Source organism: Mytilus edulis, chromosome 8 (genome assembly GCF_963676685.1).
Source record: "Mytilus edulis chromosome 8, xbMytEdul2.2, whole genome shotgun sequence".
Taxonomy (NCBI): Eukaryota; Metazoa; Mollusca; class Bivalvia; order Mytilida; family Mytilidae; genus Mytilus; species Mytilus edulis.
In genome coordinates this window covers 56,201,936-56,267,012 of record NC_092351.1, presented here as the reverse complement: position 1 = coordinate 56,267,012, position 65,077 = coordinate 56,201,936, and the positions used below count along the sequence as shown (strand labels likewise).

General features: G+C 31.6%; 1 protein-coding gene across 1 annotated transcript; it reads right to left on the bottom strand.

Annotated features, from left to right (window-relative positions):
- Positions 1-9,306: 9,306 nt before the first annotated feature.
- LOC139485922 (uncharacterized) lies at positions 9,307-48,778 on the bottom strand. The gene is made up of 19 exons (XM_071270592.1): positions 48,693-48,778; positions 43,501-43,635; positions 42,636-42,713; positions 41,367-41,469; positions 40,585-40,705; positions 39,887-39,948; positions 38,965-39,053; positions 38,361-38,486; positions 37,673-37,738; positions 35,352-35,444; positions 34,267-34,308; positions 28,888-28,955; positions 27,242-27,296; positions 18,824-19,141; positions 15,715-16,155; positions 14,666-14,766; positions 12,216-13,427; positions 11,230-11,695; positions 9,307-9,680 (listed from the first exon to the last, which is right to left on the bottom strand). Exons 2-19 carry the CDS (start codon positions 43,571-43,573, stop codon positions 9,652-9,654), a joined length of 3,543 nt encoding a protein of 1,180 aa, XP_071126693.1. The 5' UTR covers positions 43,574-43,635; positions 48,693-48,778; the 3' UTR covers positions 9,307-9,651.
- Positions 48,779-65,077: the final 16,299 nt, after the last annotated feature.

Genomic DNA, 65,077 nt, shown 5'->3' with positions numbered 1-65,077 from the left:
TTACATAGAATAGAAATTAATTTATACTGATTGTACGGAAATTAAAAGATTTTAAGAAAACAACATTTGTTTTAATGGCACAAATTGCATGCCACCGTGTAGCAGATTTGTTCTGGTATGGTTATGAATCAGAGTCTTTTGCCAGACTGAGTAAAGGTTTGACTTCATTCAAATTAGTTGATCAATTCAACTTAACAACACTCATTGTATCCTTGCTACTTGGAGACGAATAATCATAATAATTCAAAATTTACACAGAGAAAAGTACTTTAAAACTATAACCAACGTTCTTCTCCAAGATGTTATTATAATAAGTAAATCGAGGGAAAATTATGAAAATATAGATGAGTGTTTATGAGCCCATATTATCTTGATTATGTCGTTTGTTAAACTGTTACACAACTTTCCCAACTTAGACAGATCGCTTGCATACATGAGTATGAACATTCATAAGATTTTTATTAAAATTTGTACTTTTTAAAAGTACTCAAGTAACATGTTTTTGAAATTCTGTTTTTCTTTTATTATTAAGGTTTCCAATAAGTTGCCTTAATAGTTATCAAAGGTACCATAATTATGATTTAATACGCCAGACGCGCGTTTCGTCTACCTTCGACTCATCAGTGACGCTCAGATCAAAACAGTTGTAGAGCCAAACAAGTACAAAGTAATTTGGTCACGTATTTCATATGAAAATTTCACTTGCTGCATATTGTTAGCAGCTTGAAATCCATTTAAGATATTACAGAGAAACTGAATTACTTGGATTTTTACTATAGCAAGAGGTTAGGAGTCTTGATTCGAGACATATTTTCGGCGAGGCGTGTACTAAATATAATGGTATTTATTCAATAAATTATAGTGCTTGATTCAACAGATATTGATGTTGAATTTTCCACCATAACCAACAAATTCTTAAATCAACACATACATGTATATTGGAAAATGCCGATGACTGCAACAGACGCCGATCTGATCCTGGGCTAAAATGTTTTCACGCTAGACGATCTATAGCTCGACATATGGTATCTTACGGGAGATGTATTGGTAGTAGGCTTAAGTGACTTATATTCTTTTACATTTAGGATTAAATATTAAAAAGAAGATGTGGTATGATTGCCAGTTAGACACCTCTCCACAAGAACCCAAATAACACAAAGAAAACCAAGCATAGGTCACCGCACGGCCCTCAACAACGAGAAAATCCTATACCGCATAGTCAGCAATAACAGGCCAACTTTAATATTATAGTTTAAGATGTCCTGTTGATTATGTTTGCACATTGACTACGATTTAACTGTTATCAGTTACATATTTTATCGTGTTTGAATTATTAGTTTTAAAATGTGAAATGTTTTTTAAATTTGAGATAAACGTAATAAAGTAATAACAGTTTTAAGTGAAATTGCACCTTGTTTTTGACGCGTAAAATGAGATCATAGGTAGTCTTTTTTTTATTATTACACTATAAAAATAGGTGTTTATTTTAATATATGTTGAAACCTAATTTCAAAAATCGTAAAAATAGATTACGTTAGTCATTTCAATATTAATAATTTATAAGACAGGTGTAAAATTATTGTTTTATGTCAATAATATATAAAAGTAAACGTTGTTATCGTTAAAAAAAGTAAGATTCACATGAACAGAAAACATAATTTATAGTTTACGATGAAACAACGAGCAATATGGTGGTAGAAATATACATACTTCATATACCAAAAGCTGTCTTTTTTTCATGTTTTTGTAAATTTTTGTTTGTCTGTTGAATATTTTGTGTTTGACAGTATGCTATCTCCTTCTGCCTTTGAAGAATCATATGGTATTTTTCACTTCTACTTCATGTGCTATAACCTTATGCACAAGAGGTGCAAACAGTAAAATCATATTATTTTTGAGTTTTCATTGACTAGACAGAAGATACATTGTAGAATGCTTCTGTTACCCCTGAGATATATCTACATGGTATCAAAAACGATAAAATCATGTATATGCGTATGTACAAGGTAAAGTCTATGTATGCAAACCTTACGTTGCTACCACCTTATCAAACAGCCATAATGCATATAATTCTTAATTCACTCGTAATATCTTATTTATTCAAATAATTTTTTATCAAAACAATTCTTTTAAAAATTGAATCGAGAACTCTTCAAATGTTTTTGTATTTTTTTTTTTTAAAGAAGTCCAAAGATAAATTATAATACATGTATTAATAATATATTTTTGCAATTCTTTTAATCTATTTAAAACACAATATTGGTATGATTTTTAGATGAGTGTGCAAACGATGAACTTATCAGCTATGGAAATCTTACTGAATCATTTCTTCTTTAATCAGTTTTAGAAATTGTTTCATTTTCGTTGTGCACAACAGTGTAGTTTTGTTTTGTTGTTATTTGCAAGTTCGAGTAATCATGATAAGCTTTATTTTGTGTGTGATATTAAAAGAGGGACGAAAGATACCAAAGGGACAGTCAAACTCATAAATCTAAAACAAACTGACAACGCCATGGCTAAAAATAAAAAAGACAAACAGAAAAACAATAGTACACACGACACAACATAGAAAACTAAAGAATAAACAACACGAACCCCACCAAAAACTAGGGGTGATCTCAGGTGCTCCGGAAGGGTAAGCAGATCCTGCTCCACATGTGGCACCCGTCGTGTTGCTTAAGTGATTACAAATCCGGTAAATAGTCTAATTCGGTAGGTCATATTCATGAAAGGGAAGGGGATTGTAGTTACGACGTAAGGAACATATCCGATATCATTTGTGAAACGGTTATTCCATAACGGTCAACCAACTCGTGATGGCGTCCGTAAAATTTACGAAGGGATGATTTCAACTTCACCATTTGGAACTCTTGGTTTAATAGCTTCCTTGTGAGCAGCAACCCTCTATCAAGAAAATCATGATAGGAAATGCAAGCACGGGAATATCTTATCAATTGGGAGATATATACCCCGTATGCAGGTGCTGCTGGAATGTTGCTACTTAGAAATGGAAAGTTCACAATTGGAAAGCTGAAATCATCTCTTTTGTCGTAAAGTTTTGTTTTCAACCACCTTTATAGTAGAGTTTAACATATTTCGACAAGAAGCAATTGATCAAATCTGATCGACACTCATCATTACGTTTATATTTCGTTATATCTTATTCTTTTGCCAGTTTTTAATGTCATGTAATCACTGAGTTATATTAAACATTATGTATAAAGATTAATGATTACTTTTGATAATATTGTATTTAGACCACGGTAGCTTGAATTGCATTTTTTTTATATGACGCATCAAATTAAAAATAAAACCTCTGTCATCGAATGTTCATGTTTAAAAAAAATGATTGTCTCCTGATATTTTAAAACATTAAAACGCAAGAAGAACATAATAAGTACATAACAGTAGTATATTTGATATTAAATATTATTCATGTTATTATAAATCAGAAATTAAACGATGGATACAAATAAAACCCACATAAAAGTTCACTTTGTTTCAACGCAGTAATGCTAATATAGGGAATGTGTAAATAGGAGACATATGATGTCCCTGTTTTTTTAATTTGAAATAGATGTAAGTTTTGTGGTAATACTCATTATGTAGAAGTTTTATAACATTCCATTTAAGCAAACTAAAGGAAATGGTAAAGAAAAACGTAACCAATTTTCCATCTGCAAGGATGCATTTCTCTAGAACGGTGAAAGTGGCGCAAGTAAGTTTGAAAATTGATCTTAGTTGTGTGGTAATAAGCATTGTGTATAACATTACGAACATTTGGTTGATACAAACTTCAGTAGACCATTATTGGAACGCACGTAAGAATGACAGACGGACAGTGTTAAACCATAATGCCCAATTCGCTACGAAATGAGCATTTAAAATAATGTGAAGCATGCTTTTAAATACAATTATATTTCTTTACGTACCGCGAAATGAAAGTAGTATTATTCTTTTCATCTTGTTCTCTTACAATGAGTAAAGCAACGGATACAACTAGTAAAGACGGAACTATGTTTGATGTTGTTTGACAGAAACAAGTACCAGTTGTGTTTCGACATTTTACTTCAGTACAGCCGTGGTTAAAATATTTTTATTCATTCGATTGTCCATGTTTTTACCATGTAAAACAAACCAACAATACAACAACACTTATAGCTATTGGTTTGAATAATTTATATATATTTTTATACAACCGACCACGTAATACTATGAAATTACATTAGTCAATATGATGATTTTAATATTTCACTAGTAGATAAGCTCATTAATTGCTTAAATGACTGACTTTAATTACTAGTTTTATTTGAGTTCATGGCAAAAAACAAATATTAAAGCATACACATTTGACTGGAAAAGGTTCATATCATTTAAAAATATATATTTCATTTGTATTGATAGGCGATCGCAAATCATTTCAACCCGCCACATTCTTCATGTTCTGCACATGTATGTGCCTCTCACTAGACAGTATTCTGTAGATCAGTTGTTGGCGTTTGTTTAGTGATGTAAGATCTGTTTTATACATTTGTCATTATAATTGCCTATCTATCTTTCTCTTCATCTGAACTGTAGTGAATAGATGTGTGAGGCAAGGCTACATGATGAACACCATACCTTGAACTATTATGGTGTTACTTTTACAAATTGTGACTTGGACGGAAAGTTGTCTAATTGGCACTCAAATCAAATTTTCATATATCTATTTCTATCTTTTATCACCTCATGAAGGTATATTTCGTCAGGTTTAATTTATAGTTCTGTGGCAACATTAGACAAGTAGTAGCTTTTTTTTTTAACTAGTTAGTGGTAAGGTTGCCCAAATGATTCTATAGAGGGTATTTGTTCTAAAATTATAAATCGCTCTCGACTATTTCCTCTATAATCATTTTCAGAATACGTTTTACTTTTTTGCGTATAACAGTGCAGTTTTGTATTGTTGTTGTGTGAACGGTAAGCTTTGATATATGTGTGTTTTATTACGTCCAAAGCAGATTTAAAAATGTGTCGACCTTCATCAATTTAAATTCGGTCTGATCTAAACTGTTCATTACGTATGGTTTCTTGTGTCTGTTTCAATTTCCATGATGACCCAGATATATATAAGAAGTTGTGTACATTTCTATATTACGATTTTAAAGATGTTTATGATAATGATTTATTTATACCACTATGACAAGGTAAAATAAATTGGAATTATAATTTATTCCTCTTCCTGACCAAAACAAATAAAAACAAAAATAGAAAACCTGTCATTGGATTGTTAGGTCTCTTAGTGTGGATGTTTTGTTATGTTTTGAAACCTTGAATTGCACAACAAACATTATTAATAGATAACATAAGTAGATGTAATATTTTACAATTTCATTATGAAACAAATATTAAACAGTGAATATGAATAAATTACACATCAATGTTTACTCTGTTTCAATGTTGATACTATGTAGGAATAGAAGAAAAAAAATAAGGTGTGACTTGTTTTTTTTAGGAGAAAAGCAATTATTTATAAAAGTTTTTACGTTAACTAACTGTGTACAGTTTTTTGGTATTGTTAGAAAGTGGTGAAAATGTTGAAAACGTTGATGACTTGTCTTCAAACAAATTAAGTTGTATATGCATTTACAATAGCTGATATTACATTTTTAGTACTTTGATTCAGTTTATAACCTTTTCAACGAAAGACCACTGTTAAAAAATTTAAAATAATGTGGATTTGTACCGTGTATGCTATTTGTTTTATACATCTTGTAAAGTAATAATGCCAATGCCAACGAAAGTTTAAGCATTTATAATAATGCATAATACATATTCCAATATGAATTTTGTTTTACATGTTTAAGGGTTGCTGATTTAACAATACAATTACTTAAAAGCGAAGGACTGCGAATCGGCAGTTGTCTTTTATCATCAATGTTATTGAATTTTGTCTTATACAGGAGCAGTCTATTTTTTCAATCTCTCCTCAGTTTCAAGAAATCAAAAGACTATGTTCTTATACATGTTATGAGGGACACTAATGATATTTATTCACTTCATAAGCTTAATCCGCTGTAAAGATAATTCGTAGCAAAAACATTGAAAAGTCCAATTATTAATATGCCACTGGCAGTGTTATAACACTCCTTATTTTTCTATTTTATCTTGTTATAAAAGGAAGCAATAAAATTAAACAAAATTGTAGACTCATATAAGGGCATCGCTTGCAACTGACACGAATATAGATTAGTCGGCTAAATCTATATTTGTAAAAATATATCAATAAAACATTTAATTTAAGGTGAAAATTTCTCGTATGGGTATTTCCAATAATTGATCTTGTTATCAATGTAAAAGTGAAGTGTGTATGTATTTATAAATGAATAAATTTTGTATAATTTTAAGAGGCAACCATAAAAATTACCTTCTTAGCTTCTTATTTTCATTGCAAATTTTGATTAGTACACTATTAGTTATTACTTTATAATATTGTACAAAAATCATACAGACAAATCGTTTTGGGTTGGCCACAGATGACTTTAAAAATGTTTATATTATTGAAAAACTCCAAATTATCTCCCTTTGGTGCAAAAATGTCATTTTTTGACGTTTAAATTAAAATATCTTTTTTGACTCATCGGTGACCTATATTTTTTATTATTGTTTTCAAACAAGCTGTATATAAAGTAAATAATTGTAAAATTTAAGCGATCTCCGATTCCTGTAATTTAGTTCTTTTTTTATTTTGATATTACCAATATTTGTCCTATTAGTTCAACAGAAAGAAAGACATTAACAAAAATGGAGGCAGATTGTGAGCTTAAATGAACGGTGACCCCATATTTTTATTTTATATTTCTATCAGGTATAAGATAAAGTTTATTCATAGGAAAAATAGAAAAATCCTATATTACAAAAAAAAAGTTGATTGAGACCCGCGAGCCCCCTTAACAAATTTTTAGAAAGTGTATAACTCCCATTAATTGTCCATAAGAATGACAAATATATGTCTACAGTGAAAGCAGATCTTAAGAAATACTGTGAAACTATTTAATCGTGTAGTGGTATTGACCATAGGCGGATTCTAAAAATCAAGAGAACCGTTTGAAATCTCAAAAAAAAATTCTGAAATAAGTTCTATCAAAACATTAGTTTTTTCAACCCTGTTTACCACCATTCCCCTTGTTAATTACAAAATCGTCTAAAAGAATTAAACCACAACAATGGTAGCATACGATATAGATGTATTATTGTTGGATACCATACGGCATATGTTTTTGTTAATAGTGAACAAAAAGACGAAACATGCTTCTCAGAGGAACAAGTGATCACTTTGTTGGAGTGTCTTATTGTCAAACCTTTTCTTGAATTTTGAGGTAGTATTTTTATTGGAACGAATTGTGCGCCTCAGCCGACCTCTTATTTTCAAATGAATCGAAGTTCCGTCAAACACAAAAGAATAAAGAAGCCTGAGCATTTAATTCCACATTTATATATTAATGATGTTCTTCTTCCGCTTCATTTTTAGACCACACCCCAGTATGTATCAGAATATATGACAAACGATGCGATTTTCATTTTGAAATAATCAATTTGCGCCACATTATTAGCAACTTCACCTGCATAAGGGATATATATTTCCAAACTTATTCGGTATTAAAGTTCCTGAGCTGTTATTAAGACTTTATAAGAATTTCTCGTCCTTTTTCTATAAAAATGACCAGAAGGTACTAAGGCCTTGTTTATATATATTATCTATCAACTTTAAATAAACACGATGATTCTGAAGTATAGATTCCAGGTACTGACGTTGTTAATCATTTTAATAACGTGTTATAGTACTCTTTTATTTACCTTTATGGATATTACTGTTTATACTTTTTAGTCTATTTTTGGTTATATATTGTATACATTTGACGTTCCGCTGTACTTATACATCCTGTCAATGTTTTATAGTGCTATGGTAAAATTTCGTATTCTTAAGCTTGTATTATCTTTTTTTCTTTTGTGCTTTTCTATATGTCTTTGGAGATATCCACTTGACGTAGCTCTATATTGATATATCACGTCATTGTATTATTGTGGTAAACAAAAACTGACAGTTTTACCTCTAATGTCTGCGGCGTCAAACTGTGACATATCGGGAAAAGATTCATTTTTCCAATGAATTTTTATTATTCAAACTGATTTAACTTGAACACGAGTTCATAAACACCTCTTTTGTAAAATGACATTCGGTTTGATTACGTAGGAAGATTATTTGTTTCAATTTTCATGAAAAAGCCAGTAACGCATTTTTTGTTTTATAAATTTGGTGAATATACAACATAAATGATGTTTATTTCTACATTTATGAACATAAATTCAATTAATCCTCAACCAAAAAAAAAAAATCCAAAAAAATATAGAATAGCTATATGAAACAGAAATTACAAATGACTTAATTAAAAAAGATTGTGTTGATCTTTTAAAACGAAAAAGTAATACATATATGTCGGAAAGGAAAAATACGTCCAAAAATTCTGATTTGAGAAAACATCAGAAATTTCGACCTCATTGTACTCATAAAGTAGCACATGAGGGTGTATCTTTTTAATACATATTTGATTTAATCAAGTAGCCTTATTACAAATTTTCATCAACGTTTTGTATGGGATCAAAACTAAATCGTAAACCCTTAATGTTTTGTGCTAAAATTTTGTCTATTTGTATCATACTAATGGTTTTTGGTATCTTTTGTCCTGTTTATAACCACATCACGCTTCTGCAGCAATCCATGGTGAATCAAATAATTAGGAAACCTCTCAAAGTTCATTTGACGTTTTTGTAAACATACAAATACACGTTAATTGTATAAAACCACTAATTCATAGCCCCATTGTTTTTTATGTTAAATTCTGCAATTTTAAGCAATAATGTCTTCTTTGTCTTAAGTTCAAATAAATTGGCAATTATTTGATGTCAAAACTGTACTTGTGCTGCAAAATCAGCATACATTTAGTTGCATATAAGAGCGTACTGGTTCCCTGAAGTTTGATAGTACAAAAACAGGAACTTTTGATCTGAACAACAGGTCGAATGTATCCTTCTATCAAAATTTCATATACTTCTTTATAATTCAAATAAATCTTTCAACAAGGGTTCTACAGTGATTCTAGGTCCCCAAGCTTTCAGTTCATACCACAATTAACAAAATATACCGGCAATTAACAAACATACAGCTGTCCGTAGGAACTATTTTGATAAAAATATGTACTTCTTTCTTGTACGTATATACATGTTGTATGTTCTTTCCGACTGGGCCTGCATTAGTGGTTCTATAACTTATGATGTGAATACTTAGATATTACCAAACTATATTAAACTGAAAAATGAAACTAATAGTAACTTCTGGATAATTTAAAGTAAGCGATTATGCTCACACAATGTTTTGGGTTAGTTTAATATAAGAATATATTTGAAGCACAAACAATGACAAAGATTAAATGACAAAAAATCGCGTAGCACTTCAATATGAAAAAAAAGATAAGATCTGTGAGAAAGCTAACAGAATAACTACATTGCTATCCATCAAATATGTTCAAAATATAGATGTATGTCAGTTTACAGTCATATTTTTTCCAAATTATGCAGTAACATGGACTGTAAGTGCGTGCATCTGCCATCGACTCATCATACGAAGTGCTGCTTGTGGTCTTTTTCTAGAAAATAAGACAGTGAGACATGTATTGATGTATCATTGTGTCTTTTAATAAATACATACATTTCCATTATCTCATTGCATTAACTTTTCAATATTTTTTTTTATTAACATGGATGTTCCCTTTCAATTTTAAAAAGGGTGCATGAGGACTTTTAAAATACTGTTTTATCTTGACTAAAATAAACGTTTAAGACTTTCATGTCTTTTTTCAGGGTTTGGTTTTTCATTTATGATATGCATACACATCAGCATGTATTTTTAGAAATATTTTAAAATAAAATGCACTATATTTTACTGATAAACATTTGTAGCAACCGTTCACTCAGCTTAAAACTAGTTATTAAGATTTTCATGTTTGAACAATCTTGGCTAGATAAATAAAATCATGTTGAGTGTCGTCTTTCTCATGGTTATGAGTTACTCGTCTTGAAATACTAAACTTAGATTTTATACAAGTGGAAACTACAGATTCACAAAACTTATACAATAAGAAGACAACAGAGCCACTGAACAACACGTATTTTTCAAAACATATCTTTATAACAACTGCATTTTTTTCTTTAAACACTATAGATATATTTACGCATTTGTAATGTTAGTGATCCAAATTAGTAAAATATACCAAAGGGACGGTCAAACTCATACATCGAAAACAAACTGAGAAAGCTATGTCTAAAAATGAAAAAGACAAACAGACAAACAAAAGTACACATGCCTCAACATATAAAACTAAAGAATAAGCAACACGAATCCCACCAAAAACTAAGGGTGATCTCAGGTCTCCGGAAAGGTAAGCAGATCCTGCTCCAAAATATACCCTATCCAATTCCATTAAATATTTCTGTGCCTACAATATTATAAAATTTAGTAATATGAATATAATTAATTATATATAAACAAATAAGCAGACAGACAATTTAGTCTAAGAGGCAGTATTTTTTGTTATATTGGCTGAAAGTGGCTTAGGACTATCTGTAAGTAACTGCGAGTACTCTCATATCTGTACTTAGTGTCCTTTTTGTTGTTGGGATATTCAAGTACCTAGTCACCTCCACTCTGGGTAGTATTTATCTTTGTATGAATCTAATGAGTTGAGCCTTTTTCATCTGATTTTGTACTGTTACACCACTGTTCCGATAACATGTTGAATCCAACCACATTTTGTATGTATGTGCCTGTCCCAAGTCAAAAGACTGCAATTCAGTGGTTTGGGTTTGCTGGTGTGTCGCATATTTGTTTTTCGTTCATCTTTTTTTACATTAATTAGGCCGTTAGTTTTCTCGTTTAAATTGGTTTACATTAATCCTTTCGGGATCTTTTATAGCTGATTATGCGGTAATGCCTTAGCTCATTGTTGATGGCATTACTGTGACCAATATTTTTTTAATCTCTTTATAATATGGTCTCTTGTGGAGAGTTATCATACCACATCATCATTTTAATATATGTATATGTATTAAAACGTACGTGAATCGCGTTAAGCTGAAACACTCGCGTTTATAATGTATCAAATGTATAATTGTAGAAACAAAATATATTCCTGTTACCATGCTTTATTCCGTTTTCTTGTTCTTCGAACTGATTGTGGCTAACAACTTGTTGCAAAATATCTTTCACATCATTCGTGTAGTCTGTATTTTTGTTATTGTTAAGTTCCATTCGTTTTGCAACATCTCGGACAAGTCTGCATAAATCGGTATATCTAGAATTGTCTATCGCAAACGGAGACAGATGTAAAATTTCACTTCGAACAAGTCTTATCCTTTCAATGTCATCTCCAATTTTCTTGTGCGTGTCTTTGATATCTGTTAAACTCCCTCCCCATGATCCTTTTGTTGGCATGTGTCGATTTTGCCGTCTCAGTTTAGCATACACATAAGGAATATCACATTCTGTTCTCGATCGTAGAGGAGTATAATCCACAGTTAGTCGATCGTAAAGAGCATCTGTCAATACACCACGCATGATCATAGACATTCGCGATGCATTTATCTGTTCTTTGGTTAGGGTTTGCTGAAAAAATAAAGATTGACAACATCTTAATTAAATAATTTGTTTCAAAGAACACAATACAATCAATATATGGAAATGATAGGATTTATTTAGAAAATACTTATTTCTTTATTTCATTATTTTGGGGAAGGGGTCACTTGAAAAGAAGATAACGATTTTGCTTCAGTTCATGGGCACAGTGATATGGAATTATACCGTTGCCGATTGTAACGGCTATTATCTTGTAATTAACCGAATGTTTAAAATAACACAAACGGTACCAATTTTACTGCCCCAGATACGCATTTTGACAATTAAAAACTATTCAGTGATGCTAGCTGGAGGTCAGAATATTGGAAAATCAAAACCTAATACCAATTTTAAAGAAGTGATCCAACCGAAATAATACCGTCTGGCATAGTCGCAAAGAATCGTATATATATTCCTTAATTTTAGAATTATTACAAAATGTAACAGTAAATCTAAATCGAAACCATATCCGTAATTTTAAGCTTGGCTACGGGGCTTGTGATTGTTTTACCTTTAATGTAGTTTCGATCCAATCAGACGACATCTCATTTGTGCAACGGAACCCAGAATGCATTTTACAAAAGTACTGTGTTTCCTCTTTAAAATTATCGATATCTTCCATTCCAGCACAGTCTGCCAATGCTGAAGCTGAACATTTTAGCTTCGTTTTGTAACACAATTTCATTTGAAAGAATCTGCAAAATCTTTGAATACATTCATTAAGTTTTTGCCTTAATGAGCTGTAAGACCGTTTTATGTGTCCCCGTTTCCAAACTTGCATCTGTATAATATTCTTGTGAGCCGCTATTAAAAGCATTTCATCTTCAGCCTCTTTTAGATAAAACAATGCAAAATTGCTGTAAAACACTAGGCCGTTATCACCTGTTGAATTAATAACTGAAGCAACGGCCAGTTCTCGACTGTACGCAATTAGAAGACTTGTTGTCAACGACGGTGGTAAGAACTCAAGTTCGAGACATAACCATGACGACTTCGATTCACATTTAAAGAGACCTATCACTTTAGCAAGATCCTCTGTCCTTGTCATACAAGGAACAAAGTAATGTGATTCCTGTACAATTTCGTTTGATTCCAGCTTAATTTTAGGACGGACTATTATATCAAATTTTTCCATCAACGCTAGAATTTTCTCGCGATGCTCTTTAATTTCTAAAGATTGGCATGAAAATAAATGATCTAAAAGGTTGTCGCTTAGTCGTCCTGTTGTTCGGAACAAATTCCATTCACCTATCATTGATACATCATCGTGAAATATATCTGCAAAAACTATACATCTAAATGCATTTGCAATCCACTGTGGTAACAAAACAACACAGTCAGGTAAATCTTTGAAGTATGTGTACGTACCAATACGATGGTGATAAACGAGAAAGGCCTCGACTTCATCTGGATCGGAAATTGGTTGATTTGTGTTTGCTGCAATTTCTAAAATTTTTGCTTTAGATAACACAAACTCGCCAATATTAAGCTCTTCCAATAGTGTCTTTTCAAGATAAATCCAACGAACTGGTCTAGTCTCATTCCAGGACGTCGATGTTTGCGCAGTGACCAGTAACTGCTCTCTAATTTCTTCAAAATCTGTATCCGTATCATCTGTGTTAGAAACTAAATAGTAATTACGCACAGGTTTCCTGGTCTCTCCATTTTCAACAGCCTTCTTAACCTCTGTCTTTAAGTTATGCATACATTGTTGTCGACTACCCTTTAAAAAAAATAAAGCAAATAAACATGACAAAAAAATTATGGACCCCAGATAAAACTGACCCATGCAAAGAAGTATGAATTTTGGAAATATTCACGATTTCGACAAATCATTTATACTTTTTAGAATTTTGGATCCTCAATGCTCTTCAACTTTGTACTTGTTTGGCTTTATAAATATTTTGGTATGAGCGTCACTGATTAGTCTTATGTAGACGAATCGCGCGTCTGGCGTACTTGTCTCTTTCATCCTATTTTGAAATATAAAATACTTCCATTAGGGAGACGTTGTTTTATACATTATTTCAGGACGAGTAAGGGATTTTAAATCTTAAAATGTGCACATTGATAGAGGGTTTTCTACATACAAGGAAGCTATTAAACCAAGAGTTCAAAATGGTGAAATTGAAATCAAACCCTTCGTAAATTTTACGGACGCCATCACGAGTTGGTTGACGGTTAGGGAATAACCGTTTCACAAATGATATCGGAAATGTTCCTTACGTCGTTACTACAAATTATCCCGTTCCGTTTCATGAATGTGACCTACTGAATTATACTATTTACCGGATTTGTTATCACATAAGCAACACGATGGGAGCCAAATGTGCAGCAGGATCTGCTTACCCTTCCGGAGTTCCTGAGATCACCCCTAGTTTTTGGTGGGTCTCGTGTTGTTAATTCTTTAGTTTTCTATGTTGTGTCATGTGTACTATTGTTTGTCTGTTTGTGGTTTTCATTTTAGCCATGGTGTTGTCAGTTTATTTTCGATTTATGAGTTTGACTGTCCCTTTGGTATCTTTCTTCCCTCTTTTAAGTAGAAGCATGAAAGTCAACTACGAATGTAAAGTCTTCAGTCGCACATACTTCCTAAAAGCCTTGTTAATCGCCGTTTTATTTTAGAAATTTTACATTTTGGTAAAACGACTGGATTTTATAAACAACCAAAAACAACTAAAACAATTAAAAACGAAATACATGTAGTTCTAAATCTAAACTGTTTGAGATGCTTATAGTCTTTGTAAAAGATTTTTACAGCATTTATGCTGAATAAATTTGTTTAAGATTACAGAACAAAGTATTGACTGTTCTAGTTGCATTTTCATAAGCGCATATCATAGTTTTTTTGTGTATAATCTAACGAAAATTTAAAGGACTATTTAAGTCCTTTTGGTTTTTATATTTTCTCATCTTTGACGTTTGAATCCGATCTACTTCAAAACAACTTATAAATCCAACCTTAAATTTGTCTGTATGAGTCCCGACAACAAATACTGATGGAATGATAGAATAATATGCTCCAAAACTTCGGATTGTTTCTAGCCAAAAATTTAATTCATCTGCAAAAAGAAAGACATACATGCTATATAGATGCATTTTAAGACTTCGCAAACAACGTCAATAAATTTTGCGAATATATGCAAACACACCATGAACATCTTTCCAAGCTAGAGATATTTGAATAAGCACACATGCAAAAGTGTAATATAAATGCATGATATTTGATGTAGAACGATAACAAGAAGAATAAACGTGTTCAATTGATTTGCGCCTTCTACATAATATTTTGATTTACTCAAATTCTTATATCTGAAATATAATCATGTATAACATGTATCCAAATTATGAAATAGTTAATTTTGAGGGCATGGGCTCGATAATATGTAGCTTCGTTTCGTGTGTATTTCAGTCTTGATTTGATCTAATTAACTACTGAGTCGACTTCCGAAGACTTCCAATGGTCACATAAGCGATATACACATAAATATACATGTAGATGCTAATAGAAAGCGAACTCATGCAATTGGATTTTTGTGTGTGTTAAATGTCGTATTATATATTTAGAATATATGTGAATCATTATTTTACCTGTATATCAATGATTTAATGTGGTTCATATCAGTTAATCAAATAATTTACCTTTGTTTCACTTTCAATGTTGACATTTCTTTACTTTAAAAAACCGAACACGCACAATGCATACGTTATATATCTATAGCTAAAGGGTTAAATTGAATGTGACATCAATACAGTTTTTTAAAGGATTGAGTTTTCACTTTCAAGTTTAGTGTTCATCCTCTATTTTTCTTAGATGAAAAAAAAGCAAATAGTTATTTCACTATTTCAATTTTGCTAATGATTGACCAAAAATATCATACTTAAGATTTTGTTTTATCTTGTACCTAGCGCCCCTTAAGATTCATCAAACTTGATAAATTTCTACCATCATTCTTTATATTATAATCTATACTTAAAGAACTACATATATACACGACAAAGGTCCTTACATCTAGACTCCTCAACAGACACATCTTGGGTAGTTTTGGAGACATCAAGAGTCACAATATAAATAGCATCTTTTAACAGGAAGGCCTTGTGTGTATTGTAATATTCCGTGGCGCCAGCAAAGTCCCAGAAATTAATTTGTACAAAATTGTCCTCGTCTAGGGGTGCTTTCAGTATTTCACATAAATCATGGAGATCTTCACTGATATTTTCGTACTCGGCCCTTTTACTATCATAGGCACAGGTTGAATCAACTGTATCGTATGTTGGCTCCCATATGTCGGTTTCAATTGAAAATGGATCATCTTCCGATTGATTATCAGTATTTTCTATATGTTTGTCATGTTGGTCGGTATTACCATCTTTAGTGTCTTCAATCTCTTTACATGTGTCTATTATAGACTTTAAAAGCCTTGAGTTTACATCCTCCTCAATTGATGATTCTGAAATTAGATCATAGGTATAAATATACCGAGATAGATTTTTTTTCATACTTTGCCAAAATAAAAATTTTGCTATGTTCTTGTCTAATATATAATAAAAAAGATGGGTCACCGAGCTATTTTTCAAGCTCTGAGTCGTTAGAAATTGCCTAAATTTGCTTAGAATGATCATGAAAAAACTGCATAAGAAAACATCTATGAGATCGATTTTTGAAATAAATTGTGAGAAAATAGGTTTGAAAATATGTTTTGAGAAAATAAAAAGAAAAAATGGTGTCACCGAACTTGTTTTCTTGCTACAAGTAAAATTTATAAATTTCCGTATCAGTCTAGTATAAATTTGTTACTTAAAGAGTTATCTCCCCTTAAAAGGCTCAATTGAAATAATAATTCTGAAACACATTACAACATAAAATTACACAATATCAAATGAAAAACATAAACTCGATCAAAAATACGTTAAACAAAAAAATCCAAGTAAACATACACTTAACGAGTAAAAATTTTGATCTATAACACAATATTAAAAAACGTAGGTACACAAATAACATAGGCATCACACGTAGTATAAGAACAGTGTCCAAAGGACAAATCCTATCCTGAACAAAATGGCGTTCAATAAAACAACGTACAAAGGTGATCAAATTCGATTTTTATAAGTGTAATATGATAGTTGTGTTTTTTTGTGTTTAATGATCAACACCAACAAATGACAAACGACAAAACTAAACAGCAGGCTCCTGACAGGAACAAACATGAGACAGAAGTGTAACATTACATTTTCGTTTCTCGTTTTGTATACAGATAAGACCGTTGTGGTTTTTTTTCTGTTTGAAATGTTTTACATTAATAATTATATGGCCCTATGTAGCTTGATGTTGGTGTGAGTTAATGCTCCTATTGAAAGCCTTACTTTCATCTATAATTTTCTAATTTTTTATGCATTGTGATAGGCCAGAGAATTGTATCATTGGCATTTATAACGCGTCTTCTTGTTTATTTAAACAGAAATATCCGAGAAATGATGCGTTGATTTGTTCAATAAAAACAAGGGGAATTCATTTGAAAATTTATAAAATGTTATCATGTTTGACATGTATACATGATTTATTATTTCTTAAAGTTTTCTTAGTTTTATGATTTACCGTTATCAATTATGTATTAAAAAGGTGTATATCATGCCAACTAATATGTTGGTTGTTTTGAAAATACTATATCAAGCACTCCAGAAACCTTATCCATATAACAGGAAATTACGAAAGTTGGAAAAATTCAAAACAGTATTGTTAAAAATTGTTATTAATGTTTGTACCGCAGTACCACTAGGTCACGATGGCACTACGATCTGTGAAGAAAATGAAAATTTTGACGATCGTAGTGCGATCATGCAGATCGCAGCAAGGTCGAAGTACGGTCGTGGTGAGGTCTTCATGATCGTGATGAGCGTGGCCAACTTTTATCATATTCAAAATCATCGTGGTGCGGTCGTGGCGAAGTCAGGTCGTAGAAGAAGTGTAGTGAGAACGCAGTAAAGTCGTGATAAGATCGTAAAGGTCGCTGTACCATCTTTACTACGACCTAACTACGACCATCACGTTCTTACCGCGACGCAACCACGCTTCACGACTATATCACGTTGATACCACGCTGTTGAAGCCCATAGTACGATTTTAACACGAACATGTCGTCCTCCTCGTCCTTATTCGTGCTTTTCTTACGACCTGACTACGTTTATGCTATGATCATCATGCTCATTGTCCTTTTCATATATGATATATAAAAGCTCCCAAGCTCTTATTTGTCTGTTTGTAATTTGGACCTCTTGTCCTTTATCCACAATGGCTCAACCAGTCATCCCTACTATCGTTTACTAAAGCATCGTCATTTGATTTTGATGGACCAGCAAGAAGTTGTGATTTAGGTTGGAATGGTCGGTCCGACATATATTCACTGGATCACGATTCGTTACTGTCAGATATCTCTCTGTCGCTCCATCTACCCCTACCACCAGGCCCACAAGTTCTTGTTGATTTTGGTTGCATGGCCGCGTTGTTATAAAGAAACTCTATGTATCAATGAGAAATAGAAAGAGTGATACAGTATTCATATTGATCGTAGTATGAACGTGGTATTATCGTAGTGTGTCGTGGTTAGAGCGTGCTATAATCCCAATAGAAGCGTGATAAGATCGTGTTGCAATCGGATGATAGTAGCATATTCGTAGCGAGGACGTAATAAGCGTAGAAAGATCGAAAAAATTATAGTGAGGTCGCAGAATAAGCCGATCATACTGCGAGCTCACCACAATCTGAATTTAGTTTACATCGCGGTGAGCGTGGTGCGATCGTGGTCTAGTGGGACTGGGGCTAACGCTTTATTGAATAAAATTTCAATTAAATAAATAATTCAAACAAACCAATACTATACTCTTATACATCCCCGACTTTGGACTACTGGTACACTACTTTTGCCTTAATTTGCAATATTCATACTAACTTTAGGGAACAGAAAGCTAATTCCTGAAAACTTAAAAGAGCTTCGATCGCGCGAAAGCTTTTTGTTTATTAAGTGTACATGTAACCATTTTATTTTCATTTTTTTAAAAAAGCCCATCAATCAACAGAACTCTCAATTTTAGCTCAAAGTTTAAAAAATATATAAATCATACCTTCTTGACAAATCCATTTCATATCACTTAACTTTGCTTTACATTTTAAAGCATGCATTTCTACTCCATTAGTACTTTTGACATCTTCAATTTCTTTTCTTAGCAATCTTCTCACTAAACAGGTTTTTCCTGACTTTTTTGGTCCAACTATGATTATTCGAACCTTATTTTGTTTGTCCTTGCCTAATTTCAAACACTCTTTGTATATGCCTACTGCTTTGTCATTTCTTTCCAATAGCGCAGGTGGTATTAAATAATTTGATGTGTTCAAATTGCTGCTCTTTCTGGATACATTGCGAATGTTGTCATATAGAGACTCTACAAGAGGACAACACATAAGTAATTGATGTTTTAAACAAGAACACAACACAATTACCAATAATTAAAGATAAAAGATTCTACAGGTTATACTAATAATTATCACATCGGTTCTCACAATCCAAAATCCGTGAAAGATAAAAATTACACGACACTGCAGCACAATAGGGAAGTAAATTCCAATTCCCATGGAGCAAACTCCACCGTTAATTCTGCAATAAATACGGTTCTATAGCTTCTCGGGATTCAGATCCTCAACGGAATACGGATCAGAATACCTAGTGCGATTTTTACAGCCAATCTTCAATTAAACCGTGAAAGTCTTCAAATCAAGGTTATCATATTGACCTTACAATACATAATTTTATTCTAAATCCATTCGGTACGTTATGGATGTAAAAGGATTAGCAGTTACCTAAATTTGATTTTAATGACATTCTGCAAATGAAGTAGACATTATACAACAACGTGCGCGAGACAGTATTTTTAGTTTCTGGTATAAAGGTTTTTCATGTTAAAGTAATATTTATATATATATATATACTGTGAAAGTACTTTTGTTCGTGGGGTACCAATTTTCGTGGTTTTCGTGGGTGGCTCTATCCACGAATTTAAGTGTCCAACGAAGTATAAAGACTTGAGCAAAGTCAAAACACGGAAATTTTAACCTGTGTAGGACCGAACTTGGATACGAGTAAACAAACAACAAATAATTTGAGTGCCATTACTTCATGTGCATCTTTTCTATAGTAATGCAGAGAAAACTATATACAATCGAAAGCTGTTAACCCTCCATTCAGCAAATGTTTTACTTTGATTTCTGTACAAAAGTGTGATTGGTGTATTGAAATCGTATTTAGTGTATTGCAATCGTATTTCCGGTGATGACATATGATCTTGTTTTCAATGTTGAAGTGTTCATCTTATACCTGGTAATGGTTACGAGTCAAATAAAATAAAGATAATTCAACATGATTTTTATTTCATCAGAATATTCATGTCTTACACATTTGAGCACTAATTCAGACAAAATACTTAGAATAAATAAGTTATATGCGGTAAGATATGAAAGATAGCAAAGCACTAATAAATTACAGTTCAAATAAAATAAATAATATCAGTTCAACAATGTTCAACAAAATAACAGATCAATATCACAAGAGCACTATAAAGTCAAATGGAATGTTCATAATAAACCGGCCTGGCGGAAACCTAGCTAGATTAGGTCCTTACGGGTTGAAATCTTGTTGTGTGATGACACTATCCAATTGGCGTGTATTGGCTTAAGGACGGAGGTTCTCATGTTGACTACAACGTTGTCAGGTGCAATTTCCCCAGTACTGTCTTCTTGTTCATTGATCTGGTGGATGACCTCTGCTGAATACCAGTCGTGAAAATGAGATTTCAGCTGTTCTTTATACTCTCTGTTGACTGAGAGATCTAGTGGTTGCAGCCGATCAGTACACGCTGCTGGAACAAACAGAGGAACGATGTCGTTGTCTTTAAGTACATTTAGCAGTCTCTCACCACGGTGTGCCTTAAAGACGTCGAAGATAGCAATAGCTTTCTGTGTTGTTGAGTTGTTGAGTGGCATAGAGTCTCTGATTTCATCAACATACGGCACTATGACTTTGTTCACGAACTGCATCATAGTGTCCTCGTTGCTCCAGTGTGTCTCTGTGCAAGTGACATCCCAGGTTGACGGAAAGTCGACTCCCTTTGGTAAACAATGGTCAGTTTTTCCTGGGTAGATGAGTTGTGGTGGGAGAAGATCGCCACTCATGCTGACTGCAAGAAGAAGGGTAATCTGGCGTTTGTCGTCTAAGCCTGAAATGCTAATCTGTTGCGTACCCTCTTTCTCCATGGTCCAGTCGCCGCCTGGTACAAGCTGACAACCTGTCTGGTCCCAGTTGATGCTCAGAGTGTCTGGAATGTTGTGTTTTTCTCGGACATTGTTGATTTTAGAGATGTACTCCTGGCGAATGTCGTCGAAATCATTGGGTAGGTGTTTTACTGCTTTGGTCCCTTTGCGTTTTACAAATCCCATGCGACGGAGTAGTGACTTGGCGAAGGTGTTTGTAATTGTGATGTGACCACAGTAACGTTCTAGACGATGACGAGCAAATTTGGTGACAATTGCTTCTGCAGCGGCCATGACGATCTTTGCGTTGATGACACCGCCGTTGATGCGAACTTTACGGATCCAATCCTGTACTTTTGTGTCTAGATCACCAAGGAGAAAGGGATTCCCGCGAGGGGAATGTGGTAGTGTGGCAAGTTCTGTACCAACTGAAATACGAAACAAAATAAATTAAATAATGTAAAAATTTGAAAAATATTTTTATTCAATTTGAAAATAAAATCAATTTCCTTGTAAATTTTACTAGAAGAAAGTTTACCGTTATTGATTTTAAGGGACATGATTATGACCCAATTAACACCTTAATGTCTTTAATCTGTAGATTATTCAAAACCCCCCGGCTAAACAAGTGACAATAGGTGTGAAAAATCAATACCAGAGTGTTTACCTAACAATTTCCTTCTTATAGCCAATTAACTTTGTAACAATCTCACCCTTTTTGACAATACGTACTTTTAATGATAAATTAAAAATATAAATTTACCATGGTCCATTGAACGGGCTACCGGTTTTTTCAAATTAATACGAATATTTATTGAAATATCTTTTATCTACAATTGCCTGGAAGTGTTTGCTTTCAATGCAATACCAATTTTTTTTCTATAAACTATTATTTTCTATAAACTTTATTACTGGAATTGATGTAAAAGTTTATTTATGAATTCAATTTTTAAGACAATGAAGCATTTCGGTTTATTTATTCCAAGTTTTATTAATAAATCAAACATGACAACAATTTCAAATATCGCACCTTTCTTCTTTAATTTGACGTAGGTGTCTCTCATACTACGGATTGTAGTTTCACTGACTTTTCTGCCAAGGTCTGAGGTAAACTTCCTCGAAGCACGTGCTACCCCATTGTCTACTGCATACCGGGCAATCTTAGCACGAGTCTCTTCGTCGTAATTGATGTAGTCGCCTCTCTTTCTTTTGCGTGAAGGTGCAGATACAACTGTATCAACTGCATCATTTGCTGTCTGAACAATCAAAGCATCTTGTGTAGAAATGCAGTCAGCTGGGTCAGGTAAACCTGGAGTAACTGGTGTACGGGTCTGAACAGAGCCCGTTTTCAACCACTGAGTAAGCGACATTTTGTAAACTGACTGGTCAATTAATTACAGTGCTATTTATTGCAGAATTATTAGCTTGGGAGAAACTCAAATTCTTGATATGAGCAGTTTTAAGCTTGGGACAATTCTTGATTAGGCTCATTGTCGTTATTTTAATATATTGTTAATGACCCAATATCATTAGATTAATTCTTTTAAACATTTTAATTGAAAGGTACTCAAAAATAATCAAACAAATTAATTCTTAAGCATGTTTTTATCATTGAAGTAATAAATTATAGTGACAGAGAACAAATATATTATTCTGACGACTATTACAGAATAAGTTGCAAACATATAGTTTGAAATGAACACTTTATTCTGCATCAATGTTAAGGTCATAAATTATGACGCAGTCATATGAAACACAATTTCGTCATGCTGGATGCTACGTTTACGTTGGCAGTCATAATTTCTTATCATTTTTACTATTATTTTTTTTTCTCAAAAATCTGAATTTAAGAATCCACGAACATGCAACTTTTCTCCAAACCACGAAAATTGATACCCACGAATTAAAGTACTTTCACAGTATATAAATATTACTTTATCATGAAAAACCTTTATACCAGAATATATATAAATATAAATAAATTTAGAAAAATATCGTAATAATTAAACACTTGGACAATTGGAATATATATTTGAGAATAATAGAAGTTATGTAAAAGATTTTAATTTTTCTTACAATGAATTGGTTCCGTTAATTGCGCTTGTTTTATTATAAAAATATATCTCATGCCTAAGTTGAAAAGTTACTAATACTAAAAGACAACATGCAATCAAATAGATGTTATATAACCAATATAACCAAAACTGTTGCTGCAACAGGAGGAAAATAATCATACTATCCATTTTGCATTTGGAACAAGTTGTTGTTGTAAGCTTTTTTAATCAAATTAATAAATTACAAGGTGTTGTTTTGGACACTCAGAAGTATACATATATATCCTTAAGCAATAACATTGTAATTGAAAAACATTAAGTTTTATCGAAGATACAACATTTGGAATTGTTGTCAAGGCCAAATTGCCTCTTAGTTTTATATATATGTTACAGTAAATAGGTGAAATAAGAAATTACACGTAATTACTAAACAATTCAGTAAATACCTGTAATTACTAATCAATTTAGGAATTACATGTATTTACTGATTGTTTTATTGATTACAGGTATTCACTGATTTTTTAGTCGTTTTTACAGCTATTTACTAAGTGTCGGTTAGTGTATAGAAAGGTATTATATACTATGAACATTAGAGCGAAGGGCTTGCCCCAAGCTCTTATTTTCATAGTTTATACCTTTCTATACACTATCCAATTTAGCACATATTTACACCTTGAGTAATCCGGTGATTAGTCTATTGATATGTTTGGCTGACTAGGTGTAGCTCATTACGTTGTTTACTAAATCTACTCACTATTATCATTGTACGATATTGACTCCAGAATGAAAAGATTATAGTTGATTTTGTAAGTATGTTTATTGGTATAAAGCTGTGTTTTACTATACATGATAAGTTTTAAAACATATAGATAGTTTGCAATGGCAGATCCAAAAAGAGGGTGGTGGAAAACGCTTATTTTTGGGGATGATCAATGCTTTGAATAAAAACATACAGTTGGACCCCTCCCCTTTTATTATGGGTTGGAACCCTTTTAAAAATGGATGGACCTGCCCCTGGTATGTACCGATAGGTAGTCTAATTGAACTATCTGTGACTGGACATTAATCAATCAATAATCAATCAATTAATGACGAAATAGATCAAATTGCTTTAATATACCTTCATAAGGTTTTATGGTTCATAATATTTTTGGGTATAAAGAAATTACACGGAAGATAAATGATTACAATTTTAGATGGCATTGTAAATTTATAAATAGCTATATGTGTTACTTTTTAGATCCAAAGATTAAATAGTGGGGTGTTTAAAAAAATAATTTGAAAACAAATTATAAACTATTTAGTTTAATTTGTAACACAACAGGTTTTCAAAATATAGCCAGTATCAATTTTTATTTCAATATCTTGATTACGATACAATGAAATCTTACCTTTGTGGTCATTCATGCGTTGTTACTTAGTACACGGAAAAAGTATGTACTATGAAAGTTAGAAGGTAAATTCAAACAATTTGATTGGACGAGAAGTTGTAAGTATGTGCTAACTTGATATATTGTATTAAATTTGAGACATAATTCAAGATACAAAAAAAATAAAGTAAGGTAGAGATTGTAAGGATGAGGGAATCAAAGATCCCTCAATACTACATGTTCTTTAGTTTTGTTGGTATATTGAAACTGGCAAATGGTTGTTTTACAATATTTGAAACTCGATAAAAATCATTTGCAAAAAGGGACGAAAGATACCAGAGGGAATAGTCAAACTCATAAATCGAAAATAAACTGACAACGCCATGGCTGAAAATTAAAAACGACAAACAGACAAACAATAGTACACATGACACAACATAGAAAACTAAAGAATAAGCAACACGAACCCCCAACAAAAACTAGGGGTGATCTCAGGTGCTCCAGAAGGGTAAGCAGATCCTGCTTCACATGTGGCACCCTTCATGTTGCTTATGTAATAACAAATCCGGTCAATAGTCTAATTCGGTAGGTCACATTCATGAAAGGGAAGGGGATTGTAGTTACGACGTACGGACATGCATGACAATGATATAAATACAAATATGAGAAATACATTTGTAAGAAGTGTATAGGCAACGTCACCAATTCTTAACGGAGATGGGCATTTAATTATGCCAAATTTGATTAAAGGTTCTTTATAAGTCATGATAAAATTAAAATGTCCATTAGGCATACTTTGCATATCAATCAGATCAACTTGACTTATGGAATGATTAAATTTCTTTGACAAAATAGATTTAACTACGAATTCTTTTGTCAGCCTTTTGCGATGAAGCTGACATTTTTCATAAATTAAATTGTACCAAATAATGGCGTTAAGAGTAACTTTTTCATATGTTTGTGTCTCTTTTTTAGGACTTTCTCTAGACCTCCAAAGCGTATATACCTGCAACACAATTGTGTTATACATGTCATACAGCTGTTATCCCACCTTTTTTTGTAGCAAATATTAATACCCTTTTAGAGTTAAAATACATGTATATGTTTATTCAATGTTAAGTGGAAATTGACATATTGATAATGTCACATAAGAAGCTGAGAACACCTATCCTTACAAAGCACCTGGTTGTGATTTTCAAACAGAAAGACACAGACTGACATTATTATTTCTATGTAGGTTTGGTGCCTTTATGGGTGGATTTTACAATGTGTTGACTGCTGTATTTTTTTCTTTACATCATTTATCACAAATACAAATTATGGGTAAGGGGTGTATATGAAAAAACTAGTTTACTCCGGCACATAATGCAGGTGTCTGTTCCTAGGCCTTGGACGGGTACAGGAAAGGGACCTGATAGGAGCTTAGGTTTTGGCAAAGCAAGGGTGCACATGTATCCACAAAGCCCCTCCTCATTTTACTTCAGGCCATTGCCTTTGAACAGAACTGTTAATAACCTGTAAAGGTTGAATTATTGAAATACAACAGAAATGTCAGGAAAACTATTACATTGAGAGAAGATTGTAATTTTATAGCTTCATTTTCAAACAAAGTGTTGAATTTGTTGATTATAGTGTTTAGCTCTTCCTTTGGCATTTAGACTCTGTCACATTTTAATTGTACAATTTGAAAAAAGTCATCTGTATAAATCTTTTCTTTCTCGTCTTGCATTTTCAAAAGACATACTAAAGACTGTTTAAAGTGGCATTAGCTGTCAAATACACGTTCACCGATTTCACTCATATTTGATTTATAATATACTAAAACGTATATCAAAATTACAAAACGTCTAATATAAACAACAAACAATGCATAAACGCGATTATATGTATCAAATTACGTGTGCATTTTTGTCTAATCATCATATAATTAATCATCTGACCTTCGAAGACTGTCAACGGTCATATAATGGTAACCAGATATACACAAACAGGAATATAAACAAATAGCACTCACATGCAATATGATTTTTCAAGGTTTGCATGTTTGATTTCGAATCGTATGTTAAAAAGTATGTTTATCATTGTTTTTATCTGTACAAGTATAAGAATGATATTTTTTGTGGATCAAACCATTTTTTTTGTGGATCGAGCCAGTCAACCAAATGGTTCATCCTTTTTATATACTTTCAATGTGTCCATTCTATTCTTTTAAGTAGCTGGATACAGGCGTAACATATCTCTAGCTAAATGGTTACATTGAAGGTCACACACAAACATTTTCAATGAGGTCTAATTCTTCATTTGCAAGCGAATAACTCATCAGCCAAATTCTCTAAGTTTTTTTAAAATTTTAAATGTACCAGACTGGCTTCAAAAAGCGAATTACAATTTCATTCAACAGCAACAATAAAATTTTATTTATTTGTTAGTATTATATAGCTAATGCCCTTTTAAAAAAAAGTATACCTGTATTTTAGGATATCACATTTTAATAATATTCACTGATCTTTTAATTAGTAATACCCTAAGTTTTGATAAACTGATCATATTACAACATTGTTTTCACAGTTAGTAAATAGATGTAAAAATTCATTTAAAAATTAGCAATTACTGGTAATAACTGGGCACTTTCAGGAATTACTTGTATTAACAAAGTACATCAGGAATTACATGTTATGCATAAATTTTAGTAATTACATATAATTCCTAATTTCACCTATTTACTGTAACATATATATTGACGTCATTAGAAATAAAGTTAATATGAAGCTTTTGTAGTTGAATATAATGTTTTTTTTTATTTTCAAAAAAGTACCTTTTCTTTCTTTTCTTGGTACTACTGTCGGCTCTGAAGAAGCTTCCGTATATATCTAAAACAGTATGTATATGAAATTTCATGAATACTTCTTACAATGATGACTAACATTTATTAGGTAACTAACATAATATTGATATACTTTAGAGATATTTTTTCTAATAGTTCCAATTGTATATTCTAAATAATGAATAGTCAGTTTTGTTAGTTTTCACACACAGAATAATATATGTAAAAACACGTGGATTTGGAAGAAAAAATTAAAAGTGAAACAAACAAATGCAAAAAATAGTTAGCATGGCAAATTATCAAAAAGTACGAGTGATGAAGGTTTTAACTGATTTGCATGAGGTAATTACATTTGTGCGTATCAGACATTTTTCGTAGAGTACACACAAACAAGCCCAGATCACCTACGTACACGACAAGGAAAAAAAGGCTTTAGTATAGTTCGTGAAAAGGAATTGATACAGGAATTTTCCAGAACTTTGAAACAATTTACAACCAACACAAACCTCCTACTCACACAGAAACAACAACATTAAAACAGACTCTGAGGTAAACCCTTAAATCTTGGCATTGTGCATTCAAGATTAAGGTAAAATCAGAAAATGATTTCATACAATTTTTAAATGTTTTTTTTAGAAATCATAATCGTTGATGAAGGTAAAATCAGGAAAGTTTTCTATAACATTAGTGTCAGGTTAGGCAAGTATGCACAAGCTTACACATTAATCCGGCTACATTAAACATTTGCTTATCCCGTGTCAGTTGCTTTGCATTCAGTGGTTTCCGTATGGAGCTTTATATCATGTTTGCCTTTCGTTTTTTTTTTACAAAAATTAAGTTTTGAATTTCTCATTTGAAGTGCTTGTCATTTTGGTATGCTTGGTCTTTTTATAAATTGCAACGCACAATCGTTTTGTTCATTGTTGAAGTAAGGTGGGTGCATACAAATTATAAAGTGCTATTTTTATCATGTTTCGTTTTACGCGGACCTGTTCCCTTAGAATATATATGTTTTTAAAAACCGAAATCTAAGTTTAATTGTTAAAAGGAGAAGCCTACAAACTTTCAAACCCACACGCCAGACTTTGTCAACCAATATAAAAAAATAAGAAACTGTTAATATACACAAGTTTCTGTGAAACACATTCAAGCGTTCATACATATTGTTTTTTTGAAAAAAAAACCCAACACAATATGACCTTTTAACCACTTGTCCCGTTATGTCCAACCATTGCTTAATCTGTAACGTATTACTTGCCTGCAAGTAAATGTGTATTCATATAAATGTTATATAACCAAACAAGAAGTAACGACCAATGTGTCGACATATTAGACATCAATTGAGATCCGAATAAATCGAGTCTGAGAAAAACTGTTAACATACATTTGATCAATGAATAGCATGAATTGTATTTTCTTTGGAGGGATGTGGTGAAGTTTATTTTGAAACAATGCGATTTCTCATTTTGTTTGTTACTAAAGAGTGCCTTTTCTGATCGATTGACCAAAATTGAACTCTATTTATCTACTGTCGCCTTGAATTACTGACAAATGAAAACTAGCAAACCAAGCAGGCAAAAATAATGCATGTCAGTAAGAATATCATGTTCGCTATTATATCTAGAACTAAGACTTACACCAGCAGGTTGATCATAAGGTTTTTTCGATTCTCCTCTAGGAAAGTTACGCAACGACCTGTAACCTTCTGAAAATTATGTAAAGGAATTAATAGCTATCAGAATATTCATTTTAACTTTCTAATACACGCCTTTGTCATAGGAAGTTATGCAAAAAACGAAAACATTAACAAATAACAAATAATGATATTAACTTGTTTTGGCAGGCCTTTTTTCTTATATAAAACTTATAAAGCTCAGTAAATGTAATAGCTAAAGAATTATTCACACAATTCTTTACTGTAGAGGGTCAGCTTCAAATGGAATACTTGTAAAGAAGGAAAGGAATGAGTTTTAAAATTGTGATTTATATCCAACATTACGCACTTCATAATCTTATTTTATGAAAACGATCAACTATTTATAACATTTCACTAATTTTGTCACGACTTTTACGTGAACAGATATATGTATTATTATACTTTACTATAGCACTGTGTCTAAACCACACCGGCAAAATTTGCTCGGACTCGATGGTATCTAACATCCGGCACAATGACGGAACACCAATAGACAAAAGAAAGGTAGGTTTCTCCTTATTTGTTTATTTTTTTTATGTTATCGAAGAATATATATACATATACAACTATTTTCTATTGTGAGATGCAATATTTTCTACAACCGTTCTATATTAACGGAGAAATAAGTCAAAATACATGTCAAAATGACGAATTGAGTGAACCTTGCCTCGAAATTGTTTAATTTCTCGTTAAATTGTTCACATTGTACGGAAAGAATGGTACGGGAAGATAGATCTTGACACGGAGATTGCATATTTAGTTATTATGAGCATCTCCATAATTGTATCTCTGTGTATGGAACGAAAGAAATGGGCCATGTCAAAATGGAACTGGCCGGTTTCGTCAATGTATACAACCCGGTTTCGTCATAGATTTCAAAATGCATAACCCGGTTTGGTCAAATAAAAAAATCATAATCGCATTACATTATAATTGATTATTTAACTTCAGCGTTCAAAAGGAGTTTTGTGGGTCGTTGGAAAACAAGTTCGTTCACCGGACAACGGCTTATTATTTATATGAGTCTCAGATTCAAATAAATAATAAGCAAAAACTTGAATTCCTACTCTTATAGAACACAAATATTTTAATTTACTTTGCATTCCGAAATTTTTTAACACCATATTGAGATTAATGTTCTCTAAATATGCGTTTTATAGATGAGTTATGGGAAAATATGTTGAACATGTTTAAACTTGAAATTAAAGTTTACGGTCTTAAAAATCGAAACACACAATTGATATGTGATTTTCTCGCACAAAAGGATGGACACCTTTATAAGTAATCTAATCATTCTATGTATGTAATCTTTTCTACAATCGTTAAAAATAAATCTTCTTAAGGATAAACGTTGATAATAAGACAACTGTATATATGCATGCATAATCGACACAGAAATTGAATGTAGGATTAAAACTACCATGCATTAAAATAAAATTTGTTATCCCTTATTGTAAGTATACTGCTATGTACAAATTAGTATAATAGTCTCAGGTCATCGACAAAATTCAATAATAATTATTTTGTTAACATTACTAAAAAAACCGAGTCTGTACTGTCGCCATTGTGTTATGATGATCGTACACTGACGTTGGTCATCGGACGAGTTAAGTTTTTTTCATCATTTTTTATTATTTGTACTTTTGTTGTACTGTTTGTGTCAGCGACAACACTTTGACTCAGTCCATTACCGAATCACACGCTTGTAATTCCATGGTTGTCTTTGGTTGCTTTATACCATATGCGTTTTGAACATAATAAAGGCAGGTAGTTTTCTTGTTTGAATTGTTTTACATTTATAATTTAGGGCCTTGTTATAGCTTTCTTTCATGCAGTTTGCGTGTTTTTCTCATTGTTTAAGGCATACGCTGACCTAAACTTGATTAATTCAACATAATGTTTGTGTCTAAAAGAAAGTTGTCTCATTGTCAATGTTTATGGGATAAGTGGTTACCGTCACTTTTTCTTAACAAGACCTAGATATAAAGGACGTTCATGTTTTGCAAACCAACTTTTATTCACATTGAAAATACAAAACTGTCAGATATTGTTTTCGAAAGTTATCTTGAAGTTTCAATTGAATTTGAACTACAAAAAATGAATTTGAACTGTATAAATAATGGGAAAAACATGCCTATAGAAATAAATGTGCCTACCAGAAACGGGGAGAAAGTTACAAATCTCACTGCTATGTTATGGATGCTTAAGTGTGAAAACTCGCTTTAGTGCGCAAGTAACACAGTATATATAGTACCAGAAAATCTTGCAGGACTGCATGCAAGATTAATTTGTGCAGAACAGTATAGACTATAGTCGGTTTGGGACTGTTCGTCAATGATTGAATGCATAAATGTATTAATAATTGATAGTAAATATTGTAAACTAAGTGTATATAATATAGTATAGTAAATTAAAATTATGGCACAATCGAAACACATCCTTTTATTTTTCATCTTTACATACTACTATTATAAACAAAGAAAATATGATAATGTTACAAAATAGTTAGATACCAGTGTTTGCTATTCAGTATTTATATTCCATTTAAAATTAGTTTGAAGTTAAGTGAAATAAGGGATACGCTATTCATTAGGAAAATGTGCATTATCATGATAATTAACTATGTCCAAAAGTGCCCGTTTAAAATAGAATTTAACACGCCAAGTTTACTTTACAATAAATATATATTTAAATTCTCGAAAGACAATGTTCAGATCGTGCCAAAGTTTCTTTTCATAAATTGTTTGTTAAAAAAAAACCAAAAAAAAAAAACCGGGTGATATATATAGACGAAACCGGGTGATTGTGTAGTAACAACATTGACGAAACCGGTTTATTTTAATATGACATGACCCTTTTCTTTCGTTCCATACACAGAAATACAATTATTGAGATGCTCATAATAGCTAAATTTGCAATCTCCGTGTCAATATCTATCTTCCCGTACCTTTCTTTCCGTACAATGCGAACAATTTAACGAGAAATTAAACAATTTCGAGGCAAGGTTCACTCAATTCGTCATTTTGACATGTATTTTGACTTATTTCTCCGTTAATATAGAACGGTTGTAGAAAATATTGTATCTCAAAATAGAAAATAGTTGTATATGTATATATATTCTTCGATAACATAAAAAAAATAAAAAAATAAGGATAAACCTACCTTTCTTTTGTCTATTGGTGTTCCGTTATTGTGCCGGATGTTAGATACCATCGAGTCCGAGCAAATTTTGCCGGTGTGGTTTAGACACAGTGTATAGAAACCACTAATAAAACAATTAAAGTATAACTGTAAGATTTGTATTCCTTAATGAAAAATAACCATAACATATTTCCATGGCAGATACAAATAATTGTTGAGGAATCTACGCGAAAGCAAAGTTACTGTTTTGGAATATACGCTTAGATAACATGACCTTTAAGGAATTGCCGCATAGTAAAAATAACAATTTTGGCTCACATTACATGTCAAAATGATAACAACCTAGGGACGTTACAATGTTTGTTAACCTCTATGCTTATTCTGTTCATTCTCTGATCCGGACACTGAAAACATTTGAGACAAAATGACCCAAAAAGCACTAAACAAGATATACACGTTGCGTTTATATGATTTTAATGAGTAGGCAATAAAAACATATATTTATAAATCTAGTTACAGCCAAAATGAACTTTGCAAACTTATCTCAAACTAGTATCTTTGTTTTGAGTAAATTATGATAATACAGCTATGGCCTTCATTAAAAGTAAATATATAAAAAAATATTAAATCGAGAAAAGCGTTTTTCTTCCTGGATATAAACTGTTCAAGAAGGCGATAACAATATATTCAATTGTGTTTTAATTCATATCGTTTTTTCGCGCGGTTCCCATTTTATGTCAATGTGTTTATTCTTTTGCACAAAGGGTCTAATTGTGGTTGTTTAATCTAAATTACAGGTGCAGGTGTAATACCACCATTGATTTCCCCCTATTAGTCTTTGTTAAATTTGCACTTTTCAACAAATTGTTCAGAATTTATCTTTGTTTCAAATGAAGAAATACTTGGCATGAGTAAAGTTTTATCCTTTCCAGTTCTATAGAAAACATTTCACATAACATTTCATTGCATATAAGAAAACAACCATCATTGGAAGGTAACCAATCAAATATCTCCCCTTATTCTATCTGTGTACAAGGTTGAGTCACCATGTAACCTCAAGATTACAAAAGTTTCTATAGAAATCACAAATAAAAAATAATGGTGTTTTGAAATACCCAAGACATATGTTTATGACACAGAAATAGTTTTACTGCAATAAAATGTAGGATTAATTACCTACAACGGTCAAATTCAAGGGAATATTTTTTTCGACCTACTTTCGTAAACAACCGGATGTGACGTACCATGATTTGGTGGTATTACACCTCCAATGATTATTTTGTTAACTTGATATTTTGTCTTATATAAACTGTGCAATATACCAATTACATGTTGGCAAATTGCTTTTAGTTTGTAAAAGATGAAGATAAAAAGGATGGAACACTATTCTACAGTAGTTATTATTAAATACACTTTAAAAGATAATAAAAAGACTCGAACTACTGTGTATTAATACACTAATAGTATTAAGCATACATACAGAATGTGGCGGGGCTAAATATGGTAGAGTAATCCCAACCCTCCCCTATTCTAGGACAGTTGTGTAACATTACACTAACAGAATGATCTATATCAATCAAAAGTTAATTAAGGTGTAACTTAGCAAATGAATGTACATGGAAATACATCTAATAAAACCATAGAGTATACGTGGCCAACCAATATCCCAACAACAAAAAGAAAAGTACAGGTCTGTAAGTACTCGCGTGTACTGACAGCTAGCTTAAAGCCAAAAACAACTAATAAAAAAATTATGCATATAAGACTAAACATGCTAAATGAACTCACATTACACAGACAACATTCAAAATATTAAGTGTAAAGACGTCATTAACAAACCGCGAAAATATTACGTTGTGCAATGCCAAAAAGGTATCGACAGATTGTAGATCCATGAATATGCATACGTAATTAACAAGCATAATTTACTATTAATTTACTGATAACAAAATCAAGATTAACACCAATAAATACATTATTCAAAGATATAGTAACGTTTTGAATTGGTAGCCTTTTAGTTTAATTTTCGAATTTTAAAACACAGATTTTTCACTATATACTGGTTATAAATGTATCTCGGATACTAGAAAGGCCATTTTCACCCATCATTGAAATTATTTGGATACAAGGTATTAGCTAGAGGTAAATTTGTGTTTCAATCTGTTTTTATTTTGCTTACCTTGAATATTTTCCATTTTCTCATATCCTGCTGATAACGATGCTATTATAAAGAAATTAGAATATAGAAAAATAGCTGCAAGAAAAGTTTTAAATTACAATTTGAAATTGGTATGTGGTATAATTGCAAAATCGACAACTCTCATCCATAGTCCAAATAAAGATAACAACTATAGGTCATAAGTTTACACAACTACTAAATATCCAGAATGACAAATGTAAAACCATTCAATCGAGAAATGTTACGCCATTATTAATCTACTAACAATAAACGAAAAAGACAAAAGATATACAGCAAAATACAGCAACCACTGAATTAAGTTTTTGAACGTGGTCGTTTCAAGTATGGAAGATTACGTTTCGAAAAGGGGGTCATTTTATGTTTTTGGTTGTTCATATATTTTATACATCTTAAAAATGCATTTAAATAAATCATTGACTTTGTAAAGCAAACACTGACTGTGCTTAGTTTGGCAGGTACTAATGGCGTTATTTTGCATTTTTTTCTTGACTTAACAAAAGAGACTCCTCTTACGTGTTTTAAAAACAAATATATATATATTTGACCTACAGTCTAATAAATTTAGATAATATAAAATAAATCAGTTTTTTCTTTATTGTCTTTCTTTTCCAAATTTCAATAAAAACTAAAACTTTAAAACTGTTCAATAGCAAGTGGGATAAATATTTACTTAATTAGTCTGTTGACCAATAAAGATTAAAATAACAAAAATCACAAACGTCGATAAGAAAACAAAACGGAAAGTCAAGTATTAATGTGATTTAATGGCAAAATCAAAAGTTTGAACACAACAAACGCATCAATCAACTGCCATTTTCCTGAACACGTACTGACATTTTCGTTTTTAGATAATTGTAGATTAAAATTGGTTTCATAGGAAACTAAACTACTCACTTATATGCCAATCCAATTTAAAAATATATCAATATTATATTCTTTTTATACTTTAATTACAATAAGTTCACAAATGACGTCTGTCCTATTGTCCATACTGGAATCGTCACAATGAAACATATTTTAAAAGCGTACGTAACGTACAATTTTAACCAGGGACATGTATTTACCTGAATTGTTTTGGGTTTCACCATCATCTGAATTGCCATCACAATTAAGATCAAATTTTACAATAGCTTGTCCATTGTTTTTAGTCCCAAGTCCTTTGGAAATAAATAAATTAGATTTGTTTTAATAAGACAGTATGATTTATTTTATTCGTGTGTGAAAGAAAAGATAATTAATCACCCAGTTCATTTCTACGATTTTAGTTTGTACCAACGTCATCTTTGACCGAGTTGTGTGAAAAACAGTTCGTGGTTCTGTTGTGCTGATTGTGTGTTGTTCTATGTCTAAGTGCGACCGGTTTGCCTAGCCACGAAACCCGGTTCAGCCCACCATTTTCTTCTTTTAATGTCCTGTACCAAGTCCGGAAAATGTCAATCATTATCTAGTAGTTCGTTTCTGTGTGTATTAGAGCGTCACTGATGAGTCTTTTGCAGACAAAACGTGCCTCTGGTTTAAATATGAAATTTAATCCTGGTATCTATAATGAGTTTATTTGCATTGCCGTTTGTTTTTGTTCACTTCTGTGTTTATGTTGCTCGTTGTTTTCCTCTGATAGTTGATGTGTTTCCCTCGATTTTAGTTTGTTACCTGGACTTATTTTTATCGAAATTGATGTTTGACGTTCGAACAGCGGTATACAACTGCTGCCTTTTTTTTTTACCCAGATTGATAAAAATAGAATTGCGCATGGAGATCACATACTGCATCATTGAATTATGAAATTTACGAACACGTTTTTAAACAGATTTGAAAATGGTAGCCTATTTTAGAAAACTAACTGAGATCAATATTTGGTTCAGCATAAACAGTCACAACTTATGGTAATGTTTGAAACGTATTAATCATCTTTAGTAGTTTTTTTTAAAGACAGAATATGATATGCTCATGATATTTTGCATAGCATTCATTAAACAGACTTACAATGTTTTTGTAAGCTCAGCCGAATGAAAGAAATATGAAATAAATTATTTTTTTGGAATTGTGTATGACTTTTATTTTAACTGAACTAGTACACATTTTTGTTTAGGGGTCAATTGTAACCCGCCTCAGGGAGCGGGATATTCTGTTTGTGTTGAAGACCCATTGGTGGCCTTTGTCTGTTTTCGGCTCTTTGATTTGATTTGTATCTCCTTGACTTGTTCTTGATTTCAAATTACATTTTTGGTGTAGTTTTATTCAAGAACTATGAAGATGTAACAATCTTTCATTTTGAATTTATTAAAAAATCAGACAAAGACTATTAAAAGAACATTAGATGAAAATATTCAAAGAACCACAACATATAAAAAATAAGCACACATTAATGCCATTTTCTGCCTTTTTGCATGGCAAAAATATAAGGAAATTGTTTTGGTTAAATTAAGGCAACAGTAGTATACCGCTGTTCAAAACTCATAAATCTATGAACAAAAAACAAAATCGGGGTAACAAACTAAAACTGAGGGAAACGCATTAAATATTAGAGGAGAACAACGACACAACATTTAAATGTAACACACACAGCAACGGATTAAGCATTAGACAAAATCCGATGAGAATAACCAATATAACATCAAAACCAAATACATGAATTTGGGATAGAAAAGTACCGTGACACGTCTTATAGTAATGTCAATTCACACCAAAGTTACCATGGCAACCGTAACTTTTGTCGATTCATAAGTTATGTATTTTTCAATTAGACATAAATATCATCATATATGTGCAAAATAAAGAAAATTGAAGAATATGCGTGGTTACACAATTTTGATGCTTACCGGGAACTGGTATTAATAAGGATAATATGTGTTTCCCTTACTATTAGTTTGTAACCCGGACTTGCTTTGGGTTAATCTATATTTAACTTTCGAATAGCGGTAAACTATTGTTGCCTTTATTTATAGAAATACAAATCTTAACACAGCTGACAAACAGGGATGCTTAATTTTCAATATTCTATGGAAAGGTAAGTAGTTACCAGGATTTGAATTTAGTACGCCAGACGCGCGTTTAGTCTACATAAGACTCATCAGTGACGCTCATATCAAAAAAAATTATAAAGCCAAACAAATACAAAGTTGAAGGGCATTGAGGATCCAAAATTCCAAAAAGTTGTGCCAAATGCGGCTAAGGTAATCTATGCAAGGGATAAGAAAATCCTTAGTTTTTCGAAAAACTCAAAGTTTTGTAATCAGGAAATTTATAAAAAATGACCACATTATTGATATTCATGTCAACACCGAAGTGCGAATACTGGGCTGGTGATACTCTCGGAGACGAAACGTCCACCAGCAGTGGCATCGACCCACTGGTGTAAATAGTTATCAAAGGTGACTTATATTACCTTGTTGGCTTTCGCTTGTCTTTGGTCGTCTTGGAGGAAGAGGTGGCCCTGGTAACACCCTTCTGCCTGAAAAATCAGGAAAATGACTGTAAAACGTATACGAAAACTAATTGCGCAGATAAAATTATACAGTGCTGTTGTGTACATGTTAAATTCTTCGACTGTAATTTATTCACACCATTGGAAATAACAAATGTACGCATCTTTTTTGTTCTCTGATTAAGACAAGGAAGTTTTAATTTTTTTCATGATTATAACAATCAAAATCATAGCAAAAAAAAAAAAAACAAAAAAAAAACAAACAAAAAAAGAACCATCCAAATCATATGCTTATTTTACAGTAAAAGAGAAGTTTTTAGACACAAACAAATCAAGGCAAAAAATGTATCACAAGAACAAAGCTATATGAACTATGTAAAACAGAACAAAGCGCAATTGCATATATTGATTTGTTTATTAATTCTAGTAAACGCCTATGCATTTGGTGATTTGATTTCTTGAAAAAAAACGTGTTGCATTAAAAACTATGCATGACTTATATGTGCATATTTTTTACATGAAACAATAAATTGAACTTACATCGAACACCTTTGCAGTTAAATGTTTTGTGTTACATCCCTTTAAAACAATTGCGCAGTTAATTTTTTGATAGGAGTTATTAAATATCAGCATTACATATTTAACTCACCTTCATAAATATTTGAACTACTGGAAGAACACTTACTGGAAGGGCCCGTTGATCTTGCTTGTGCACACAATGCAGGCAATGATTGTGTACTAAAAAAAGATGCGGGAGATACTAACCGTCTCTCTTCTGAAATTGAATAAAGACACACGTATTGTAAACGTTTTAGAAATTATTTTTTTTGTTTCGCATGCGCAGACCTGCCGATAAACATTATTTTGCAGTACGTTTATTCTAATTGAAATTTTTGTATGTTTTCTTCTATATTTGTGTTTTCTATGCAGTCTAAAACGCTTGTTTAAAATGAAACTTGGGAAAATATAATTTACGATTCTATAAATTCTCTACAATACTCTTGACGTTTTAAAGGGAGATAAGTGAACGATCGCTATTTCAAAATACCAATGATTTTAAATTATCTCCCATTGAAACTCATGAACAACATATCGTAATTATGATTAAATGTAACATAAGCATTCATATGCTTAACATCTTATATACCCCATAAATTCCCAAAACAATGAATCTTTTCGATAGTATTCTTTCTTTTGATTAACTGAAAAATAATATTCAACTCATATTTGCAATTAATTTACAGTTTTGATACCTCGTTCTGTATTCTGCTCAACCTCATCGTACACACTCAATTCACTCTCACTTCTATTAAGCGACAACTGTACCATTTCACTATTCATGCTGTAATTGATAGTCATACATCAATGGTCCATATCAAAATGAATAACACAAATATTTGTTGTATGTAAATGTTTATATATTCTCAGCTATTTTGTCTTTTGATTAAACTTTATTCTGTCTCTACGAAATTTATATAATAATATCTTATCATCGGTAAACTAATATTATCACCTTTAAATCAGCAATATAAAAATAAAAACAGTTTATACCTTTGTAGTTTTATTGAAACAAATAATTTCAAATATCTAATTTACAAGTTTAATCTTGGTAAATAGTTTTAGATAGATTGTATGGCATATCAATCACCCATATCTATTCAACTTATAGATGATGTGCAATGATCTACAAACCCTTCTTATTTTTTCCTTATTTTTATCTAAAGATGAGTATTTTGGAAATTTTCACAGCTTGACTTAAACGATAAAAAGTGATAAAAACATACCATAAAAGATTCATCACCAATGATATCATTACTTTATACATGTATAAACATGATCAGCTCAGAGAAGAAAAAAATAACTATAAATTTCAGTAACTTATTCAAATGTGTGGAATCAGCTTAATATTTTTAATAAATCAATGAACTAATTCATTCATTATCCAAAGTAAACTATAAAATGCTAAGAATTTTCAGAGCTAATTTGAGATGGAGCATAACGGTGACATTTTTTCCTTACTTTTTTGAAAAAAATAATATCGAACATACTTATCGCCTGTCATTTATGTATCCACAAGAATTTTATTATATAAAGTGTATTCCGGCAATATGGTATTAACTGAAAATACTTTTGTATTTTCATAAACGGCTTGATTAACGTTTTAATACGTTCTACCTTCTTGCATATTCCTCGTCGTTCGCTGAACGTAGTTCTTTAAAAAATCGGTCGGCCCACATCTACAATTATATGCAGATATTTTAAACGCTTTCAGCAATAAGTTTATACGAGGAATGTAAACGTTTAACCTTTGGACATTATTTCGTTGTATTTTAGAAAATATTTATATATAATATTGCAAAATATTTGGCAATACATATTTCATCCCCAAACATGGAAAATGTATGATTTGAGTAATCTGTTTACCTCTGATATTGCACAAATATTAAAACTATTTTAGAGTTTCCTTGTAATGCTTATCTAATTAATAGACAAATGGATAGATATGGTAATGACAATGTAGTGCTAAAACGTCACTGATGAATTCGCTTCAATATCACAAACAAAACATAATTGATATTTTGACCTAAAAAAAGGCATTTGTGTATTTTATTATAAATATGATATCCATATCCATACTTTAGCAAAACAATCGTTTTGTCACATTGACAACTTCTGAAAATGAGGCTTTTTTTTAAAGTTGTGAGCAATATACAAGAAGCACTCACGAAAGTATGTAAGACAGAATGTAATGATACATGTTCATAAACTTATAGTTGATGACTGTGTAAAGCAGGAGGAAATTCAAGTTAACTAGTGTCCTAGTAACTATAAAAAGAATGAAGTTACATGGTTAATAGAATATCACTACTCACATGTAGGTCTTTTTCAGATGGCAATGCAAAATATATTGGTTTGTTAGGACTTCCTACAGCTGGTATAATCTTAATAACCCAGAGTTGTTCTTTGTCTTCAATATCTAAATCTCTTTCTACACTAAAGACAATCAATGCAAAACCATAAATTGATTGGTTTTGTTTTGTTGCTTTATATCAGATTTATGATTCGATTATCGTTCTGTGCATTTAATGCATTTGATTTTTTTCAAATAATCATGTTAAGGCATTTTTTAAGCTTTCGCTACTACATTGGTTTTGCTTCTTGTTGAATGCAGAGCGATGACCTATTTGTCGTCTAGACAATCATACATCATTCCTCTAGCTGTTATTTTGATAATCCAATAGGGAGTTCTTTGTCGAAATTTTATTATTCTATACATGCAAAGGTTGGGCAATCAAAAATCTGTGTGTAATCCTAAACTTATTATTTGGCGTACATAGAATAAATTTGTTAAAGCGGATATTTTATTTCAACTGCAACTGTTTTAGGAAATAAATCTGAATAATTGGAGAAACCAGAAAGTCCCTAATAAAATGAAACTAATACTCATAACCTGGCACGGGCCTTTTTTTCTTATGTTGGAAATGTTGGATTGAACCTGGCTTTAGAGCTACCTAAGTCCTTAACTTGTATGACGGTCGCATAAAATTCCACTACATTGACAACTTTGTGTGAACAACAAACACAGACGTAATAGGTTAAACTATAGCTCATGGTGAAAAAAGTTCTAACATTACCAAATATAACAGTAAATCACCTTATGTATCCATATAAGGATAAGTGATCTATTTGTTTGCCGCACGTTTCATTTTTGTAAGTGTAAACATGTCCACTGTACAAAACTGTAAATTTCTTGGTCCCTACAACAACATATATATTTTCAGTTCCTTTTATATTGATTAGATGGCAAAAAAAAACAACACAAAACATAAACAAACACAAAAGCAACCAACAGTAATTGTTTGCACAATACTATTCAGGAATTTTATATACTAAGTGATTTTATTTTTGGTATTTTCATGATTTTGTCTTGGCTTATGTTATATTATTTTGTATTGGCAGTTTGTCTATTTTTCTTATAATTTGGCTGCTTACTTTTCAATTAACCTTCATATTGATTATTTACAATTTGACACTGGGTACAGAAATCTTTACTGATAATTGTATACAATTTAATTTTGGATGTAATGAGTTTTCTAATTGGGTGACATCGTTTTGTTTATCAGCTCATAGACATAATTTAGTCATGTGACCGTGATGTCATCAACGTTTTTTCATGGTTTCTCCTGTTTAAAATGCAATTAAGAAGTAAATTAGAAGAAAAAATAATTGTAATATTTTATCTGTCTATTGGAAATAACATATAAATTGTGGTGCACACTGTAGCATAACCTGCTACGCGGGTTATTTAGTGTACACCACATTTTGTGTGTTATTTCTTCATAGAGTAAAAAATATTACAGTCATTCCTAAAGTATAGTTTGCTATTGTCCTTGCGCCGAGTATGTTTCCCTATATAGGATATGAAGTATCTATAGGAGATTCAAGGAAGTGCAGACACTGAAAATAAGTACATTTTGACAAGATCTGCAACAGCAATGATTACTTTTCACTTGCTTTAAGTAACTGTTTACATTCCTGCATTTGATCAACTGATCGTAACATAAAAGGGAGAGATTGAGAACCCAGCAATAGTTTGATTCCGCTAAAACATAATTTCCATTAACCAGATAAATTTATAGATAATATACATTTGGAAGTACATTTACGTAATCATGTAAATTATACCTAGAAGATTTATAACTATTTCGAGATTTTGAGACAAAGTGTAATTAACATATTTTCTATTCATAAGATACTTAAATAAAAATAATATATATATATGATATGATTAATATGATTACGGAGAGAAACACGGAACGTTTTATAATGGATGTCATATTGCACTGGTATCTAATATACTATAATAGTCGTTTGTATTTTTAATAATTGACTTTGTATTGACCGATTATGTTCCGTAGCTTACATTTTTTCAATATTGAAGATTCTCGTCTTCTTAACCATCCTGATACTGCACCGGAAAGCGCTACAAGACTTTGACAGTCTGTAAAACACAACATAGTCGTAGATGTATACACAAGGAAATACACTTATCAATGTTACATAAGGTAAATGTTAACATGTTTAGTGTTATTAAAAAAATCATAGTTGGTTTTCATGTGTGAATCATTCTACACTAGTGACTTTGGGCCTTTTATAGCTGGCTGTTCGGTGTGAGCCGTGACTCCGTGTTGAAGGCCGTACTTTAACCTTTACTTGATTACTTTTTACACTTGTGACCTGGATGGACATTTGTCTCATTGACGCTCATACCACATCTTCTGATTTCTTTAGTTATATCATAATTGTTTAAATCATTCCAGATAACTGAATGACAAGCAATTCGAGGATGATATTAAATTACATTTCTCTTCACTTAATAACATTAATTGTCATTCGTATGCTAATATTTGATAAAAAAACGATGAAGTTTGATATTTGTAAACAACTTTAGTGTTACCACTTTCTCATCACATGCATATCGATATATGTATAACAATATTTTGTTTTAATGAATATACATATTATTTATATTTTTCGTAGACAATTTGGGATATGGTTTAACAGACATGTAATTTGACTGACATATACATCCTTAACACATGGCTTTGTATTTTTTATGTTGTCTTTAATCATTTTTATAAAAAAAGAAATACAGAGGTTTTTTCATATATGTTTTACTTTTCGTTAAAACGTTTGGTGTCCGCTATCTGTCAGTATTTTTTTATTTATAATAGTTTCGATTATAATTAAAACACACTAGGAATTTGGTCTTTTAACTATTTTCATACCAATGCTTTGATAAGGCGCACGAACTTTGCGTGGTCTGCTGCTTGACTGATCATACAACTGTGACGAACTCATTTTAGCTCATGATTAATTCCATGGTTTTTATAACAAACTTTCTGACATTAAAATCTGTTAACCTGAATCAAAATTGAACAATTTTATTCATTACATCAGAAATACAAAAAATAAACTGATTATCTAACACAAATTATAACAATTTGAAGCCAATAAATGTGATTAATCTTTGATCGATCTTTATTAATTGCTAATGTAAATTTATGTCTTATCTTTTATAATAGGAATCATTTTAGTTGATTAAATTGGGCTTATATCTGTGCACAATTTGAATCTGCATGATGCACATTTATATATAGTTTAAGAATGATTAATGTTTCGAAATTGCCTCATACCATGTATTAACAGCGGTGCAATTGATGATCAAAATTATATTTTTAATCATGAATGTTTTATTCTGAGAATCTTCGAATAAATGAAAAAGACATTCTGTCTATTGTACGTCAATACTAAAGAAACGGTCGAACGAATGTAATTTATTTTACGGGTGTGTCTAAATATTCAGTAGACAGTATTTGTCAATTGCATTTTAACAATCTCCTACGTGACACATTATTTCTGTTTCAATTACAAGAGATTTCTGATCGGGGTATTTTTCTTTTGTCGCATACAATACTTATAAGTAGTCTATATGCATCAAGTCCACGATCAACTATGTTTCAAGATTTTAATCAATTCAAACTAAATGATCGACAAGTTACAAAAAGGCAACGTGAGGGACACAACCATGTTTGAATGGAAATGTGTTTTCTCATATTTGTATTTGAACATTTCTAGAAGGTATTGATCTATACATATCAATTTCATCAACATTTTTATTACAAAAGGAAGCTTGCAAATAGTCCAGTTAATACTATAAATGATGAAAAGCTGCGCCGTTGACAGTAATCATTTTCATATATTTATGATGTTCATGGGGTATATTTACTGATAACAATATAGACTTTAGACCTCTTATGTAACTGTATAGTTTGCAAACATGATATGTAGAGAACAGACATATTGATTTAAATATTATGTATTACACGGTTTTATCAAACATTTGCTGAAGTGCACGTATGGTGATCTGAAATCGTCGTAAATTTCATAAGATGAAAAGATCATTAAAACCATCATAAACAATTGTACGTACAAATAAAAAATAATACGTAATTTTTTTCTGCGTCTTCATATTAAAAAAAAACACGAAATATGAGGTCGTAATATGCCCAATGTTACATGATTTCTTAATTTCATTGGTGATAACAAAAATCAAAAGTTTTGATATATTTTAAGTCAAGGAAAGATCGATATTTAATAACATAGAGAAGATCTTTCAATTATTTTAGTATCTGTATAGGTTAAAACCACTACAATAAAAGGCCCTTACATGACACATGAGAAACCATTTATAACACAAATATTTAACGGTCTGTAACAAAAGAATTCCAAAAAAACTGATTTGACTAACATGAACAAACGACAAACAATGTGTGTTGGGAAAGGCACATACAGAATATAGCAATGATTGTGATTTAAACTTGGTCATGACATTTGTGATAGATAGCTTAATCTTAAGAAGCAATTAGTTTACATAGATCGTGTCTAGATTTGAGAGCTTAACAAACAACATCACCCTAGAAATTGGATTATACTATCCTGTTTTAATAAGGACAACACAAGTACAGCCAAACTTCATAATCAAATCTTTGTCAGTATGATGAAATATGAGTACACGATTTAATTAATTTATGTTAATAAAATCGATGACTCTATAATGCACCGAAAAAGCCAACTGCATGGACATTTTCCATCCAAATAAAAAAATGACAAATGGTACGACACATGTCATTTAATTTAAGGATAAGAGTCCCTTGTGGAACCAAATATCCAAAACGAGGCGCGTAATATTGTCGGCGGTATATTAGTTGCTTTTTCCTCTGGATAAATTTTAGAAATAAAACGATAAAATTGAGAAAAGAAATGGGGAATGTGTCATAGCAACAAGAACTCGACCATAGAGCAGACAACACCCGAAGGCCACCAATGGGTCTATAATGAACGTATTTTTAATTTGTTAAGGCAAAAAATCATCTAGGTAATGGTAAATGATTTTGTTTAATTATGTCTTATCAATTAAATTTAATTTGACGAATCTTCATCGATATTAGCTGCAGAGTTTATATTAAAGGGCGTATTTGGTGAGAATACATATAACCTGTCGATCAACATTATTGCAAAAGCGTACATGTACATAGATATTATTTTAAGGAATACAGCTTAAGGTGGTACCTAACACTACAGGGAGATAACTCTGTAAAAAGATCAAAATAAGTGTTCGTCAAACTGCTATATAACCAGTGTATTTTTCCGATAAAACGGTTGGTTCAAATTTTTTGAACATTTTATATTTTTGTCAAAGGATAAAAGTAAACATTTTGTCAAAATTTAAAGAAAAACAAACGAGCAAAATTAATTTTAGTTAAGGTGTTGGGTACCACCTTAAACACTGTAATCAACGTTCTAAATATACTAAGCTATCACATGTATAATATCTAAACATGTAGAGAAAATATTGTAAATACAGTTCTATTCATTTTGTATCGTGTTGTTAACATCCGTTCCTCTTTTGTTTATTTTTTATGTCATGATCCATTGTATCGGTTTTCGTTGTGTCTGTGTCATTCCGCATTTAATTTTTGATTATGAATATATTAGAAAAACTAAATTATTGATATGCCAAAAAAAAAAAAAGTCCAGCCATTTTCTTCCGAGATATGCTTTATGAAATAGAAACTTCTGTAAAGGTTAAATCATATTACTTCTTTGTCTATTTTTAGTTACGATGCAAATGGAAATATGTAATGCACTGTTGTGGATTACTAGACTGACAATTTAGAGCTATTTCCCTCATAACATATTTTTCATCAATATCATACTTACATGTTCTTTTACAGATAGCATAACTACAATTTAAAATGATTTAAAGATCCACAATTACTATTTCGTTGTATAAATTTATGTTTAATGAAGAACACAATGCAGTTACGTGTATATTATTTGATTTGTTTAATTTGAAAAAAAAAAATGTATATAGAACAGACATATTGATTTAAATATGTTTGAAACGGTTCTATCAAACATTTGCTGAAGTACTCGTATGGTGATCTGAAGTCGTCGTAAATTTCACAAAATGACAAGATCTTTAAAAATATCATAAACGATTGTAAGTACATAAAAGATAATACGTAAAAGTTTCTACCTCTTAATTCTAAAAAAAACCCACTAAATATGACGTCATAATATGCTCAATGTTACGCGATTTCTTTATTTTCATTGGTGGTAAAAATCTAAAGTTTTGATGAATTTTGATTCACAGAAAGATTGATGTTTAATAATATAATGAAGTTCTGTCAGGATTTTTTAGAACCCGTATACGGTTAAAACATGTACCACTACAATAAAAGGTCCTGATATAAAAATGAGAAACGATTCATAAAAAAAAAAAATAAAAATAGTCTACAATAAAACAATACCGATTTTTTTTTTGAATTACATAACACAAACGACGCACAATGTTCTTCATGCTGCTGACTTGGAACGGCCACACAAAGAATATAGATGTTAGTGATTCATACATGGTCATGCCGTTTGTGATAGATAGCTTTATCCAAATGATTAATAAGTTTACATATATAGTGTCTAGATTGAAGAGCTTTTCAAACAAAATCACCACAGAAATTAAAATATGATATCCTGTTGTAATAAGACCAATACAGGTACAGTCAAACTTTATCACTTAATCTTTGTCAGTATGACTACATTTGGTAAACGATTTAATTAATATGTGTTAATAAAAACGCTTACTTATTAATGCACCAGTAATTCATCAATAAGTTTCTGAAAAGTTTAACGCGAATATACACACAGATATAAAGATCAAGCTGTGAAACATTTACACCGTACGAAGGGCTAACTGGACATTGTCCATCCAAATAAAACAAAAGTTATATAGTGTCTAGATTTAGGAGCTTTTTAAACAAAATCACTATAGAAATTAAAAATATGATATCCTGTTTTGACCAATACAGGTACAGTCAAACTTTATCACTTAATCTTTGTCAGTATGACTACATTTGGTAAACGATTTAATTAATATGTGTTAATAAAAACGCTTACTTATTAATGCACCAGTAATTCATCAATAAGTTTCTGAAAAGTTTAACGCGAATATACACACAGATATAAAGAACAAGCTGTGAAACATTTACACCGTACGAACATTTTCCATCCAAATAAAACAAAAGTTATAAACGGTAACGACGAATGTCATTAAATGTATTCAGGAGTTTCCCGATGTCATTAAATTTATACAGGAGTTTCCCGTGTGAAAACAAAACACTAAATCTAGTTAAATGCATGCAATATTGACGGGCGTATATAAGTTGTTCCTTCCTATGGGTAGATTTTAGAGATAGAATAAGAATATTCCTGATTTTTAAAGGCAAACAAAATATCTAGGTAATGGTAAATGCTTTTGTTTATGTCTTATAAATTACATTTAATTTTGACAGATCTTCAATGAGATTAGCTGCAAGGTTTATATTAAAGGGCGCATTTGGTAAGAATACATATAACCTGTCGATTAACATTATTGCAAAAGCGTACATGTACATAGATATATTTTTTAGGAATACAGCTTTAACAATTTAATCAAAGTCCTAAATATACTAAGCTATCACATGTATAATATCTAAACATGCAGAGAAATATTTTAAATACAGTTCTATTAATTTTGTATCGTGTCGTTAACCTCCGTTCCTCTTTTGTTTATTTTTTATGTCATGTTCCATCGTATCGGTGTTCTTTTTGTCTGTGTCATTTCTCATAAAATTTTCAATTACAAATATATTAGAAAAACAAAATTATTGATATGCAAAAAAAAAAAATTGTTCGGCCATTTTCTTCTGAGATATGCATTATGAAATAGAAACTTTTGTAAAGGTTAAACAATATTACTTATTTCTCTATTTTGAGTTACGATGCAAATTGAAATATGTAATGAACTATTGTGGATTACTAGACTGACAATCTTGAGCTATTTTCCTCATAACATATTTTCTATCAATATCATACTTACATGTTCTTTTACAGATAACATAACTACAATTTGAATTGATTTAAAGATCCACAATGACTATTTCGTTGTATAAACTTATGTTAAATGAAGAATACAACACAGTTACGTGAATATTATTTGCTTTTGATAACCAAAAAAAAAAAAAAAAAAAATATAGATAAGAGGTAATCAAAGGGGAATGCACCATCACATCTTACTTCTAGGTGCATACTAAGTTATATTATATTGATCGGAAATTCTTTAACTTATTACAGATATAAAAAAAAAAACAGGTAGACTATAACACGTTGGTATAGGCAGTATTTTAGACTTGCTATAAAGCTTTAAAAAATAAATAGCTTTTTAAAAGAGTTAACACTTCTTTATTTTCATCTCGGTGAATTTATTTTACCTTGAGAATGTTTATAAAGTTTGAGGATGTTACATTTTTTGTGCAATTTAATCAATAAAAAATTGATAGGGAAGTATGTTAGGGTAATAAGTTTTTAAATATATTAATAATTCAGCTCAAATCGTCGTTATACTTAACATGTTTAAATAATATATTGGTAGGTACGAACATGCTAATAAATTGACAATTGTAAATAGTCGATACCGTAACTAAAGGTCTATCCCTTCTAATACCATAGGATATGTAAATCTTTATAGTCACTACTTTACATGATTTTAACATTTTCCGTTTATAGATTTAGAAATTTAACATTGAACTCAGGAATTTTAGTCTAGGTAAATGACATTTTTCTTGTTCATTAACTCTTAAACTAGTTTTCATACTTATTCATTCTTTGCTTTAAAATATTCGTGTTTTAGTGTTCCTGAATCAGGTCAATCAAGAGCAGCACGTCGAATGAATGCTTAGTCGATACTTGTGCTCGGAAACCCTCCTACCAATGATATTGAGTAGTTCAGTATTGACATAATTTGTTACAAACACTTCTTAAATGATCTGTAAAGACATCATAAATAGTATAAGGTTTTAACTCCCCAAGGCGAAGCTGACATACAAAGGATTTGGCCTACCTATATAGGTAATATTTCATCATATTGGTATTCTACTGCTTCGGTTTTTATACATACTTGGCTTTTAAATATTCGGCTGTGATCTTCACGTACAACAGTAATTCCAGAATAGCAACTCTGACGCATGGAATGTATTAAATGTCGTTTTGTTTATATTTATATTTCGTTTAATCTAACACGAAGTGCCTCGTCGGCGTCGGTATTTGAGCCGGAATAATTGAAAGCTCGTCCTTTTACATTTTGTGACATTTTTTTTAATAGGACATTTATTTGCGTGTGGGTGACAAATGAAGTGTAGATTTTGTTGTATGTGAAATGTAATACTAAAAGAAAACAAATGTCATATTCTTAATTTGATACGGGCATCTCATTATGTTAAAAAGGGTAAGTAGCACATGAATTTATCAAACTGAATCTCCTACATATATGGCAGTCACATAGAATTCCATCATATTGGCGAAAATATGGGAACAAAATCAACAAACATAGAAGGTAAAAATGTCAAAAATTGTATCTTAACCTAATTCACAAATGATATATGTTAACAAAAAAAAAAAAAAAATAGCACATAAGCGAAGAGGAAATTGAATTTACGAAAAATAACCATAACACAAAAGCGGCTTTTACAACTACCAAACCACACCAAAATAAAGGTAAAAGTATCGCTAATATATATGCTTTAAATCATCGGTTTGCTGATGTCACAACGTACTTATACTTGAAACAAGGGCTAATAGGTTATCAAAGGTACCAGTATTATAATTTAATACGACAGACACGCAATTCGTCTACATTAACTCATCAGTGACGCTCAGGTCAAAATCGTTATAAAGCTTAACAAATACAAAGTTGAAGAGCATTGATGACCAATTATGTCACTCTTTATTTGTATCATTGGTTACATAATAGTGAACATCCAATTGTTTTGTTGGTCTTGGTTATACTCCTTTCTTAATGAAATGCTCATAAATATTCATAACATGTTCAGAACGAGGCTATATTCGGTCACTAAAGTAAACAATACGGCGGCAAATGACAACGAAAACCTAACAGAGCTTACTTCTATGAAGGATTTGACTTGTTTACCGGCCATCAATTTTTACTTTGTAGAGTCTATTGTTAAATCAGGAAGTAGGAGTCAGGGAGACAAACAAATATCAAAGGGGTATAAGTATTTCTTCGAAAAATACATATTTAATACTTCAGGTATTTGTCCTACACTTCTTAATTTCATGTTGTTTTAAATGCGACACTACAAACCAGAGCAAAGTTGGACAGTACGACAATACAATTCATGTTTCAGCATGAATGTTCAATGTGTTGACTAAAATTTCACTAGAATGAGGAATAATCTTTTTCATCTATTATTGACTCTAAATATATTTGCATCAGCTTCTTGAAATCGTTGCATTGGAGACCTGTTGGTGACCTTCTGCTGTTGTTTATTCTATGGTCGGGTTGTTGTCTCTTTGATACATTCCCCATTTCCATTCTCAATTTTATATAGTATAAATATATAATACGCCTTTTTATAGATGAAATACTTTTATAATCATTTTTTTTGGGTGCACAATAAATGTTGCTGATTAAGTTAATTGATTCTTAAGTTAAAGATGTTAATCCTGGAGATAAAGAGTGCGGTCTTGATATGACATTAGATGAGGAATCAACCACTATGTTGTATGCAAATGTACAGTATATAATTATCTTCATTTTTCTTTTTTTAAACCCTTTATCAGCATGAAGCACATATGTGTCCCTTAATATTGTGAATGGATTTGTTTTAATCTGAATAATAAATAGTTCAATTTCCTTTGAGGACAAGTGAGCTTTTCCCATCACTTTGCGTCCGGCGTCCGGCGTCCGTCGTCCGTCGTCCGATGTCGTCCGTCGTCGTTAACTTTTACAAAAATCTTCTCCTCTGAAACTACTAGACCAAATTTAATCAAACTTTGCCACAATCATCATTTGGGTATCCAGTTAAATAAATGTGTCCGGTGACCCGGCCCACCAACCAAGATGGCCGCCATGGCTAAAAATAGAACATAGAGGTAAAATGCAGTTTTTGGCTTATAACTCAAAAACCAAAGCATTGAGAACAAATCTGACAGTGATAAAATTGTTTATCAGGTCAAGATCTATTTGCCCTGAAATTTTCAGATTAATCGGACAACCCGTTTTTTGGTTGCTGCCCCTAAATTGGTAATTTTAAGGAATTTTTACTGTTTTTGGTTATTATCTCGAATATTATTATAGATAGAAATAAACTGTAAAGAGCAATAATGTTCAGGAAAGTAATATCTACAAATAAGTCACATGATCGAAATGGTTAGTTGACCCCTTAAGGAGTTATTGCCCTTTTTAGTCTATTTTTAACCATTTTTCGTAAATCTTAGTAATCTGTTACAAAAATCTTCTCCTCTAAAACTACTTGGCCAAATTAATCCAAACTTGACCACAATCAGTTTTAGGGTATATAGTTTAAAAAATGTGTCCGGTGACCCGGCCAACCAACCAAGATGGCCGCCATGGCTAAAAATAGAACATAGGGGTAAAATGCAATTGTTGGCTTATAACTCAAAAACCAAAGCATTTAGAGCAAATCTGACATGGGGTTAAAATTGTTTATCAGGTCAAGATCTATCTGCCCAGAAATTTTCAGATGAATCGGACAACCTTTTGTTGGATTGCTGCCCCTGAATTGGTAATTTTAAGAAAATTTTGCTGTTTTTAGTTATTATCTTGAATATTTTTATAGATAGAGATAAACTGTTAGCAGCAATAATATTTAGCAAAGTAAGATTAACAAATACGTCCAGATGACCGAAATGGTCAATTGACCCCTTCAGGAGTTGTTGTCCTTTATAGTCAATTTTTCATAAAATTTGTAAAATTTTAATAACATTTTCCACTGAAACTACTGGGCCAAGTTCATTATAGATAGAGATAATTGTAAGCAGCAAGAATGTTGAGTAAAGTAAGATGTACAAACACATCACCATCCCCAAAAAACAATTTTGTCATGAATCCATCTGCTTCCTTTGCAAATATTCACATAGACCAAGGTGAGCGACACAGGCTCTTTAGACCCTCTAGTTCTATTTGTAATGTCATTTCTATCGCGGAAAAGTTGTTATTTTTTATCAATTTTAATTGAATCGAATGAAAATTTCAAAAAATATTGTCTTTTGAAGAGCAATACATTTATTTAAAACAGATATTCAGGATATAATTATATACCCTCTGCACCCGTTTGTGAGTTACGTTAATATTATGCAATAGAATATAAGATTATCTTATTAGTTGATCATTTGATAGAGTAAAAGGTATACATAAATTTAAAAAAGTTAAGAACTGACACGAAGACGAATATAAATACATGAAGATGACAGTATGAATTCCTATTCAATGTGTATCGTCCTGAACATGCATGAAATATTTGCCACTGGAAGTTAAGCAAGCAACCAAAAAACAATCATCAACCTATTCAGTGTGACTCAATGAGATTTTCAATATCTTACACACGAATATGTTAAATCTAGCTTTATTTTATGAAAGTCTACATTAAAATTCGTCTCACATATATGATAATGTGTCTTTATTGTAGCGATAAATTAACAAAACTTCACGTTATTTTGTTCTAAAATTAAAATGCGGGCAATGACGGTTTCTTTAACACCTATCATGGATTGAACTTTAAAAAATAAATTTCCAAATCGGAAACAAAAAACTATCAGACGAACAAATTTTGAAGTAAATTATAGATTGCATTTTTATCAAGGAAAATAATGACCTCACACAGGTCATTATTTTATGCTTTGGCTCATACTTTATTGAAACATGGTATCGTCCGGGTTGATTCTGATAAAGAATGACCTGTCGTTCTGAAAGAAAATAACTCCATATAGGTATATAACAATAAATAAATGGTGATTAAGTCTGTATGTATACATGTGCATGATGTATCCACTAGCTTGTATATGATAGGAAGAGTGGAAATTTTTCAGGAACAAACTATTGCTAGCACATTTCAATGGAAGAACAATTTAGAACAAGGCGCCACTTTTTTCATGTTTCCATTGTTTAAATATGTTACAAGAAAGGTGATTTATTACTGCAGATATGTTTTATAAAACGCCTTTCTTAACCAGGAGAATAAAAAGCCATTAATACAATGTAATATCTACCTTTGAAAGTATAAGAATAAATACGATAGGTGCTTCATACGAGCATCTCCTTGTTAAAATCTATATATTTTTGGCAGAATTTCGTTCTTTTAAAGATAAAGACTTTTAAGATGTTGTATTTGTAGACTTTGCAGTAATGTCATTGGTGAACCACCTCTTTGTCTTTTATTTCAAGATTTAATCATTTCGATTGAAAACGTCTAACTAGCAAATAATAACGAACAACAACTATTGAATTAAAAACAAATTGATATCCATCTCATATTATGAAGTACGGTTTAACCATGTTACATGTTTAGTGCGTTATTTCTTCTGAGACTTATTTGAGCCTCCAAAAAGAAAGATTTCTGAGAAAGTTGATCTCGGACCTTTACAATACAATGAAACTAAAGCTATTCTAATAGTATACAACATTGATGTCAATAAAGACTCAGGCCAAGATCGACTGACGCAAATAACATTTTTGTGCTAGCCATTTAATTAAAAAAGAAATAAAAACAAAGATTCTTTCAAACAAGTTACAAACAATAATAAAGTAAAACAAACATCTTTTAATATTTCAAAACCGGTATTCTTATGGTTAATTCTAATATATGGAATTGTCGCATACGTCAAGTCTGTATAGTGAACTATGATTGCTCATAAACAAGTCAATTTATCATTGGACGATTTTTGTCGCATAGGATATTTAACCAGATGTTCTCATATTCAAAATTTAATTTTACTAATACATCACTTTACTTTTTTTGCTGACAGTGCTATTAAAATGCGATCTTTGTAAGGCAGTGATCAAGTATTAGTACATTACACAAAAAAAAATCTACATTGTGTACGTGTCAAAACAACACGAATTGGTAGTTCGTTTCTTTCTTCAAAACAGTGAGTTTCAAGATGTACATTGTCAAACTACAATCTTCAATAAAATAAACTAGAAATTATAACCACTAGATTAATCAATAAATTTAATGTAGCATGTAGTGTTTTTTTTTCTTTTAATTGATATAAGTGTATTTACATGGCTAGATTTATATACAACATTCAAAGCATTCATTTGATAAGAAATGGCCAGTCTGCGTTTCGTCAACAAAAAGCGCACCATGTACTTTAATTAAAACAGTAAAAACACAAAACTAATTATTTTAAAGATTTAGAACATTAATAACCGAAAAATTAAAATGCATAACCAGATGAATTTCAAAACACATATTGCAAGACACACACTATCTTCAAAAACTGTTCAAATTGAAAGGAATCATCATGCTTCTTCACGACCTGCAAGCAAAAAATATAATCAGAATGGGTTTTGAATATAAAATATGGAGTTATAAACAATCATAAACGTTACTCAGAGATATTTGCTATTAACTGTACATTCATCGAACACAAGTTGAAACTAGAGAACAAATGTGCAAAGTAAATTTACATACAATTAGATTTTGTAATTGGAAGTTTAATTGTACTGTTCATCTTAAACATAAAGATACAGGTAATAGCCATAATAAGTTATTGATTTTTTTCGATCCCACAAAAGTTAATGCACATTTAAAAAAATTAATGTCATATTTTTTTTGAAACATCTGCTGTTATTTTCCTAAACAGTGCTTTATGTTCAGTTGTTGTCATTTGTTGATATTGTTCATAATTGTTACTCGTTTCTCGATTTTTTTTATCTGGCATAAACTGTTGGTTTTTCCGTTTAAATGGTTTTAAGCCAGTTACTTTCGGGGGTCCGTTATAGCTTGTTGGTCGGTGTCAGTGTTAGTTCTGTGTTCAAAACCGTACTTTGAACTAAACTTGTTTACTTTCATAAATTGTGACTTGAATAGGGAGTTGTCTCATTGGCACTCATACCACATCTTCTTATTTCTATTTTGAGTATAGTCATAAATTTGCACTTTTTCTAAACACCAACTCCTCCCCTTTTTTCGTAGGTTGTCGCAGTACATGTACTACATTTTGTAAATATTGATAAAGCCATTGACACAATTCTAAAATTTGAAATCTCGATATTATTCCTGGTTTTTTTTTACAAAAACAATTAGAGAAAAGTTTAAAATATAGCTAACATCCACTATGTCCACAGACACACGACTTAACATGTTAAATCATTTAAACACTTTGCACTAACCCTGACTCCCCCGAAATACATGTTGCGTAACATCAAAACATGCACAGGAATGTTTTCATTTAAAAATTATAATCTTTTGAAAACAAGAAGAATTAGGAATAGAAAGTCAAAAAAAATAACAGGTTTATACTTTTTTTAGGAGAGCCTATAGTTCGCTCATTTCAATTTTGAACAGAGACAAGTTTGAACAATGTGTCTCGTGCATGATGAAAACATATGAAATACTATGTTGTAAAACCATTCAATTTTGTTCAATGTTTAATTCGAAACTTTATAGATACGGAATTATAGATACATAAAATAAAACAAACTTGATTTTTTTCATATGAATCGGAGTACCTTGAGATACAACAATGTACTAGTCAAACACAATAAGATCAAAGAAGCCAGGTTATTCAATTTCACGTTCAAATATAATGATGATGTTCTTTCTTTTAAGAATCGACACTTTTCTGCATGTATTCCATTAATGTATCTCCAGAACTAGAAATTAAAGAGATATCAGACAATGCTTGTACGAAGTCAGGAATTTGACAGTTGTTATCCTTCTTTTGATGTGTTTTGGGCATTTATTTTTGCCATTAATACCCCAGTCCCACTGGGCCACGATCGCACTACGATCTGTGAAAAAAATGCAAATTTTGATGATCGTGTAGGTCGAAGTAAGGTCGTACCACGGTCGTGGTGAGGTCTTCAAGATCGTGAAGAGCGTGGTCAACTTTTAACATGTTCATAACAATCGTGGTGCGGTCGTGGCGAAATTAGGTCGTAGTAAAAGCGTAGTGGGAGCGCACTAAGATCGTAGTAAGATCGCAAAGGTCGCTGTACAATCGTAGCGAAAGCGTGATTCTATTCGGAGAGACTACACTACGATCACACAGTGACGTTATCACGACCTTACTACGACCATCACGTTCTCAATGCGACCCAACTACGCTTCCACTGCGACATTACCACGCTGTTCACGACCATAGTACGATTCTGCACGCACTTGCCGTCCTCATCACGCTCTTCTTACGACCTTACTACGTTCACACCAAGACCATCATTATTATTGTCATTTTCACATAAAATATATAAAAAACAACTCCCTAGATTTTGTTTGTCTGAATGTATTTATCCATTTGCTCTAACGGCTCAACAATGCTTCTTGTTTTTAAATATGGTAGACCGTTTGTTTTTCCCGTTTAAATGGTTTAACATTAGTATTTTTTGGGTCCTTTATAGCGTGCTGTTTGGTGTGAGCCAAGGCTCCGTATTGAAGGTCGTACCTTGGCCTATAATGGTTTACTTTTATAGATTTTTACGTTGATGGAGAGTTGCTTTATTAGCACATCTTCCTACATGTATATATATTGACACATCTGTGTCATCTCTGCTATCGTTCACTAAACTATCGTCATTTGAGCTTTATGGACCAGCAATAGGTTGTAATTTAGGTTTGATTGGTCGTTCCGACATCTCTTGATGACAAGTATTATACTACTTATGTGTATAGTATCAGTTTAATTGAAGTCTGGAGCTGGCATGTTAGTTAACTGCTAGTAGTCTGTTGTTATTTATGTATTATTATCATTTTGTTTATTTTCTTTAGTCACATCTTCTCACATCAGACTCGGACTTCTCTTTAACTGAATTTTAATGTGCGTATTGTTATGCGTTTACTTTTCTTCATTGGCTTGAGTAATAGGGGGAGGGTTGTGATCTCACAAACATGTTTAACCCCACTATTTTTGCGCCTGTCCCAAGTCAGGAGCCTCTGGCCTTTGTTAGTCTTGTATTATTTTTAATTTTAGTTTCTTGTGTACTATTTGGAGTTTAGTATGGCGTTCATACTTTGCTCCCTCTGCCTCTACAGCCCACGTGTTCTAGTAGATTTTGGTGGCATGACTGTATTGTTTCCGAGAAATCTCCGTTTTAATCAGAAATAGAAGGAATGGAACTATATTGATATGAAACACGATATTGACGGTATTGCTGAGAACGTAGTAAGATCGAGGTATTAACGTAGTATAATCGTGGTAAGAACGTGCTATAATCGCAGTAAGATCGTGTTGCAATCGAATAACTCGTGGTATGGTCCTGGTGAGAACGTGAAGAGCGTAGAAAGATCTTTATAAGCGTAGTGAGGTCGCAGAATAAGCGCGATGAGAACGTGGTGTAATCGTAGCGGGATCGTTGTAGAAGCGTAATTAGGACGTAGTAGCATCGTGAAAGCAACGAAAATTAACATTTTCATGCCGCTCATACCGCGACCTCACCACGATCTAAATTTATTTTAGATCGCGGTGAGCGTGGTGCCATCGTGGTCTAGTGGGACTTGGGCTTAAAAGAGGGACGAAAGATACCAAAGGGACAGTCAAACTCATAAATCGAAAATAAACTGACAACGTCATGGCTAAAAATGAAAAAGACAAACGGACAAACAATAGAACACATGCCACAACAACAAAAAAACAAAAAATAAACAACACGAACCTAACAAAAAACTAGGGATGATCTCAGGTGCTCCGGAAGGGTAAGCAGATCCTGTTAGACATGTGGCACCTGTCGTGTTGCTTATGTGATAACGGTCAACCAACTCGTGATGGCGTCCGTAAAATTTACGAAGGGATGATTTCAACTTTACAATTTGGAACTCTTGGTTTAACAGCTTCCTTGTGAGCAGCAAACCTTTATAAAAAAAATCATGATAGGAAATTCAAGCACAAGAAGATCGTATTAATTGGGAGATATATACCCCGTATGTAGGTGCTGCTGGAATGTTGCTACTTATAAATCGAAAGTTAACAATTGGAAAGTTGAAATCATCTCTTTTGTCGTAAAGTTTTGTTTTCAACCGACCCTCATTGTCAATTTCTAGATGTAAGTCAAGATATGAGGCCGACTTAACTGTATCTGTAGTATCCTTTATCTCTAGTTCGATGGGATAGATGCGTGCCACATAGTCACCAAAGTTTGAATTATTTAGTGAAAGAACATTATCTATATAGCGGAAAGTAGAGTTAAAGGATATCGCTAACTTTTTATCTTTCTGCCTAAGAAGTTCCAGCATGAAGTCAGCCTCCTAATAATAAAGAAACAAGTCGGCAAGTAGAGGGGCACAATATGTTCCCATTGGAATGCCGACAGTCTGTTGAAAAACGCGTCCTCCGAAAGTAACAAATATGGTGTCAATCAAATAATCAAGCATCTTGATATTATTAGTATCAGAGAATTTTTTATTTGAATCAGAGTGATCCTTTACAAAGTAGGATTTATCCCTCCCTAAGACAAGATACTTGTATCCACGTTGGCCATTCTTTTTAATGAAGCAAAGCAATACCAACTCTTTCAATTTATCTTTTAGTTTGGAATGTGGAATACTTGTGTAAAGAGTAGAAAAGTCAAATGTTGTAATACTGTTACAAGATGAAAGAGCGTTAGAATGTATGTACTCTAAAAGATCTTTGGACTTTTTAAGTATTTACATCTGATTCACGCCACCTCTAGAGTAGCCAGTTTCACAATAACTTTGAAACCCGTCTTAAATTGCTGATAAACAAGATGTTAATAATTTAGAAAGAGGTTTCGTGGAGCACTTGAAAGACCCAGCAAAATACCGTTGTTTGTAAGCACACTTATGTAGTTAGGTTTCAAATAAGATGATGGAAGATCAAGTTCTTCATCTTTGGTTAAAATTCCAAAGGAACGTAGCACAGACCTATGATTATCCAGGATTTCCTCTTTGGTAAGTGTCGTGAGGGTATATGTTGGGTTTTTAAGATTGACGTAGCATGGGCATAAAGGACTTGCCGTATTGAATTTTACCCCGGAGTTCAGTATTTATATGTTTTACTTTTCAAATATGTTAGACACAAGTTGACAAATAGAAGAGTGTGCCAAAGGTTATATAAAAAGGCACACACGTCAACTGGTCGTTAAGAAAAAGAAATGTATAAGTATCTCAGACTAAACGTATAGTGAAGTACAATAATGATTGATTGGTTGCTGGTGTACTTTAAAACGCTTTTTGTTTAGGTAATCGTGGCGGCCAGTTTTTTTATAGGTGGAGAAACCGAACCACCAACCTTTGATAGGAAAACTGACTTTCCTAGTCAATTGAGATTGGAGTCTAGTGTGATGAGTACACTAGTATTAGTGTCTGTTGCAATTAACACAGAGGAAATGATAATTGATTTGAAAAAAGCAATAGACACATATGCGCAAGTATAAACGATAAGTGTATTGAGATTGGTTCTTTTTCGTAAAAGAGGGACGAAAGATACTAGATGGACAGTCAAAATCATGTATCGAAAACAAACTGACCACGCCTGGCCAGAATGAAAAAGACAAACAGACAAACAACAGAACACATGACACAAACTAAAAAATAAAAATAAGAAACACGATTCCCACTAAAACATAGGAGTGATCTCAGGTGCTCCAGAAGGGTAAGTAGATACTGTTCCACATGTGGCACCCGTTGTGTTGCTTATGTTATAACAAATCCGGCAAATAGTTTTAATTCGATAGTTCACATTCATCAAAAGGAAGGTGATTGTAGTTACTACGGAAGGAACATATCCGATATCATTTGTGAAAAGGTTATTCCATAACGGTCAACCAACTCGTAATGGCATCCGTAAAATTACCGAAGGGATGATTTCAACTTCATCATTTGGCATTCCTGGTTTTATAGCCTCCTTGTGAGCAGCAACCTTCTATCCAGAAAATTATGATAGGAAATGTAGATATTACATGTACGTGATTTTGCCAAAAGTTTTGCCTTTGGCTTCTGGATTCTATTCATGCTGTAATGGTGTCTGTTTGAGTTGCTCATCTAATTTTGTCAACAACTGTCATAGCTATAAAACGAGGTGTAACGTGTCATGTTTTGGAGAGAAAAAAAACTCTGTCGAGTCAGGCTTTTTATATTTATTTCCCAACCTGCCAGATAATTGATAGAATTTACCTTCAATTTCTTCATTTCTCTTTTTCTTCTTGGAACAAACTTACTATCCATAATCCAATTACTGCACAAGATCCAACAATTACATCTCTAGTTATTATAGTCTCAATCTATAGAAATATATGTCGTAATGATCAGTTTTTGATTATTGTATACTATTGTTTGTATTTTGATCGTTTTAATTTTGATCTGAGCGTCACTGATGAGTCTTATGTAGACGAAAAACGCGAAAAACGCATCTGGCGTACTAAATTGTAATATTATGGTACTTTTATAACTATTGCTTTTGTTGCAATCATGAAATCATTAGTTGCTGACCTATTTCATTTTATGTAAATTTGTATAAGGAGACTTTAAATGAAATTAAAGATAAATGAAAAGTGCAAAGTGTTGTCATTTTGCAGGATTAATAAGTTTTATAAATTTTAAGTACGTTCTTGTCTTTAGAAATGTATCACAGTGAATGTGCTTCTTCATATGACAACAAGTGTTTAGTTGCATTTTTTTTGTGACAAACGAAACAATTTTAACTTTGAAATAATCAATTTCCTCCACTTACATTTTGTAAGTAGCAGTATACTAACATCACCTGTATATGGGATACATTTATATATATCTTATCTAATTTGGTAATCAAGATTTTGCAGCTGCTACTCAGACTTCGAAAACCTTAACAGTTCCAGAGCAGAAAATTGATGAGTAGGATTATTTAAAAGAGGACTCGTCTAAAAAAGTTAATCGGAGAATATCATGACCATGTTTATAAATATTGCAAAACTAGAAATAAGCTATAGATCTATAAAAAAGAAGATGTGGTATGATTTACAATGAGACAACTATCTACAAAAGACCAAAAGACCGAAATGTCACAGACATTACCAACAATAGTCCATTCGTCAGGTTCTCTGAGAGTGTTTTTCATGTAATGATGGCAAATTTAATTATTTAAGCTAAGTTCAGCTTTAGTTAATCATTATATATTACAATAAAATAATTTGAAACAGATGAAAAACTATAAAACATATATTGGTGCTGAAAAAGTTTTATTCGAACCATCAACTATACTAACACTGATGACACTAACCAAGTTTTTCAAGATAATTTTTGAATGCACAGCGATAATTCAGAGACGGGGAGATATTGTTATATACATCAATCAATATTCTTGAATTCATATAATTTTATGTATATGTTACAAGCATAAATATAATGTATATACGAAAGTAAAAATGGAATACGCAAATGTCTATTGTTGGTGTTGATTCTTATAAAATGTTTTCTAAACTTTGCGAATTGGAAATATCAACGGACGTAACAGCAAAATATGCACCAATACAAACCGATTTCTTTGTGATTGTCTTTAATCTTTCCATTATTACTACATGTTCATTGCGACACCTTATGAAAAATCAAGATAAATACAAAATATTAGTTTCGACGTAATGATAAATTAATCGCGGATGTCAGTAGTCGGTATATGTCTTTATTACTGTACACTTTTTGAACTTTGAATTTGACAACAGGCAAAATTAAATCTTTTCCTTTACCATAATTGAACTTTAAAGTCTTTTCAACGTTGTGGTGAGACACGTGTTTCTTAATGCGCAAAAAAAAAACAGAAAGAGAAATAAGTACATACGTACAAGGTTAAAAAACGTTACACTAACCTTATTTCAGTAGACTAAACAATATAACAGTATTTTTTTTCAATTCTTGCATTCTTTAAAAGATAAAATTTTCTTAAGTCTGTATTTGTCCAAACAGAGTCAACATATATTCAAAAAACAGTTCAAACAGTATCAAAACAGTAATTTCGTTTTTAAATTTGATGTTTAACCTTGTGTTTTGTGACATACAGAAAATTGAAGAATACTTTCAAATTTTGGCTTTAAAGTTCCCCAAAAAACACAAAATTGCACTTTTGAATGTCTCAATGTATAAGATATTATCTATTCAAAGTAAATGATAGCATACTTAATGTATGAGACTTAGAAAAATTGACAAGAGTTAATTTTATATGTGCCTATGCCAAAAAATAGAGGTTTTCAAATGAAGCGAGGCCTTATAGGAAATGTAATATTTTCCACTTACAACAATTTTCTGAATTTGTTTAGTTAAAACTAAACATTTTACATATCATAAATGTTCTTTACATGTAAATATAAGTTTCAAATAGCATAACACATGAGTTGTAAATGGTCTTAAGCAATGTCAAGCTTAAAATTACAAGTTGTCAATTTGGGCCGTTCCCTATATTTCCATATTAAATTGCATATAAATGATATTGGAGATTAAAATATGCTTCTTTTTGCACAAATCCTTGCTGAGATATGATCAAATATGAAGCCTGGATGTAACAAGACTGTTGCTTTTAACTATACATGTAGACAGTATGGTATGATGCAAAGTTTTTCAATTTACTGTTTAAAAACCTGCATGAAATTTCAGTCTTAAAATGCCAATATTTTAACCACCAGCAATTCAACAGAAGAAAATAAAGGTATTCTGTGAAACAGACAAGTTTAAACAACCAGTAATCAGTGCTTTTGATATAGATTCAGTGCAATCTGTTTAAAGGAATACAATTTTTAAGTGCATAAAACTTTATATTTCACTTGCTTCGTACGGACCGTTAGATCTAGACTATTAAAACAGCACATTTTGCACTCGTTTTATGCTTTAATCCACTTTTCTTTGTGCTCAGAGTTCACAAATGAGTAAAATACATGAAATAAATACCACAAACACAAGTAGATATCAGAAAAAAACATGTTTAAGAAGAATTAAAGATGCTGCTTTTGCAAAAATATTGAAAAAAGTGAAAAAAGCTACTTTTTGGGCATATCAGCTGAAAAGTGACTTTTTTTACAAATTTGTATCAAATAAAAGTGGAAATCATTTCTTCTCATATAGTTTGACAAATTAATACCAATAGATCATTCAGAAAAGTTGTCAAAGTACCAATTCAAAATTTTCTGAAATGCACCTCTTAGGCCCGAGACCACAATCATTTCTTTATAACGTTTTGTCGCATTAAAAAAAATTTGCCAATTCTTTTTGTCTAATTTTGTGTGTGTGTAATGAACAGTTAAGGTCCAAATATATATGCAATTTTCAGAAAAATTGCATGTTTACATCATACAAATTTGGCCAATACACATCCATACCCCTATAGGCAAGTCAAGAGATGTTCCGAAAAGTGTAAATATTGCCTTTTTGCACCTGGCCTAATCACTCTTTCCTTATTAAAATCAGTTAAAATAAAACATCCAAAAGTTTATTTCAGCTCTCTTCTTTCATTTCCACCCCAGAAAAGCTAAGAAATGAATGAGAAAGGGAAAGAAAAAAAAATAAAGAAAAAATACACTATAACTAAAGGGAACTATATTCGTAAACAACGAAAAACAGGGTCATTAATTGTGGTCTTGGGCCTATTAGGGGCCAAAAAATTGACCAATTCCAATAAAACTTGCCATGCAAATATTAACCATAAAGAAAACAAATATACTTTGTAATTAGGTGTATGTTCAACCATGCACTGATTTTCGAAATAACTGTGCAACTGAAAATATAATCACAAAAAAAAGATTTCCTAGAAGAAAAGTCTTTCTATGTTTTTTTTTTTAATTAAAAATCATGCAGTCATGTATGTAATACCATCATAATCTCAATTTGCCTCACACCGTTGTGCTTTATATATTTTAGTATACACTAAAAAAAATGAAATTATGTTATAATTATGCTTTTTAATAATCATGATAATAGACACCATTCAAAAGTTTTAATAGATATAATTCAAAAGTATATATCTATTAATACTTTTGAATGGTGTCTAATGAATCTATTTATACTTTTTAATGGTGTCTAGTATGATTTTATTTTTTTTCATGATTGTTTTCTCTTAAAAAGTCCTTAAATCATAATGTTTTGTCATTCTGGGCACATGAACTACTTTCTTGCAGTGAACATATGAAAAAATTACCCTATTCAGGTTGCAGTCTTGTAATTGACTGCTCCACAGGCTTACATACAAAACAGCTGATCTTTGAAAACCAAAAAAATAAAAAGTGCTACATTAAATAAATTTTATGTTCAAATC

Coding starts and splice junctions, on each gene's coding strand:
- LOC139485922 (XM_071270592.1), bottom strand. CDS start 43,573: ATGAGTTCGTCACAGTTGTATGATCAGTCAAGCAGCAGACCACGCAAA. Junction 39,054..39,886: donor GACGAGGAATATGCAAGAAG/GTAGAACGTATT, acceptor TATCAATTACAG/CATGAATAGTGAAATGGTAC. Junction 37,739..38,360: donor TAGTTCAAATATTTATGAAG/GTGAGTTAAATA, acceptor CTGATTTTTCAG/GCAGAAGGGTGTTACCAGGG.